This window comes from Atractosteus spatula, chromosome 4, assembly GCF_055471065.1.
Source record: "Atractosteus spatula isolate fAtrSpa1 chromosome 4, fAtrSpa1.hap1, whole genome shotgun sequence".
In the NCBI taxonomy this organism is placed as follows: domain Eukaryota; kingdom Metazoa; phylum Chordata; class Actinopteri; order Semionotiformes; family Lepisosteidae; genus Atractosteus; species Atractosteus spatula.
Genome location: NC_142709.1, coordinates 51,113,520 through 51,185,608, shown reverse-complemented (window position 1 = coordinate 51,185,608; position 72,089 = coordinate 51,113,520). Strand labels below are relative to the sequence as shown.

General features: G+C 36.3%; 1 protein-coding gene across 1 annotated transcript; it reads left to right on the top strand.

Annotated features, from left to right (window-relative positions):
- Positions 1–42,152: 42,152 nt before the first annotated feature.
- On the top strand, positions 42,153–59,018 carry sts (steroid sulfatase (microsomal), isozyme S). Its single transcript, XM_088914825.1, has 10 exons — positions 42,153–42,205; positions 42,943–43,092; positions 43,471–43,592; positions 44,170–44,292; positions 46,160–46,574; positions 47,453–47,589; positions 54,597–54,734; positions 55,971–56,130; positions 57,267–57,388; positions 57,826–59,018. Exons 2-10 carry the CDS (start codon positions 42,947–42,949, stop codon positions 58,197–58,199), a joined length of 1,737 nt encoding a protein of 578 aa, XP_088770951.1. The 5' UTR covers positions 42,153–42,205; positions 42,943–42,946; the 3' UTR covers positions 58,200–59,018.
- Positions 59,019–72,089: the final 13,071 nt, after the last annotated feature.

Sequence of the window (72,089 nt, the reverse complement as noted above, 5' to 3'; positions counted from 1 at the left end):
CCAGGTTGCTGGTTTGTTAAAATTGACAACATCCCTGAGAGCACCATGCTTTTATCTGACAAGCTATCTCTTGCAATTTATCTCGCTTTTTACCAGAATGTATTTGTCTAACCCACTTCATCAATGTGCTGATTTATTTGGATCGCCCAATTTGCTCACTTCTGGTACAGACCTTGCAGCTGTGTCCCTTGGGGGTAGTGTGTCTTCATACTTTTTGTATGTGCTGGGATGTAAGAATGTTCTGCATCTTACTTTGTAAGCAATAATTGGATATTTTTATATGGCCCCTATGAAGCTTGAAAATGTCTGAGGGTACTGTACTAGATTGGTTTTGTTTGCCTAGAAAAGTAAATACTCACAGGGTAGATCATAATGAATGAACAGGTACATACAGTAGGAAAAGTATGGGTATAGAGAGGAGGAAATGTAATCAAGGCATTTTATTATTTAAATTTATAAAATTGTATTAGTTTCCAGCAGTTTTCACTGCTTACATTAAAAGTAGGTTGAGACTATACTAGTACCTCCTCTATATTAAATCCTGCCTTTAAATAGACTTAATATAACTCTGTCATTCTAGACTTAACAAAATTAGGAATTATTTTATCCCATACTCGGACTACTCAATAACTAATCAATAAATTAGATCACAATGGACAAGTAGTGGTTTGTGGGCAAGTGCTATCAGTAGATTATTTGTAGACGTGAAGAGGTAATGTGTAATTATATAGACTTATAGAATGTAATTGTGGGGGAGTAAATTTCCTGGGTTCTGGTGTAGTCGTGTAGATTTTGTGTAGGAGTGGAGTGAAATGAATATGTAAGGGTAGATGTCTGTTATGTAAGGTAATGTTTACTTGTACTTGTTTGTGTGTGTGTGTAGCACATACTCTAGTTGCTTTGATGCAAAATACATTTCTGAGAAATCAGACAACAAAGTATTACCGTATAGCATTGTACAGGTATATACTGTAAGCCTGATTGTTACAGTATCTTAAAGAATATTCTGTTTAACTAATCCTGAACGTATCTTCCCAATGTAGATTTGTTTTCCTTGTTATTTTTCAACATCTCAAGCCTGGGTCTGTGAGATGCCATGACGCAGGTAGTGGTGTTACAAACAGATTAATCTGCATATCCTAACTATAGGTGTGGACCAATACGGGCTTTATCATCAAAATCAATAGGAGAAGGCAGATGGCTGCACATCTTTTGCTTGAGGCAGGTATGGACGGATCATTTGTACAGTATACTGTACATAAAACACTATAAACAGTTTTACAATGTATTTCTCACTTTACTGTAATTGTAATGCTGGAAATTCAGTAAATTATTACGTCTTACTGATGTTTTCTTTTAGATCAGTGATCAGCTAATGATTTTGGAGTTATCATGATTTTATGTAGAAAAAAAAGGTAATGACCAATCTTTTTAAATAAAAGCCTTTAGAAGGCTACACCATTGATATACTGTAGCTAATACCTCATAAGATGGGAAAAGAAAATTAAAGTAACGTAGATGTGAGCTTCTGGAATGAATCTTGAACCACAGAGAAACAAAAGCACACAGCTCATAATGTAAGTCTATACTGTGCATTAACAGAGTTGTACCTGATCTTATCTGTCTAGGGAGAGGAGTTTACACCGCTTCCAGATCCTAGAAGGCATTTTACTTGCGGCTGAAGCCCAGGTGTACAGCCAGCATGACAACAAAAGCACTTGCACTGACATTTTCGCTTTCTCATTAAAATTCCTAATAAAACTCGCGGTGTGGATTTAAATATTCTCTATTGAAGGCTGTTTTGACATGCATTTTTCACACAGCTGTTCAAGAGCACAAAAGAATACCTTTTTGAAATCTGGAGAAGGTGACAGAAGCCTGACAGTCAAAAATGTGTTTTGAAAGCACATTCTTTGAAGTTGTGCCAAACTCTATTACTTAATAATCACTACGTTTTTGTGTTGGGAATCACAGAAGTGTTTTTTTTATGTTTTGATGGTTTCACTGAGCCATTTTTTTGTTCTCCAAAATGTTTCTTAGTCTTGTATTATGCATTGAAGTGGTCTTTGGTATAGTATAGTTTTTCCTACACCTACAGTGCAACAAAGTAACAGATACATATGGTAAGGCTGCACACTAAATCTGTGGAACAGAGGTTTCTCTGATAAATCTATGGAACACAGGTTTCTGGCCTTGACCTGAAGTAAAGTAAGGAGACTTACTGGAAAATTGATTTTCTGTTCTTTGCTTTTACAGATGTTTGAGTTAAGGCTACATGAAGACTTACACCTTCAGTCGATTTTCAGTTACCAGACAAATATCTATATGTGTGATCTCCAGTACACTTATTTTTTCCTGTTATATATGAATTGTAACAAACATTTAATCTCCATCTTATTTTGCATTCATTGTTTTGCGTTTATACAGTATGTGTTAATTTGGAAGAACAGAATATGTTATTTTCTTTTGTTTGTGCACATGGTAAAGTGTTTGTCGTGTTGCCACATTGAGTGTTTTTCTGTACAGACAGGCTTTTTCAATAAAAAAAAACAAGTCTGACACAAGCACTGCACATTATAAACTCAAGGAATATGTTGTAACTATGATAATATTTCTTTGGTTTTTAAAATGCAACCCGGGGAATAACAGGTGAATCAGGTATTTACTATTTTATTATTTTGGAAATTTATATAGGGAGATTATAAGAAGCTGTGAAATATCAACCCCTGCATTTGTTCTCACTGTTTGGTTCTGTTTGTTATGCTGCAACATTTGATACTCTTCCCTGATATACTGAAGTTGTAGTTGCTTGGTGACATGCTATACATTACATAACCCCATGTGGGATGTGGGGGTGGCACAATACCATCATCTTGAGATAATATTATGGTTTGTTTAGACTCCAAATCTTTGTTGCAGGGTTTAAATATTGACCAGATTTCATCCTTTTCAAAAAACAAGAAATATGGGAGAGTGCAATGTTAGAAAAAATTATTCTAGCAAAATATCAATAAAATATTATTTATAGAATGAGCTTTATATTGACTGCTTGTGACTCAAAAAAGAAAACTAAATGAAAAATGCTACATTTTAGTAAAAATATGAGTTATAATATAAATATATATTATTTTACTACATATACTATTAATGTTTAAGTAATGTTTAAGAGGAATAAAATAAAATAAAAATAATAAAACTTTATAGAGAAGGGTTGAGCCTCAAACCAAGCAAGTTTTTGCCAAACATTTTGACAAATACAATTTTTACAATATTATTTCTATTAAAAGTCATACTATTGATTGTCATTATTGTCTTTAACATTTTGTTGCAGACATGGTACAGTATGTGTTTTAGACCAATAAAGACTCTTCCTGCAGTTGCATTATTGGAGTTGGTCTGTATCTTCTAAAATGATGTTCATAACAAATGTTTGGGCAGTTCCTGCCAACCTGGTTGGTGAGCCTGAACCATCCTTACAGGGTATAAATATGGGCCAGTATCCGATACGTTTCCAGCCAACACCCTACACCATCCACAAGTTGGTTTCTCATGTAGCTTTGACCTGCTCATCAATATGGCAGCAGCCCTTAGTCACATGGCAGGGTTGTCATTCCTCAGACTAAATGGGTTAAAGTCACAATATCAATAAAGATTCATTTCTCCACTGCATTACTGGAGTTTGTCAACCTCTTCTGAATTGCTTTTTTTTGTTGACTACTGGAACAGATTAAATAAATACCTCAATTCCACCTTAGCAGTTGCAAACCTGAAACTCAGTATTCACAGCAGCTTCCACTGGATTCAGGCAAGAAAGCTCTTGCAGTAATACATTTGACTTTCAATTGCTAAAGGTGAACAAAGAGAATGTTTACGTCCAGCAAAACAACGCACTTGATAATGGCTGTTTGTTTGCTGAAGGCTTCTAGCATTCATTCATTTTCTGTATTTAACAGGTCCATCACCATTTTTCTGTAGTCTTGGTAGTATGTTGTGATTACTTGCAATTTACTTTTGCAATACTTATATCCCTTGGTTTGTTAAATTGAGAAAGAAAGATGCTTTTATGTGCTTGTATTATCAAGTATATGGATGTAAATAAAAAGGTTTTTTCTCTACAAAAGATAAATAGGTTGAAAATGTAAAAAATAACATCTCTTTTAAGTTAATATCAAATACAGGTTTTATGTATTATTTGGATCTCTTAGAAGTGCAAAGTAAATTTAACCACTGTGAAGGTCTGTTGGCTCAGCATACAAAAACACCCTTCCACATCATAAGTTACTCTGTCACCCATGGGTTAACAAGTCATGCTCGAATCCCAATCCCCCCACCCCTAAAAAAATACAGCACTTAAATATTCAATACAGAACCACAGCTTAGCCGAACCTGCTTTTCATCTTTCTTAATTTGTTTCATACTAAATGAGAAATAATGTTGATGTGTGTCAGAAGGTTGTGCTAATATCCCACATTTGTTGGAGATTAAACCTTTGGATGTCAGAGTACAGTATGCTGAAAAATCTTGGTTTCTCTTTTATCATAAGTGGAATATAAATTGTTCAGTTTCAAAGGATATGCAACATTAACATTCTCCCAGTTTAAGGCATACTGCAAAGCTTAATTGAGGGGTTGGGTGGCTGTTTATTACAGCAACACACTCTGAAAACTAAATATGTTATGTTCATTTTGGTGTTAAAAATAAAGACTTTGTTTTCTTTAAGAAACATAATACTTTGCTGAATATGTAAATCATTGGCGGAATTGTTGTGTGTGTATTTTGAAATAATCTGCATGTTTAATCTTTAGTAGTGAGTTCCAGTGAGTTGAGCAGCTGTGCAAACACTTTCTCTAAAGTAACATTTGTGTCAGCCATTAAGAAAAAAAACAGCGGCAGTTTTTTTCATGAGCATGTTTCCATATTGTTTCTGTCACGATCGGCATCCCTCCTCTTAAAGGGCCCTTTCGTATTTTAGTTGATTATGTGCACCTGCCCCTTGTTTTGTCCCTCTATTTAAGCCTGGCGCTCTTGCTATTCCTGGCTCAGGAATGGGAGATGGATGCCCAGAAGCCCGCCTACTAGCGGGTCCAGGAGAGACCCGACGGCATAGGCTTCATCGTGGCGTCCTGACCAGCTGAGTCCGGGGCTCGGAGTGCCCGGCCTCGCTACCTTCGTTTTATTCCCTGTCCCTGTTCCGGATCCTGTTCCGGATTTTAACTGTGATTCTTTCATCTTAGTTGGATCCCCCGGTTTTGGACTTTGGATTGCGCCCCGGATTCACCCTTTTGGACAGCCTGAACTTGTTTGCCATCGCCACACCCCCCGAGCACCGCATCACCATCGTCATGACCCCCTGTCTGTCAACCCGTCCTGATCCTCTTCGTCTCCTCCCTGTTGTCCTACTCCACTTACTTCCCGATTATACCATCTGCATAGGGTCCTGAACTACGCTTCGCGGGAGCCTGGACCGGCTAACGTTACAGTTTGAGATATTGCCCATGAGTGACAGTTAAACGGTTAATCAGTAAAAATGAAAAAAAGGAATTTTTTCAGGACCTTCTGTAATTAACTGACCTCTTTGGCTGTTCTTTATGTCTTTTGATTATTTCAATTCCTTCTTTAATAAAGTTTTTTTTAAGCTGCCAGTGTTTCTCACAGGTATTCAATAGACATTGTATTTTCAAGAGAACCGTAAAATTAAACACAGAAAGAAAGGGTTTCATGGTATGTTTCAAGTGCTGAAGTTTTCCCTATGTTAGTGAAAAAATGTATTTGGATTTTCTTGGTAATTGGAGACAGCGCATCCCACTTTCTTCCCGCAAACATTTCCATGCATATTATTGGTGTAAAGTAAAACTCAGCGCCATCATGTACAGTAGTTCAGCTTTTTTAATAATGGTGGAATATTATACTTTAATAATGGTGACATTTTAATAAAGCTGGAATTTGGTTTCTGGGGCTAAGGGGTTAAGATGTCTTATTTTAAATCTCCCATTTCTGTCTTCCTGTACTGAAAGGCTAAGTCCTAAGTGAACTTTCTAAGGTTTCTCTCAGCTTCTCCACGCAATATTCAATTATTTTATCCTTGGAAGCCCACAGATTGTACATTGGCTGATTTTCATTGTCCATGGTTCCATGTCTATTATCCATTTCCTACAGTTAAAAAGAAAATCCTCTCTGGTTTCATATACTTCTACGCAGTTTAATATAGTTACTTTTGTTTGCCTTTACTTCTGTTGTAATATTCTATTTTTTATTAACCTCAAATGAGCATACACGGTACGTCACTTTTCATTTCATTTCAGATTCCCCTTCATACAGTAAATACGCTCAGAACTGATGGTGTTATGGCTCCACTTGATAGGTTGGCAAACTTCACAGTGTATTGCTATTTTGTTATTGTTATTGTTATCTTGCACTAGCAACATACCTTTTTTTTTTGCTTACAATAGATGTGACATTTTCTAAAAAGCTACAAAATGTGTAGACATGTAGCACTTGCATTTGAACATGATAAACATGATAAAATGAGACCACAGCATTGGTAAAATTCAAATAAATCAGTTGTATTAGTTTAAGAACACTGAAGTAGAAATGAGGGAAAATGACTTACATGTGGAAGAAATTTAGATTTTGTGGGGGTTTTTTTTTGGGGGGGGTTCTTTTAATTTTTTTGTTGTATTTCATTCAAGTAGAACATCTTAAAAAATATTTGGTGACTGCTGAGGGGGGTGAGTTAAAGAAAAGTGTCAACGACATTGCTTAGTGTCATTACATGGCATAACCCTTTCCCTTGTTAAAGTTGAAAGAACTGATTACTCTTTCAGATCCTGGCTGTTTATAATTATAAATCTTGCATGCCATTATACAGTGAATTAGCACTGTCAACCTCTACAGACTTTTCAGAGCAGTTCACACACATTTAGAGCACATGTTGGAATGTCCTGGCATTGAAACCCAAGCCACACAAAAGTCAGGCCATAAACCACATGGTTTCAGACTTTATCCTAATTACTGAGGGAAATACCACAATAACCATCTTTTAACCCATTTAGACATAGAAATGGGTAGAAGATTCACATTTTCGACAAACTCGTGTTTTGTTGAATGCTGCTGTGGAAGAAGAGACTGGTAGGTCACATCCTCATTGGATAATACTGTATGAAAAACTAAAATTAATGCATTGTATATGTATGCATTGTACAGTATATTATATAAGTACTTTGTGTGCCTGGATGTAAAAATTAATTTAATATAATATACAGTACATACATGAATTTCAGTATATACATGAAATTATATATCACGGTAACACACTTTATTAAAATGCTGAAAGTTCTTCATTGAGTATGTGCCTAGATGTAAATTAATTTTAAAAAAAACATCCATAAAACATTTTGATCAAGATCAAACCCTGAATGTACCCTAATGGCACATCCACTTAAAATGACATGTGACAGGGAACATGCTATAGTTGAGCCTTGCAAAGAAGCTGAAAGCATGTTCAAATTGTACAGTTTTAAAAGCCTTACACCTGTTATTGAAAATGTGGTCCAGGAAGTTTTATGAAGAAGTAAAACTGAAATGTTAAATATTGCATTGCTTGGCTTCCAATTATTTCAGCCATACTTTCATAATACAAATTGAAAATGTTTTTATGAAAGGTAATTCTTTGTTTCAGCAAAGTAACTTTAGCATTAAAAGAATGTTTCTGTGTGGAAATGCATTTTAAGCTATGAACAGGGGGCACTTTTTACACAGAAAATTTTAGGAATATGGAAAAAGCTACCTAGCCATGTTGTTGAAGCTGATATCGTTTAAGAAATTAATTTTAAGAAATGACAGAAAGTTCCCTGAAACAATTAACTGCTAAGTACCTAACAGGCAAGATAAGCTGAATGGCCTCCTCTTATGAACCTTCCTTATCTTCTTTTTTAATATTTACCATTATTGCGGATATCAGGCTGCCCCCTATTTTTTTTCATCACAGCTTAGTTACGGATATTTCAGAAAAAAAAGAATGTTTCCCACACTCATTGAAAGCATTATTTATTTTGGAAACATATCAATAATAACAAGGCACTGATGAAGAACTTTTTTTCCCATGGTATAAATAAATTTACCAAAAACATTTTGGGAGTGTAAGACTTTAAGTCGGAGCATTGCTATATCTGAAGGATAAAGACAGTAAATTAGAAACATAGACTGCATGACTACATATATTAGTGCTGTGGTTACATAATTCTTCATCTTGCCTCATTTAATGTCTTAAAATTATGGTTTTATTAATAAAGTTTCTGTAAAAAAGCACAAATCCACAAACCCATTCCCCCATGGACAAATACTAAATTATTTCTTAACATCCTTCTCTACTGAGGCCGTCATCCAAACCCTTGTTCTCTCTAGAAGGAACTACTGTAGCTCTTTTTCAACTGGCCACCTTTTCCAAATGGCTCTGACTCACATGGTGGTTTCTCTGCCTAAGTTCTCCCTATTACTCTTCCATGAGCTCTTGTTTCTGCTCTTATCTGACTTACTATTCTTCTCCTCACCTTCCACTTCCTTCATCGCTTTGCCCTCTTATCACTAATCCCCTGTCTCTTCTCATGCTTCCTCTAATCATCTCTGCACATAATGTTCTACTCTGTGGTAGTAGCAGATGGACCACCCTATTCAAACTCCGTCTTTAAGTGCTGTAATGCTCTAATCGTCATTTTGCTATACATTCAGTGTCATTAATGCATTCATTATACATCACCTGTTATACAGTACTTATTGTTCACATTGTTTTGGATCCCATTATGCTGAATTATTATAGTATTGTTTTTTGTTTTTATGCCAGTTTGCCATGTTTTGTTTTTAATATTTTTACTGCTAGTTATTTGTTTTTAATGGCACTTTGGAAAAAGGCATCAACCAAATAATTCAGTAATCATTTGTCTTTTGTGTCGCAGGCTTTTTAAATTATTTATACTTTTTAATTTGAATAACACCATTAAAGGCTGTGCTTAATCTTTGTACTGTACTGTATCTTTATTTAATTGACTTTAATTGCATCTAGAAATGCTGAGACAATTGTTTTGTTACAATTCCCGTAAACTTTATTTTTAAAATAAAAATGAGGTACAGTGTACCTAGTAAACTTAAGGACCTACTGTATCAAAAGGATAAATAAATCTAGATTAATACTGTGTATAGTGAACTGTGGATGTTGTTGTAGTTTCAGAATTAGTGTAACATGAAGAAATTCTCTTCCTCGTGAGGTTTTGGGGTCTGTCACAGTGCCTAACAATATTTGTGTTGGTGCATTTTTCATTTTTTGATATATGTGTCTGTAGAAGGAATAAATTGTCTTATATGTACAACAGATGATCATTCAAATGGTTTTATCATGCTTGGATTGGATTTTAGGTTGAGCCCTGGCATAATTTAAATCTCCTGAAGTGCTCAAAGACTCTAACCACCGCATGTCTCTGGATCACACACATTTTCAGCTCAATCTGATTCTGTCTAGAAAACTATTCTCAATAAACACTTTCACACTCACATCAGATGCGGCAGTTAAGTAAAAACAAATGACAGTTTATTAACAGCCAGATGACTGTGAGGCTGTCTCTCTAGGCAACAAACACTTACAAGCAATTCTCAAAATATAAAGCCAAGTCCTACAGTATCTACTGTACATTTGTATATGATATTCAACAAGAAATTTCTAAACACGCTATGCTTATACAAATTCATTATTTTTATACATCTGCTCTTGTGGAGACTTTGCCTTCATACCATAGAATCTCTAAATGATTGTCTGTTGGTAATTTCCATGGAATAAAAGAGTTAAATTATGCCATATAATCCATCAGCACTACAGCAGTCTTTTTTTTCCCTTAGGTTTGTTCTTTTGGTAATTTTATTTTTGATTATGTAATTATTAAATACTATGTCATAAAACCCTACCTTATAAGTCAAGATTTTTTGTTTTATCATGAAATATGTTTAGGTTTTTTAAAAATCTAATAATAACATTCTTGTTCTTTTGATTTCCTTTTCCCTTCTACTCCATCTACCCCAAGTCTCCTATGCTTATCTTATTTCATTAACATCTTCATATACAGTAATACTACACTTCGATACAGATCATGGGATTATGTATAATTCACAGCAGTTTAATATTTAAAGCATATAATGCTTTATTATAGGCTCACTGTTCATGTCCTAAAGGCTCAGTACTAGAAAATGAGTGAAAAAGTGAAATGAAAGAAAAGCATGATAGTTTTTGTCCTAGAGCAAGCTTTTCAGGAAATAACTCAAAATGCTAAAGCGTTAATAAAGACTGCTAAAGGCAATAATAACATTTTGACGGACAGGAACTTCAATAAACTGTTCTTGACACCAAAGTAGTACAAGTTTTCCTTTCACTACTACTTACTATGGGTGGTGTGGAAGCTCCATCATGCTTTTAGCCAAATGAAAATCTACGCTTCCTATCATTTTGCAGGATTGTTTTCCAGGAATGTTTAGTAACAACTGGGTTGTCTCATCTCTTTGATACAGGTGATCTTTTGTTCTTGGATGGATCGGAGCACAACATCTCTTTGGGTCAGAAAGGAATGCCCACTATGATCCAGTGCTGCTTTCCCTGATGTCAGCTTGATGCATTCTCCTAGTGACAATCCAACCTGGCACGCTTTTTTAACATTCTTGAGAAACAACAACACCCAACAAGAAAAATGCATTTAAGAATGTTTATTGAAAAGTTAGGTATGGGACGTTTTGGCTTAACCAACTTGGCTAGGGGCCAACCAGGAACAGGAAGTTGGGACTCCCAAAAAAATGTAAGGGTATCAACAAGCCACCAATGCAGAACTAAGAATTAAAATGATAGAAAAAAATAACTGACTTGCAATATCTTTGTCAAAAAACCATCTGGCATTATAATGGTACCTAATATTGTGTTTGTCTTCTTTATTTCTTCCTTAATGTGTCTAGAAGATGTAAATGATCAAAATAAACACACAAATCTTTTTTAGCACCTTCATGCTCAGTTTGTCTTGTATTTACTGTATGTCTATATTTTGTGATCTGCATGTACTGTAACAATCTACCCTTGTCTATATCAAATATCATTTTGGGGGAATTTCTTTTGCTGCTGCAATGGTGTTCCCAAACTTACTTATTTGGTATCATCAGTAGACCGGTCTAGTTTCCGAACTATACTGGAATATATATCATTGATATAAACTACGGAGAGCAGGTCCCTGTTGGGCTTCTAACAGTGATCCCTGTGGTACTCCAGTACAGTATTTACACCAGTCTGAGCATTCACTCCTTTTCTGTACTCTCTATGTTCTTTTAAATCAGTTCCCAACCCTATTGTACTATTTTCCATGCATGCCTGCCACCATCAATGTAGGAATTACAGTATATGGATAATTAATTAAAAAGCTTAATTAATTTAAATTAATTAAAAAGCTATCAGAAAATCTAAATATAACATATCCTGTGCTTTGTGTGTATTCATTATTGTTGTTGATCTTTTTGGAAAGTAAAAAAATAAAGAATTTAAAGAATTATAACAATCTTTTTATGTACAACTTACCTTTTTGTCCATTTTGACTAGATTCTAGATTCTTTTTTTAATACAGATGATCCTTTAGTTTAGTTCTATTTATTTTCCCATAGATGCCTTACCTAAGATAAAAGTACGACTCATTGATCTATAATTATTTGGTTTGGTTTTGTTGTTTCTTTTATGGGTGTGACATTTTTACAGTCAGTGGGTATTACCCTTGTCTTGACTGATTGCTGTAGATTTGAGCTAATGTACCAATAATAACACCTCTTGTTTGCTTATCTACAAATGATAAAATACCTTGTTTATATTAAGTGTTTCTAGTACCTGTAAGACTTTTGTTAAAGGAATACTGTACCAAGGCTATTCTCAAGCTGGGCAAGAGTAATGCAGTTACTCTCTTATGAATTATGTTTTTAAACAGAGGACACGGACTGCAGGAACTTGGGAAAACAGCATAGAAGTCAACACTGTTGTTACATTAACAGCATGACATACTTGTCAAACAAAATTTACTTGTTGGTCTGAAACTGTTCTTTTATCCTTTAGTGCTTAAAACTAAAGTTGACTGAAATGAAATCCATTTATATGCACAGTATCATCTTCACACCACAGGGCCTGCTGTAAATTAGCCTTTGCCTTTGCTGGCTTTAATATATTGGAAAAGTTATAATTTCCTAACCACCCTGTATAAATAAGGATACTTTAAAGAAATATATGGTTACCAATCCAAACAGAGTACTGTATAAAGAAGTAAATCTTTTGCTTAAAGCCTCTCAAATTTTAATATTAAACATATTGAGATTTTAAAATAAAACCTTTTGACATTTTAGAAATGGCATTTTTCCAAAGCATTCAAACATATCTCAATAAGGTTTGTTCTTGGATAGCTGAGCAATAAATAGTTGCTCCATAAAATTGGAAAAACTGATGTGCAAACACTGCAATGTTAAAAATATGTATTTCTCAGAACATTGTTAAATGTCAAAGGCATCTTAAAATCAAGAGATTTTCACATACTGTATCTTTGAATTTAGGAGTGGATTTTATAGGAAAGCAATAATTATTATTGAAACAAATTGTACATTTTGCTTTAACAATAAAGCAAACTATTTACTCTATGCAAGCAACAGCTTTTTAAAAAACAGCAAAAGCAAACAGAGGTGTACTTCTGGGGCTTTGGTCATACGCTCGTCAAACAGCAATATTCATCTGTTGTTGCACTAGACAGATTATTGAATTTTTTAAAATAATTTAACAGAAATTCAGAAGGAGGTCATATTGTAATCTTGTACTTTCTCTCTCTTACATATGAATTCTTGCTGTCTGCCCACAATTCTTTTCAAGTGCCCATACCTCTGCTCCAGCTTCACCCTTGAGGCTGACTCCCTAGTTCATTCCTCATAAGTAAGGGGTCATGATAATGCTGATCTTTGGCTAGCGCTGCCAGTCAATTTAACACTAAAATATTGAGCATGCTATCCCTCTATATTAGTCAGCTGATTTGTTGTTATTAGAATCTGATGAACTACTGACATGTTAACTGTGCTGTAGATGACACAGATCTGGCCAATTCTGAAAAAGGATACAAATGTGATCTTTCATAAATATTTTACTTGGTAGTGGCAAGAACAAACCAAAGTGTACTTAACCATAATTTGATTGATGTATTATTTAGACATATATATTTTAAATGAATAGATTTCCAAAAACTGTTAAGCATTGTTGTAGCCATTACTTGAATATATTTCTGATGGTAAAACCTTCAGTACAAAGACATTTCAAACATTTCAAATGATGTGCAAGTAATTCTAGACTTAAGTACTTAAACAAGATCATTTAGTAGATTTAAAGAAGCACACATGTTTTTGTGTACTAACATTCAATAAGATTCAAATCCATCCTGACAGTTACTGGAGAAACAGAGGTACAAGCACTGCATTTGAACTTATTAACTGGAAAATGTGTTAATCAGCATGATGACCTACTTTAAGGGACATAAAACAGGTCTCAGACTAACCAGAGCCAGACAGTGTTATCAGAGCTTTAAGAGAGTCTGGATTTATTTGTTGCTGAAGATATTGGGGTCTGAGGACAGTCAATAAGACTGATCACTGAAGCTTTGGATTGAAGACATCCCAGCTATTCAAGTGCCTTTGATGATTCATGCTGTCTTGGCTGAGTTGTAGTATCTGGGTACCAGATGCAGTGTATTCTCTGCACACATCATGGTTACATCCTCTTTTCGCATCAAATCTCATTTGTAGGTTCTGCATTTTTACTTTGTCTTCAACAAACAACACATAAACACAAATCTGCGTATTGTATTGTTAAAGTTTTATTTAAATGCTGTAATAACATAAAATTATGCTATATTTAATATTTCTATTGGGGTTTATTGTATACAGTACCTCATGTTGTACTTTGTCAATTGGGAGGTTTTTAATGTGACAAAAATCATCATGTGGAATTCATTCACACTTTTACATGCAAATGGTTTCTGCCAAAGTTTATTTTAAATTATGTTTAGCTACATGCATTTGTATTGTAAGTAAACCATTGTCTTTTTGTTTGTTTGATTCTTTTTTTCCTTGTTGCTGTTTTAGATTTCGCTACACATCTACATGCCCAATTCGGAAAACAATTCTGTGTTTAAACCTATAGTACCTGAAGGTGTAAATTGAAAATCACATTCTCAACATACTGTATAGAGCATCAAGTACCTTAATCTCTGGCATATAACCAAAAGCTGGTTAATCAGAACACAATCAAAGTATTCTGTTTGAAGCAAAGCTTTACAAAGTCTAATGATTATGCTCTGCAGCTAGATCAAGACATTTTCTATGAAAGAAAGACTGCTCAGTCTTTACATTGATTTTTTCATAATTGATTTTTCTCACTGCTCACGGTTAGGTATGCTGTTATTGGGAGTAAATAGTTACAATGTATTGCGCTTTTACCCAATTAGCTTTTTTTCACGTATTCGTGAAGGGCATCGATTTATTTTGTGTTCTAGACTCACAGCATACAGATGAAATTTTAAAAGAAAGCATTTTTAGTCATGAGGACTACATCTGGCTTGGCTGATGTTTGCCAGAAGATATAATTGTTGTCCTATGTTTTAGTGGGCTCTACAAGCAGCATCTCTAATAACATGGTCAACCCGAGCCATGGGTTTCTGTTTGTGTGAGGATGTGTCCCATAAACAACACTAGCTGGGTGTGATTATTACTGAGGGCACATGCTTGCAAAATGTTCCTAACCCAACAAGCAAGGAGGCTCATTACTTTTTTTTCCAGCAATGACACAAACAAATCTCACTTTTTGTATTGTTTAAACATTTGAACTTTGATCGATGTAATAACCTTCTAAAAGAAAAGACTATGCAGGAGCCAAAGAAGAAGAAACTGTGCAGTGCACTACATGGCTCTGATGTCATATTAAGAAGTGGTCCCCTTTGGTGGTCTTTGTAGTCTTGCTGTGGTGACATGAATAAAGGAAAAGTTGTCTGGGTTTCCCTTCATCTCCACATTTCCCAACATGAAGGAAGCGGGATGCACATGACATATTTTTCATTTTGTCATACAATAGTTGTCAGACCTCTAGGGATGCATGAGACAATATTTTCATATGGCGTTTCAACAGACAGCTTGTTCAAATAAAAGACCCTGCACGTCTAAACAAGGATATGAAGCAAACGCTAAAAAAAACTCCATACAAACATGTTTGTGAACTAATAGGAGTTTCTATTTATGTACTGACTATAATTGCCTTTTTAAAAATTATTTAGGAATGAGAAAATGCTTTATGGTAAGTAAATGGAAAAGATCATCCCTATTTTCCTTGAAAACAGTGACAAGTATGGCAGATGTTCTACAGAAAAATGACAACAATTCAAAATGAAGTTGTATATATCATTCCAATAACTGCATGCAAAAAAATGATAAAAAGGAGACAATGTAAACCGGGTTATCGGCTTTTGAAACCAAAGTATCAACTTTATGGCTTCATGTTGTGGTGAGCCAGGTCAAGGTAAAAAACTGAGATTAAACATTACACACAGTGGCAATGAAATATGAGATTTCTAGTCTCATACTAAAAGCTTGCACAGATTATTACAGTAGGAACAAGTGTTTCACTTGCATCACATTTAAGATGAAGAGTGCACCCAAAGATGTCTCTATTTATAGAATGGTATTAAGAAGAGGCTGACAGGAAAAAAATGAAATATTCTTTCACCAAATGCCTTCCATAGAAATTGTAAAAGGCTTTTCTTCGGATTGTTCCTAGATTGTAGCCTGAACTCCTCCAAAAGTCCAGGAAAGGCAGGGCCTGGTCAGTATTTGGATGGGAGACAACTAAAGAAAACCAGATTGGAGCAGTTAGTGGTGTTGCCACACCAATAGGTTTGGCATTGGTTTTGAATTTTCTAACAAGTGTCCCAGTATGGTCACCAGGGTTTGTGCTGCAGAAAGTACCAACCTTTGGATGAGATGTTATACTGGCTACTTAATCAAAATCTAATGGCACTGTGTGTAAGAGTAGGGGTGTTTACCTCAGTTTCCTGGCTAAGTTCTACTCAGGGCATCTACATTCTGGTCTCCCTAAAGTCCCCCCTTAAATTTGATTGTTGAAACAATTTCTCACTTCCCTGACCTGATCTGCTGTGTAATAGTGCCCTTCTACATCTAAAGCACACTGAGATCCTTTGAGATGAAAAGTACTATACAAATGCAAACAATTATAATCATGTGCTTCAAGGAACTTGTCTGAGATCAATGGGTTGATGTTCTAAAAATGTATGATTTTGAAAATTCTTGGCAAAATCGCAAAACTATTAAAAATATCATTCTAAATGAAGGCTAGTAAAAACATGTAAAACATAAGAGTTTAATTTTCCTTTTCAGTGCTAGAGGTTTTAAATCTTAAAAGTAATAACTTGAAAGCTTCAAGTCATGAGCTTTAAGAGAAAATCCCTTTGCAAGCAGGTTGTCTTGTATATGCAGTTCTTTCCAAGACAATACAGGAAAACATATGCTTCTTAAAATTAATTTACACATTTTTAATATGTAAATATGCTTAGAAAAAATGGTGTGTTATTCTGTGCTTTTGCACATTGAATGAACTAGTCTTTTTCAAGTGAAACCTAATGTGTCATTTCCCTTACTGGCTGGGAACATTTTTTTCTTTTTTTGTTTTTTTCTTTAAGAACCTTAATTGGTATAGATCTACTGCTGCATGGAAAGGCAGAATGTAGCAAAAAAGGTTCTGAGTTAAAATGGGTTTAGGGAGAAGCATAGTAGAGAAAGGATTTGTGTGTGTTTAATTTTTAACATTAAGGGGACTTGTAAACACAGTCAGGATATAAACTTACTGTATAAAGAAGCAGTATAGACAGCCTAAATTATTTTACTTGTAAATGCTTTTGGTACCTAAAGGTACTGTACCTAAAAATATCCTAATCTCAACCCGTTGACTAGGAATGTAAGGAAAATGTTCAAGTGTTTACGTTTTCTTCACCTTCTAAACAAAAATAAATATTAAGACAATAAATGCTCCATTTCATGCAGAGTTTAATTGTAATCTTTTGTAATTAAAACTTTATTTTTGTCTTTGGTTCTGTTTTGCTTATGTTTGTTAGTATTTATGACTTGTGTTAAGATAAACTCAATTTAATTCAATAGTCCAGGATTATCAGGTTATAGAAACAAAAAATTACTTTTGCCAAGAGCAATTACAAATGTTTGCATTCCTGTGATGGCATTTTGTTATTAGCAGACTCCATTACATTAGTACGCTTGCCTTTTGCCTTTTCAAGTGTAATGGAAGAAGCATGCAGCTCACATGTTCAGTTAAGAAAGTATTCACTGAGTTCTTCACTGCTGTTAAAAGTGACTTATCCATATAATTAAAGTTTCACATTAATTTCGCGGTAAAGAAGACTGGTTGTAAAAGTGTGGTGTTTGAAATAAAATACCATACTAGTAAATCATTATTTTCAGTTTTATTTACATTTTCAGAAATAAAGCCTCTTTATTTATGAGCTTTAATAAGGAGCATTGATGAAAGCTAAAAAATGAAAATAGCCTTATACTGTATATAAGTTTGTTTCTAATTTGGGTGTTTGGCATGAATTATAAGTTAAACTATATATAACATATTAACAACATGGTTTTTCTCCAATTTTATAATTAAAAGTTAGACTTAAAAGTACTGTGAAATTTCAGTCACCCTAGAATAAAGCATTAAACCTTTCTAAATAATATGATTAAATTTCAAATTTGAACAAGTCTCAACAGAAAAATAAAGATGTGCATCCATCTTGTATGGAAGATGTATAATATTGCTTGGGTCTCATTGTCTGGAATTGGAGGATAGATATCATGTTAATTAGATTCTAAAAATAAAGCTTTGTGCCTTGGAACAATTTTCAGATTTAAGCTCAGCACTCATTATGTAAGATTAAACTGCTAAATGGCACATTAACCACTATTGATTGGAGTTTTTGTGGAATCACTGAATCAAAAGAAAAGAACATGAAGCAAAAAGGGCTTAACACAGAGTGAAGTTCTTAATGAACTTATGGCATCTTTAGTACCATTTAACCATAATAGATTTTATGTAATTTATTATTTCCTAGATTTTTATCCCTCCCTTAATACAGAATTGGCACCTTTGAGTTGAAACAGAGGAAATAAGGGTCATGTCGGGCATACAGCCCATATTTCTTAACCCATGAAGTTAGGCCCATATGTAAGAAAGGGAAGTATTCCTCTCTTTGCATGATGGATCTAATAAGTGACACGAAGTGTAAAGGTCTCTAGTGGATTTTCTGTTTTAACTCTCTGCTTTGCGTTCACACATAAAACAGTGGTGGCTGAAGGTTAAACACTGTAATATTTAAGACCACTGTCTTAAATGAAGACCTACCTGGGATATTCCCAGTGGACAGATATCAAGAAAAGAATACTCCCTGTACGAATCTAGGCCTATGTAGCCTCGTGTTTTTGGATAAATGTCTGATGGCTATAAACATTTGAAAAGTAACATGCAGATATTAAACACAGCACCAGTATTAAAAATGTGAACTTGAATGTCATGTTGGTATTCCCATAAAGGCTATGCACAAGAATGCATTCAAGTTCAAATAAAAGTATTCAAAAAAAAATATTTCATTAACTCATTACACACCCTACCTCACTGCTAATATACTGCACATAGGATCAATGCAAGGCATTATTATTGATTTATTTTACTGAAATGTTGGAAAACCATATACAAAGATTTTTATTTATGAAAAATAATTCTGAAAAAGAGTTAGGAGAAGGCCACTGAGCCCTTGAGGATGGTTGTTTTTTTTTCAGTAGCTAATTGATACAAGGATATCATCCAGCCATTTCTTGAAAGAAGACAAGGTATGGACTTCAACAAACATGGCTGGGTAACTTGTTCCAGACTCTCACAACCCCTGTTTTCAGTTTTAAATCCAAATAGGTTTCACTTGTTCCTTCTGTGAGTTCATACTGTAATTTCCAGTCCTGTCCTTTAATTTAACTGTTGATAAAATCCATTGTATTGACTTTGTCAATTATACAGTATGTAGTTGAGGAGTTTGAATACTTGAATCAGGTTCCCTCGTGGTTTTCTCTGCTCAATACTAAAAAGCTTAAATTCTTTTAGGCTGCCAGTGCAGGACATTCCATTAAGCCCAGGAATGTATCAGGTTTATCTCTTATTTACTGATTCCAGAGTAGAAATATACTTTTGTATGTGGGTAACCAGACTTGTACGTAGTATTTTAAATAAGTTATTAGAAGTACTTTGAACATTTTGTAACATACTATTCCTTGATTTAAATTTTAAGCTTTTATCTACATATTATAAATTGTATATGTCATTTTTATTGTTTAAGCTGGAAGATGAAAACAATTTTGTTCTCAGAAGCAGTTTCTTCAAAAGTTTTCCCAGTTTAGATTTTTTAATTTATCTTTCTGCTACCTGCATGCAACATCCTGCATTTGTGTCTTTTGCTAGTTGTTTTGGAGTTCCTGTAAGATTCTAGTTTGGTATAATCTACAAACATGACTAGTTTGTTCTGTATATCACAACCAAGCTCATTGATATAAATTAGAAAGAGTAGTTGTCCTAATAGAGATTTCTGTGGTACTCCACTAATTATATCACCATAATATAGGCTTTCACCCTTTATCTATCTCCTGTTTCCTGTCCACTAACGTATTCAACTAACTCATTAAGAACCTCAAATGACTCTGAAACCAAAATCTACCTTTACGTGAACAAATAATACTGCTTCTTCTAAAATACTTGTAGGAAATGGATATGCTTTATCCCCTAACTAAACCACACATTAAAATAGTTACCTACAGTAATACTTATAGGTACTGTATCTACTCTACCTACTGTACATACAGTATGAGCAGGCAATTAAAGGAATTTTACAAGCTGATCACAAGGGAATTAAACCAATATTTTTTTCCTATCAGGAGCAAAACTAGACTGAACTCAGAGTGAGGTTCAGAGAATATCTTGGGCTAAGAAATCTCCAAGTTCATCTAGGAAGCTGAGAAGAAAACAGCCCACTGCAATCATTTGGTTTCATTTTAAACTGTTATTTTTTTAGATATTTTATTTTGAATGCACTTCTTTCCAGTCTATACTTGAGTACATCTGGTGTTATATAGACCTTTATGTAAACCTACAAAATTGAGCTTAGCATACTGTACCTTATATCAATTGATTACAAAGCTACTGTATATATTTGTATATAGGCCCTCTTCTCTCTATTTATTCTCTCTATTTATCCTCAGTTTATTTTATTATTTCTACACATGAGCATTTTATTACATTCTGTATATACGCATTTTGTAATTATAGTCAAAAAGATGTTGTGATGCAACTGCTATTTGTTCATACAATTTACTGCAAATATACTTGTCTTACATAATGTCTTATAAATGTCTTACAGGTTATCGAAAACAGGATTAGTTACATTTGGTCAACTTTCTTTAAAACTATAAATTAGACTTTCTAATACAGGGTATGGGCTGAGGGAGAGGCAGGCATTTAGGAACAAAGCTTTCCTGTACAATAAAATCCTTAAACTTAATGAGTTAATACTGTTTCCCCTCCTGCATGGCCACAGGTCAGTGGGTAACTGCAATATATCAACTCCACCTGTGTCGGATGCATTTTTCACCCAAATATCTAAACTAATATTTCTTCCAGGTATTTTTCTTGACCAAAGAAATGTGATATTCTTCATCTCAGCCTTGTGGTCCGACCTGTAAGGTCAACCTCTGTCATATTAGAACTGTTTTTTGACCAGTGTGATTCAGAAGGTTAAATGATGGCATTGTGAGCTTGAGAACCTAAAGTTCAGCCCATTAAGAATCCAATTCATTCAGAAATCAATACCAAGTTTTTCTGAAGTAACATTCTGCATCATGTTTTGGCTACAATGAACTGTCTGATCTCCTTTGTCCTTTTCAATATGATCGGAACAATAGTCTTTAGAGAACTACAGTATATAGATAACTGTAGATTATTTATGTACTGTAGCTAAGCATTCTCCTGTCCGACTTTTCAAATGCAGCAGTGAGCATTGTCTATGGTAATTCTGTCTTAATCATATATCTCCCTTGCATCTCCCTTAAATGTGTTTATACATTTAAGGACTAAATCCTTAAAAAAAAAGAAGTTTATTCCAAAACAATCTCAGATTATCTGTTTGGTTAACCTCTTCAACTGCTTGAATAATATTTGCTGAGTAAGGTATAGGTTCAATTTTATCAATCTCCCAGGCATTAACATGGGATGATCTGAATGTTTACTCACACAAACGATAGAAACAAAAGGACTTTTTCTTGCATTGTTTTATTAAACAGACCCTCCATCCACAGCATTCTCTGGTCAAGAGTGAATACAGTAGATTGAAAGCACATCAGCTAGAACCATAATATTAAGCACTCCTATTGCCAGGTATTGTGGAGATTCTGTGCAATCTACATTTTCCATTGTGCTGTGGTGCCCCATGTAAAACTACAGGCAAAAATTGTAATGAGTTAGTTTAATCTGGATGCTTTGTGTCTAAGATTCAACAGGAACTAAGGTTTAAAAACTCTTTGGCAGAAAATCATGAAAGAGCACTGTGAGAGAGTAATTTAAGCAAGTGCCTTGCGGCAGTCATAGCGTATACCACAGGCAGTGATGGAGAGGCCTCCTCCTGCCAGGCTGTAGCATCATAAAGGAAGCATCAGCTCTGTGATCCCATCATGGCCATGAAAGCTCACTCTGGAACTTCATTAACAATCCACAATAAGCAGTAAATGAAAGTTATTCCGGAGATCACAGACTACAGAAAGTGCTTTCTGTATATCATGGGGGCCTCAATTATACAGCACAATCTCCAACCTGTCAATATTGGGTCAAGATCAAACAATAAGTCAGAGTAAAAGAAGTAGTAGGGGTTTACTCCACTGCTGACATGTCAGCATTTTAACACAGAGTGAAAAGATCCACTGTCCAATGCAGTGCACTTGATTCAAACATACATAAACAATACAATTGTTGTTTTTCTTGCTAACTTAGTATTGCAGCACAAACAACATTTCTGATTTTTTTTAAGCTTAATCAGAATGCTTTTATTTCAGAATGATTTCTGTGAAGAACCAACAAAGATTGAAAATCAGTTGTGTACTTCTAAGCTTAGCTTGCACTGTGTTTTTATAAGTTATTTCTTGTATCAATAGTTATCTGTTGCCAAGAAATAGCCCAAACAAGAAGAAAAACACAGAATAGCAACATAAGACCCACAGATATTTGTGATTCTAAAAAATCGTTAACAATGCAGATTAAATAATTTACTCCTTGAAAGCTGTTTTGTCATCACCTGCAGTTTTTAGTTAAGCCAAGAATGATTGTTTGGCATATCTGAGTTGGACTTTAAAAAGAAAGAACATTAGATATTTTAATTTGGCATCCAAAGCTGGAAATGTAAAACATGAAAGCAGGCAGAAGATGAAAAAATCTGCTCAAAAGATATACTAGTTTTTATTTTTTTTTAAATCAATTTATATTGTAAAACTAAAAACATTGCAAAATATTTCTTAGCTTTGGTGAAGTCTAATGTTGCAATGTAGAAATTTAATATAAAACAGATTTTCACATTTCCCAAGTGTTAACAGATACAGCATGAATTAATAAATTTTTCTTTGAAGATAGGAGAAAATGCAAATGCTTGTTCTCATCTCTACAGTAAAATATCTTGTTATTTTTAGATTTCCTAAATAATCCAGTTAGATATATCCATGATGAAGGAATGTTGTAAAACACTTTCATTCCTGTTTCCCCCTAACAGTGCAGACTAAAGTAAGTCCAAAGCTTTAGGCAACAGGTGAAATTAGTTTATCTGGACATATTGTACTGATTCCTCACACTTTCTTTGGATATTATTGTTTTTTGCTTAACTGTTCCAATATTCTTCTTATAAATAGACCTTTGGTTGACTTTCAAATTCTAGCTTGAATTTTGATATTCAAAATAATCTTAAGGTGTGTCATTAGGAAATATCTGAAATATTGGAAATGGGAAATTCAGAAGGAAAAGGAATATATCTGTAGTAATTGTTCCAAAATTCAACCAGCCCTACAGTACACCTCGCTTTGATGTTTCCTGAAATCAGTTAGTTAATGGACTTCTGTATGGTTTGGGAGTGACACAGAATCTAGGCATATTTACTGTATGTATCTGTAAAAAAATCTATATCCCCTAAAGACTCTGAAGGAAATATTTTTAACTCCATAATTTAATTATTCAGTGGGTTTGCTGAAAATGCTTATCAACTTCTAGGTTTGTTTGACCTAGTCATCTAGTATTTAAAGGATTTAGCAATTCCAGGAGAAAACAAAACTTTACTCCTGTCGTTTCTGTTGTTTCTGCAGTCTGGATTGGCACCAGTCCAGCCCTGGATTTTCATCTAAATGTTAAAACTGATCACAGGCAACAGCAGGAGAAATGTAAATGCCGACACAAGAAAGATCGCCAGTGGGTAACCTGACAGGATTATTATTCTTTTCAAAAGGTCAGGAATGCTCCAGTTGAGCAGTAACATCTGAATAAAGCAGATGAAAGATATTCATAGAGTCCGTCAAAAGGGTCAGCATTGTAACCCCTGGTGCCCCCCTCCCCCCAATAAAAACTGTCATCTTCGCTTGTAAATACTTGAAGGCTGGTGTCATCACCGTTCTCCAAATGGAATGTTTAATGCCATCTTGGCCAGGTGCTGTGAAGGTCAGGGGGCCCAGTGTGCTGATTTCTTCTCTTGATAAGGGCTGCCAGTGAAAGACCACTGTCCATCCACTGACAGGAGGCAGAGTGGTCTCTCACAGGCCGCCGGTCTTCTGAACAGCAGCCTACCAGGACACTGCCTGTGGAGCTGTGGCCTTCGAAGCCCCACAGGGGGCTGATCCATTACAGAACATCACTCAGTAGGAGAACCCACTACCCCCCAAACAAAATAAGCTGAAAAATGCAGGGTTACAATGGAATAAACCTGAAAAAAGTTAATTGGATTATAATATTCTAACAATGTAATGGAGTTGAATAAATAGAAAGCATGAGAGGAATTAGCTGCAGGAAAAAGAGACAGGGAGGCTGAATGGAAAAAAAAAGCACTTCTGTTGGCAGGAACAACTGTGAAATGTCCAATGAAAAGAATTCTTATTGTTCTCTCTAGCATAAGAGAGAACAATAGATTAGTTGCAGGTTCATGTCTAAAATAATTCATGTTTCATTGCTATGCACACACAAAGTGTAAAACCTATGTTTCACCACAAAGTAGTGAGAAACACTCCATCAGTCTTGTGCCGCTTGAATGATGTTCTTCACGAAGAGCAGTGTTGCTGCCACCTCCTCACCCAATGATAACCACACTTTGGTTTCTCTTATGTGCCTGTAAAACCAATGTGCCTGCGATACTGCCGGGACTTTAACAGGTAAAATAACTGAATCTATGATTAATTCAATCCAGTTAAAGGAAATAAAACAAATGAGATGTTCAGTAGTTTTAAAATATTAATTAAAGCAGACTTCGCTTGAAGCGTTTACTACAGTACCTTGCTTTGATGTAATATTGAGATGAAGAAAACAGATGATGCCAATAGTTTGTCAGTGGTGTGGCAATGCTGTTTCCTGGTGATCCGTGTCTAAATTTGAAGCTTCGGGTACGCTCTGATCTTTCCAGGAAGACATTTATCTTCTAGGCAAGCACTTGGCTGTTTTAATCACTTTCAGTAGAGTTGGAGTTACTGTACATGACACATACTGTATACGGTTTCTGTTTGCCTGATACAATAAAAAGAAATACATTGTATCAGATTCAGATAATGTTTTGTCTTAAATAAAGATAGTAGCTGCACTATTAAATATAGGTAGCTTTGTTCTCTCTATATTTGTTAAAATTATACACTCTGCAATTTCCAGTGTTTTAATTAAAACCATAACTTTCCTTGAGGCGAAAACTAACCATTGTGGCTCCATAGCACTAAAACATCAGGATCACCCACATTAATTCTAGTCTGATTGATTCTACCTGCTTTCTTTTTTCTGTCTTGCCTTGCAGCCTTTCACTGCTGAGAGAGTATCGTGCCTACAGTGAATAACACAGGCCCCAAAGAAAGAATGATATGCATTCATTACGGAAGTATTTTTTTTCAAAGGAAAGCTCACGATACAATCTGTTTTTGAAATCATTTATATCTCTGTGCAAGTTTTTTTGTTAATAAATTTAATAAAATACATTAACTGAATTCCATTTAACATTTTACTCAATACATTCATAACCTGCAGAACACCCCTTGACTCACAAAGGGCAAGTCAAAGTCAAAATAGTGACCATTCTTCTTGTGAAACCTGTCAAGATTCCTTTTCAGTAAAATATGAATACTTATTTTTCAAATATCATTCACTCTTTATCTGAAAATCAGTGCAATGGTGTATTGGCTCAAGCTGAATGCTAATGCTAATTTTTAAGAAATGGAAGTGACTTGTAAAGTGCAGGGGTCATCAGGCTTTGCAGAAACATTTAAACTGGATTTCCTTTAAGCTCTCTGGGAATCAATCAAAATACGTGATTTTACTACGTAAAACATTGTACCTCCTTTGCGGCCTGAAAGTGAGATTGTAACAAGAAAGAAACTGAAGACAAACGGCAAGAAATGGTGTTTACATGAAAAGTCCAGATCGGATGACAGCAGCCAAGTTCAGTCTCATCTCAGCTGTTCTAACTTGTAACCATTCCAGATGTCGTCTCCTCAATTGAATCAAGAATTATAGGCACTCTGCTGTACGCGAGCCCTTTCTCTCCTTCGTATTTGTCTCATCCTCCCTCCAGCCCATCTCCACTTGTGCAACCACAATGCACTTCACTCCTCTCTCTGCTGGGGTCCCAGCCTCCTCGTCCCATGTCAAGGGGTTGGCCCTCAGCCAAGCGGTTCAAGCTAAATCTCACTCTCACTCAACAGTCAATAAACGTTTTCAGTTATGTTATTCCTTGTGAAATATTATCAATCCTTGTTTTGGAATCTCTGGTTTTCGTTCACCTCTGTCAGGCGGTTACCCCAGTAAAGCTCACTGTTCTTATCATTCCTCTTCTCTGTCTCTTTGACCAAACTTCTGAAAAGGTAATGGGGAGAAGAATCAGTAATGCCAATTAAAGAAATATCAATTAAAAATGAGGGCAATAAATATTTTTTCTTTCCCTTCTTGCTGTACAGATAATAAAGACATTTGTATATTTTTTATTTAATTATACAGTATATACTGTATATTGTACATGTTGGTTTCATTCATTAACAAGTAGAGGACACTTAAGGAGGGGATTTTTAATACTGTTGAGGTAGCAAATACGAGTAGTGTCTGCCAGAAAGACCTTTTTCACTTCAGAATTTGACTTCTTCTGACCCACAACATGTGGACTCTTAACCATGGGTTAATTGAGTTAATGTCTGCTCTATCTGCACAATTCTTTTATATTACGAGTCAAAAAGGTCACTTGTCTTTTGGACACTGTCTCTATTTTATAAATTTGCATGTGTTATATGGTACCAATACACCCCATTCTGCATGTGCAGAGGAGCCTGTACCATATGCATATTCACATATGAAGAAAGCACTACAGTATGTGCACTGGTATATGACTTCAGCCCCCCCTGCTGTTTAATAAACCACAGGTCTGACTGGTGGGCCCAAGCACAGAATGGCTTTCATGTTTTTGATTGTAGTTGTCTCCAAACTGGCTTAGTTTTAGTAATAAAGGCCTGACTGACCCTGGGATTGAAGTCTTGTACAATGTCGAAGGAAATGTAAATCATGTTTTGCAACATCTTTTGAAAAACAAGCCTTATTAATCTTATTTTTATTATAGTTCAGGTGGGTAGCTGCGTCAGCATGCATACAGTAGGCTGCAAAGGAACAAGTAATAGGTTTATTCCATGCTGAACAGAGAAGAAAGAAAACACAACGTTTCGGCCGTGGAGCCTTCTTCTGGTGTGCTTCTCTTTTTTTCAGCATGGAATAATAAGCCTATTACTTGTTCCTTATTATTAATACACAGTATATCTTTATCTGAAAGTGCATTGTTTTGTATACAGTATTTGACTATACAGTATACTGTATATACAGTACCTGTATTCAATATCAATGCTTGTCATCATTAGATTTTTAAGTGCTAACAATTACATTTCTGTCATTTCTGAAAGTTTAAACTTTCTTTTAATTGTTGCTCTGATAGTTCACATTTGTACTGTAACATTTGACCTAAATCAGGGATGAGCAATTTCAGTTTTCGAAGAGGTTTTACATGTATTTTTCCATTAGCTACTGATTAACACATAAAAAAAGTTTCCTTGACATGTTAGTCAAATGATTGGTACAACTGAGTAATTGAAATCAGAAGCGGAAAGGAAACCAGAGAATGCTTAGCCCTCGAGGATGGAAATTACATAACACAGATATTTACATGCAATATACACATACATATACTGTATACTGCAAAGGAACAAGTATTAGTTTTTTCCCATGCTGAAAAAAAAGAAGAAAGAAAACACAACGTTTCGGCCGTGGAGCCTTCTTCAGGTGTGATATATACTGTATACTGCTGTACATAGAGTTTACAGTGGAAGGCTACAAAGCAACAAGCAGGTCTTGATTCAGTAGTGAAGAGTGAAAAAGAAAAAATACAGTGTCTTGGAGGTGGTTCCTTCTTCTGCATAACACAGTATGTACTGTATAGGAAGACATAGGGTACACATCATAATTTCTTTCTGTTCAAACTGCAGAAAAGAAATACTGTGACTTCAGAGGAAACACTAAAAATGGAAAGTAAATGTCTGATGCTTCCATTTGAATTTACCAGAAAAAAAAATAAAAAAAAGCTCAAAATGGCATTATTATCCACAGATTATGAGGACATAAGAAAGGTTGCAACGGAGAGGAGACTATTTGGCCCGCCTAGCTTGTTTGGTTGAACCACTACATTACAATATTGCTATTTTTAAACCCAACTATCTACTGTTTCACCTTGGGCTTCCTGTGTTGAGAATTATTTTTAAACATTGCTGAGTTTTCGCATTTCTACTCATACATCCAACCTGCTAATCAGCTAGTTCACAATGAGCTCCTAAATTGGTTCAACATGATGAGAAAAAAAAATCTTATTTTAATTTGCTTGGACTATCCTCAGACACAATACAATATGTATCCGTCTAATCACAAAAATTTTTAAATTGTGCAGTGGTCTTTTAGTTTTTCTTCAATTCAATACGGCCCTGTTTGGCAGCTTGTTCAAAGAGAGAAACCTGATCCACAAACTCTGTGTTCGTTTGAATATAAGGTCACTGTGTTCTGTGTGGGTAATGTTAAACCCCTGTGAGGTCCCTTTTATCAGAGCCTCGACCTCCTCTGCTTCAACAAGGTTGCCAATGTCTGAGTTGTTACACTCCATAATCACAGGCAGTGATGAACTCTACTTTGTGGAGTTTATTCAGATTAGGAATCAGCCTAACTCACTGTGCTCCTCTTATACACAGAAAACGCCCCAATACTGCCTTCACAAGAAAAGAACACAGGCTTTCCACATGTTAACTACAACAGATCATATTTTCTGAGGTCACTTAGGACTATCGCTGAACTGAGAGTGTAGAAATATTTTGAAATACTGGAAGCACCTTTCAAACTGACAAGATACATCAAAACAGTAAAAGCTTCTTATCAGACAAAGAAATATGTTATATTTTTCCCATCTAGCTGCTCAAGCTATATACACTTATATTTTGATTATGTTTACATATATATATACTTACTGTACATAAATAAGTACAGTATACAGTATATTTGAGGACAATTATAAAATTATAATTAAATAATGAAATATAATATTGTATAATTGTATTTCCTCAATTGCATCCCGACTGCACAATTCTTACATATTGTTTGTTTTATCAATCTTCTTACAGCAAATTCCATCTCATTCATTACACATTATCCGATACCCACTGTTTAATAGTGATCAATGCAAATAAGAAATTTGAGGTGATTTATCAGTGGATGAGTCCTTTCTGTTTTTATGTGGCAGATGTATTGACACTCACACTGTATTCTTACATTGTCTGTGTTCATCACATTTCTTGGTAAATATAAAAAATAATATAAAATAATTATAAAAAATAATATGATTTATGAAGTAAATTGAGCATTAAAAGAAACATATTACTCAATCCATGTGTATGTTTTTAGAAAAATAAAATATACAGATTTTAGATATTGATTGAATGCTTATGGTATTGTGAATTTGTTACAGTTGTAAGTGATTTCTTTTGATGCTCAGTGCACTTGACTTTTCTTTAAGAATTGTACAAGATTATGGCAACAAACACTGAAACTTGGTATATTGGCGAACAAAGGAAATTCTCTTGTATTAAAAGACATGCTGTGTTTTTTCCAAGTTTACATTATATCTGTATGAGATTTATGTTTTACTTTGTGATTGTGATTTCTATCTTTCTGCTTTTTAATGATACCTACATTCACTTTTCTACATAGTGAACAGGCTCATTCAGTCCTTGGATGAAAACCAATGGCTGTGAACATAAACATTTCAACCTTTCTGACCACAGTCAGACTGCGCCTGCAGTTCCTGTGTAACCTCTACCTTGTAACCTAAACCGTTATCATCAGCCGCCACAGGAGATCAGGTGACACATAACGTTTAGTTCTGTCCCACTGCAGAATCACAGATTTCCAATTCTGCTTAGCATTGTTTGGCTTATTTTGATGTTAAAGCTTAGGATGCAAAGCTTACACTTTGTTAGTTATGTTATCTGGTTTCCTTTCCTACAGTACATAGCATTGTCTGTGCCATGTTCCTATTATCAATAGGATCAATCGATATATCATCAATAGGCCTGTTGTTCATCATAAATCCTCATCTCACCTGTAGCATATTGACTAATCATGATGTCGTTATGCCATTTTTCAAAACACAGACCTTTTATAATTTCTACAATTTAAAATTTTATGTTAATATTGTATGGTACTTTCATGGTGAGTCTATGCAATGGTTTACATTTATTCTATTTCTTTGTGTCCATTCCTCTGTCACTCCCATCTTGCAAGTTCTCAATTGCTAAAATGAGCAAAGTGCTGTACCCAGTGTAGACACTGATTGCAGACACTGTATCGCTAACACCTGAAGCACCAGGAGTCTCCAGGACCAAGGTGAAAGCTCCTTTAATGTAAGGAAAACTTTTATGTTTTCTGTAATGTCAAAGGTTATTTGATCCTTGAACAAATACTTTAACACAAAGACTATCTTTCCATCCCTTGTACATGCTCTTGATTTTTCTAATCAAGATGAAAAAATAAAATATTTTATTTGTATATGTCCCTACAGCATGTACAAAATCCAGTAAAACGCCAATTAAATAACAAACAAATCTGCCTGATATGTGCAAAGTGTGACACATTCTTACGTTTTAAAGAGGTTAACAAAGATCAACAGACAGATTAGCTATTTAAAATTGAAAGGTATATATTTCCTGGATATTATCAGTCCTCAAGTAAATGTAACATGCATTATGTTTCAGTGCCGTGGGAAATATTGCATATTTCTTTAATCCAAGCCTATATATCAGTTCAGATTTTGAAGTCAGAAGCAGACAGTTTAATCTTTGAATATGTAGACTTTGGTTTCCCTTATGTGTCTGTAAAACCAATGTGTCTATGTCACTGCGGGCTCTTTAGCAGGTAGAATAAGTTAATTTAGATAGAATAGATAAATTAAATATCAGTCAGGTTTAGTTGAATTAAAGCAGATTGCTTTAAGAGTTTGTTACCTTGCCTTGGTTTGATATTGAAATTCAGAAAGCAGATAATGCAAAAAACTTTGAATATTGAAAACAAATATTGTTTTAAAAAATATATGATATATTGTACTTAAAATGCACATTAGAATAAGACAAGGTGAGATTTAACAAGGGGATTGACCCATGCCAAAGCGTTCACTATTATGCAAATTAAGACACTACAGTTCTAAAAATTGATTTTTTTCTGTATAATACGCAATGAGATGTTTTATTATTGTTATTATTATTATTATTTTAACTGAGGCAGCTATAGCAGATCTAGCCAACAAAGAGCAGATGACTATGAAGTGGAACAGTGCCATCTGCTGGAAGCATTGGATTCCACCCAAAACTGATAGCACTCAGTAACACAATACAATAGCAGTGCACTTCATGATGTAATAATGTCAAATGGTATCAGGCAAACTATGACTCTTAAAATGTATTAACTTTATATCAGATTATTATGACTGATTATGTTTTTTCTCTCTAATCTTATTTCCTAATAATTACGTAAAATGTTCAGAATGCAGTCTTTAAAGCATGCTGAAAAGCTGAACCTTCCACTTTCAGATGTGGATCACTCCTGGTGATATGGTTTTGTTCTGCTTCCTAGACAGACTTTAATACTTCTGGTTGTTATAGTGCTTGTGTGCTTTAAACATTCTTGCCTGCCTTATATTCCCTTATTCATACATTAAATTATTGTACTTTAATTGGCACAATTAAAACTGGCAATGAAAATATCCATAATGTGAATAGATCAAGTTAAATACAACATCATGATTAGCATGGCTCTACAACAGCAAATGGCTAGACAAAAAATAAAAGTGGGTGATGTTCCTCGGAGGTGGACATGTTACATAATAAACATGGTCTAGAGGGGTGTTTGAAATATTGCCTTAGGTTATTTGTACAGTATTAAAAATGTTTCAGAATGTGAAAAAGTACACATATAATGCCAAATAAAATATTTTATTTGTATATGTCCAAATAAAATATTTTTTATATTTATATGGCAACAAACACTGAAACTGAGATAAAAATATATTTTGCTGCACAGTGATACCTGAAACCTTTAAACAACAGCACACTTTAAGCTTCATATTACATATTTCAGTCACTGTACCTTTATAAGAAGATACAGATATTTAATCAAACTGCTACCTGCGAACTGAGAAAATTAAGTAGGAACCTAACGCAAACAAATAATACCATTTATCATGTGGATGTAACAAATGTATTTATGTTTATCGATTCAGCAGTGTCTAAATTAGATTATCAGCCTAATTTTGTTTTGGTGGTGCATTGAAAATTCAGTATTTATTTTATACTGTTCTAGGTCATTAGCTTTTGTGTTAGTTTTGAAACAGAGAAAATGTTTGTTAATAATTATATTAAAAACAGCATCTTCAAAAATCACATAAAATACAGGCTGAATGTACTGTATGTATTATGTTGTGCATTAGGTGAACTTGAAAACCCTTCTTAACGTTCAGGAAAGACAGCTAATGGGTTTCATGCTTTAGCTTACACTAGAGACCAAGGGTGGTGAGCTGGCAGTATCCTTATATCTCTATTGCTCTATGGCAATATCAGATGTGTTTCCCGTGAAATGCATTGTATACATTTTTCATCACAATTTATTGAGGAAGATTCCTCTGGGAAGAGCTGCAAAGTCTTTGTAGAAAAACATTCAGATCAGTTATAAACTCACTGACAGAATTACTGACGTTGTAGGAGTTGACCAGAGAGTCATGTCAGTATGAGACAGCTCACATACTGTAATTGGGAAAAGCTGCAGTTGTAGCACATAGCACCAAAGGTGGAATTCTCAGAAGTTTTTTTTTAAGGATGGCTTAGTTCAGCAGGTAATAAGGAACACTATTTAAAAACTGGCTAAAGTAACTCTAAAATAGAATAGCTGAATTAAGGTTTTAGGAATAGATTGTTCAAGTAAACAATTTCTGTTGTTTATAACATGGCATGAGCCAGATTTATATGTCTAAGAGGTCTGAGAGATGGTAACACTGGCTTGCATAATTACAATAAAAAGTTTTTTATTAGAGTTGTCTTAGTTAATGTTGTTTCATCTTTATGTTCTTGGAAAAAATCCAATCCCTTCTTACACACACATTTTAATAATGTGTATAGTTTCTTTTTTAAATCAAAACAGTATAAATTGAGAGCTATGCACCCCAGTACAACATTTATAACATGAAAGCTTATGGTTATAAGCTAAGGCACAAAACCATAATGGGAAGGTTTGGATTTCAAGCCCACACTGCAGATACAGGTGTATCCTCCTTGATCCAGGTAATTTACTCTGCTTGCTCACAGCCTCCCAGCTGTGCAAATAGGTACCAGCACTGCGGGGAGTAACCCTGTGATGAACCAGCATCCCATCTAGGCCAGCAGAGTTGTGCATTCCTATTTCAGATAATAACATAATACGGAAAAAATCCATACTTTGAATAGGTGAAACTTATGCCCAGGTAGAAGTGTTGATGGAGTTTATAAAGAAGCTGTAATTGATTAAAAGAGGTTCGCACATTTCAGCAAATAAAAAAAGTAAAATGTAATAGTAAAAGCATACTGTATTTAAAATATACAGCGTTAGGATATTTCAATTTCACTGTGTATTATTTAGCTTATACATTTTTTAAAAATACAGTACATTTAGAATAACTCAAAGCTGTCAATAATCATGTTACTAATGTTGCCTATTCAAGAAATTATCATCCACGATGAACAGATGGTTCCACTGTGATGTACATACTGTGTCTATAATGCAGTGTCTGAAAACCCCAACAATGTCACACTGTCCTCAATCACCATTAACATCCAACATTAAAGCTGTATTATACTGTTGGAAATTGCTGTGTGACACTGCTCTGAATTCAACATTTCCGAGAGAGGAATTGATAGGTTGTTTGATCTGTTTATTCAAGCAATTTCCTTGAATTTAACATAACTCTAATTTAACTTCTAGTGTTGCTGAATAGATGCACCTCAACTGATATCGTGAAGTTCAGGAATTGGTTTTGAAGTGGCTGCTGGTGCCGAAAAGATTACTTAGATAATTACTGGAATAATACATTTGTCATTCTTGCCGACTTGGTCCATAACAAAAAGTATTCAATTGACCTGGTCAATATTTTAACCACAGATTTCTTACACTTTTTTCTTTGAACACTTCACTTCACTTAACATACAATACAGAAAACCTTTAATTCCTCATGACATTTTGAAGTTAGCTATGCTAATGAGCTTTACTCAGGATTTCTTAGTAACTAATCATAGTCACTTATCTAGTTAAGAAAAGAATACATTACTTCCTAAAACACTGACTTTAAAAAGCAACATTGAACAAGAGTGGTGCATGTTCCATATGGACACCTTGGGAGTAATACAGAAGGGCATATGTATTAGAGGCACGCGCCAATAGGGCAGAGGGCAAAGTGGATACGGCTCCTTCTAAATTACTGTTCCTGTGATGACTGATTTGTCTCTAGTTTTGATCACTGTTGTGACTCCCTTGTCCTGGCCTTCAAGTAACTTTTGCTGAAAGTTAATTGAAGAACGCAGCCCATGCCACATTCAGTTTTTTTTAGTAACATTAATCACATGCGGACTACCAAAATTCTAGCATTTCTGATTTTACTAACCAATCCCGATATATAAAGGAATGCTGTCAGAAATGTTCTGGAAAGTAATGACATTCGATGATAAACAATTCTGCAACAACAGTGTTTTAAATTGATCCAGCTTATTAAATCTTCTCTGTATCATGTCAGGGGTATATTCGTTATACTAACATGGGTTTACATAGCCACTTAGCATTGAGCTTACCACTCAGTTGAAACAGAGGTCAGGTTTGGAAAAGAAAATCAGATTGGAAGGTGCAGTTTAATCACATGTTGTTGCCTCTGAGTGGGAAGTAGAAATAGAAGGAAATGTGTGTAACAGATGCGGAGATACAGTAAGGATATTGCAATTTAAGGAGCAAGTGACCAGTCTAGAACTCCAACCCAGGACGTCAGAGATACAAAGACCACCATACTCTCTCTCTCTATCTCCAGCACTTTAATGCAAGAATGTGGCAGGTAAGATCCACTGAGGACTGAAATCAAACTGGTAACTGTATTACTAAACAGTGAAGGCACAAGCAGCACATTTAGGGACAAAAGGGCTGTGTTTTTATATTTGAGGGAATATTTATTTCCTTTTAGTACCTGCTTGTACAGCATCTCTGGAATATGGTGTCTGTCTTAGACACTTAGAGAAATGGCTATCCTTGTTTAGCATTAGTTTTAAAGAGTGTTGTGTTGTGTGGAAACCAGAACTGCATTGCTCAACAACTGGATCTTGGTTAGTTCACATTATGGTTGGTCTATCCTTGAGGGGACAAGCAGGGACATGTTTGGATTATGGATGGCCTCTTTGTAAATAGATTATAGTTATTGCCTCCCATTTTGTGTGTAGTTTCTAATTAATATATATAAACATTTGAATGTCTTTTAGGTTTGTCTTTTCTTTATTGTTCCATCACTAAACTGTGTCAGAAACAAAGAAACTACAGTGCCTTGCTCAGAATCATCTTGACTGTTGTGGGTATTTTATGATCATTAATTATTTGTTATACATTGTATTTATTAAAAAGTGTCCACTTTATTTCTACATTAAACTCAACTCCCATTTATAAAATATGGCATCAGTGCTCCACTTAACTCCAGACATTATCACTTAAAATGAATAACAATATGTAGCAAATGCAATTTCTAACACTATTTTATTGTTAACCTTCCATTCTGAGCTTGTAGAGGTTTTAATTGTTCTTTGGAACCAGAGAAAGAACAATTTTCTTCTATTTTTTGAAAAACTTCCCTCCATATTTAAGGGTTCTTTTATATGGAAAAAATTAAAATAGTTATTTAATAAAAAGTTAAATTAGTAGATATATTATTATATATTATATATTAATAATAGTTATTATTAATAGAGTACATCTGTCACTGAAGCAAAAATAATATGTTTCAATGAATATAAAATACAGTTTATGTGATTATAGGACACTGTTTTTGCACATAGACATTTATACAGTAGTATTTCAAGATAGTTTCAGGCTAGTTGATGTACTGCTAAATATCCGGCAAAGGTAATTTTTATCATTAATCTTTAAGGTTGCTTTCCAAATTAGTAACTGGTATTAACTACAGTATCAGTTATCCTTGTGTTATAAAGATACAGATGAATGAGAGATCCGAGTCACAAAGAGAGAAAATATGAACCTCCACAAATTTGGGGAACCAGACCTAATCTCCGCAGAGCTAAAAGTGTTAAAAAGAGTAATGCACTAGGATGTGTAACTGTAATAAGAGTTTGAACACCCTGTGTGATTTGTTTAAGTTCCAAGCCTCATATTCCCACATGCTTCTTGGACTTTCCATTTCATTGCTTCACAAAGACATGCCTTAGAAACTAAGTGTTTCTTGCTCTTTATCTATGCATTTTCTGATAGTCTATATGCTTTCAGAAAAGACATATTCATTGAAAAAGATTAATAAAAAAAGTAACAAGCTGTGAAGATCAAAAGTGAAGCCCGCTGTGGAAAGTGCCATTACTGTCTGTGTGAACCACAGTGAGGGCTCCTATTTCTGTTTCATGCATTATTAAAGCCGTTATTTTTGCAGAGCAAAAAGAAAAGCCTCAAGAAGCGTAGATATTCTATGTGCACATCAGATGAAATGTGTTTTATACAAAGCTGAGTACTTAAAGAGGGTTCAAAGAGCACCTAAAGTGTAACAACAAATTTTTATGTCATTTACAGAATGTGTAAGAATTAGTGCATATGGAGATGGGATATGTTTAGATTGCAGTTCTTCAGTATACATTTAAACTCTTTTTTTTCACAAAGTATATATTAAAAGAACCAATATTCTAGATGTGTACTAAATATAGTATATATTTTTTTATCTTTGCATTTTTTCTCCTTCAAAATGTCTTTCAGCAATAAGACATTAAGCGTAAAAAGCAAAGTTTAATAATATTTAACTCAGTGTAAGCAGGAGTAGCTCTTCATTGTGGAATCTTTGGAATTTACAGTACATCTTTGCTGGTTTATTTTTCAAAGGTTTTCACTTCAGCAAATTATTCTACTTGTTGAACAGTACTTCGGGCTTGTTATTAAAATGTGTTTGTTTGAACTGTGGCATAAAAGGAGATTGCAGTTCTGCCTTTCTACTAATAAGAGATGATTATCGGTTTCTTTTGCTGACTGCAGCAGCTAAGCTGTGCGTGTCTCGTCAAGTGTCCTCTCATTTAGTATGGGTGAGCAGAGAAAGGAAGAGAGATACAGACCTGGGAAACAATTCACATCCGCATGTCAGAAATTGTTGAAGGATTCTTCAGTATAATTAAGGAAAGAAAAATGTGTGTTTGGGTAAAATTCTCATTTGCCAATGACAAAAGAAATTTACATTAATTCTAGGCTTTCACATTCAACTTTAACTCTACACCTAAACGTAATTTAAGATACGCACTAGATTAATCCCATAAGGCCAATACAGAAAGTAAACAAACTGTGAGAGCTTCACACACATACACAAGAATGTGTCATGCTATAAAATCACTGCACATTTGTCTTTTTTACTCTCCTCCCCTATTTGAAATGATCAATTCTTACAGATCTCAGCTCAGTGCTACAGTCCTTGAAGGAAGAGTAGTGATCAAATCAGAACAGGCACGTCCTGCAGATGATGCAGATGATGTTACACCACTGGCTTCTCTTTCACGCAGCATGCAGTATCAGAGAGGCACTCTTACAGATGACAGAAGTGCTCACAAGCAGAGCACAGGGGGCAGTGTTGTACAGCAAGATGAACATAACCAGCTGGCTACAAAACCTCCCCTTTGGTCACAGCCAGCTATTGGTACTGTATTTGAGCAAGCAAGGCATATTGGTACTCTATAGAGCCTTACCACTCTTCCAACCCACTGAACATCATAGAATCACCCCCTACAACCTGTACTCATTTAAAAAGAGCAATTGGAAATCATTTTCACTGTGTGAATATCACTTGGTATATTAACACTGTTGGAATTATTGGAGCAGGCTTGAATGTTGTCTTTGATGTATGTTTTCGTATATCAACCGTCATGCTGGGGGATTTTTGTTCTCTGGGATTTTTGCAGTTTTCTCCTTTTCTTTCCTTAATTTATGCAAACTGTGTTAAAAAAATACAAAAAATGAATTGTATTCCTATAGTGTTTCCTTTCTAATACATCCCAAATTGCTTTACACATAGGAAGAGACCCACCTCATGCACTGAAGTGTAGCACCCACTTGGAGGTAACAGCCACCACTGTTCCACCAGCACCACTTACAGCAGTAACATGTGTTTGTTGGAGGTCCCCCGTCCCAGTACTGACCATGGCCAGCCCTGCTTAACTTCCAGGAGCTGACAAGATTAGGATAGATGGGCCAACACTGCTGTCTTAAAATGTAATTTATTTAACCAAAGGAGTGTGGGGAAATAGGTTTGCAGCACAGAGGCTTTTTCAAAGAAAAAAATTAATCTGATGTATGAACATTTTAGTTGTATGGCAGATTTCACATTTCTTGCATCGACAAATCAGTAAAATAAAAATGTAGCCTCTAACAAATGTTTGACCTTGAATACAATTTATGAATTTTACCAGTAGAGGGAGTTAATCTACCATACCTTTCCATAGTAAGACAGCTGGTGTTTAAATATTTTTATTGGATAAAAAACACTGCTTTTAACGACAGGCTTATCTGTATAAGTTGTACTTGTTTTGATTTTTAAAAAATATTTCACAAAATAAACTGCATATGTTGTTTTCTTGAGAATGCAAATTATTTCCCGATATAGGGTTCTGTACACAGAAACAAAACCATACTGCATGAAAGCAATACATGTTGCAGAAATTGTCATAAAATAAATAAATAATTGCATTTCCAGGGAAGAAGTATCTATTTTTGTTAAAATGCCATTGTGGCAAAAAAAAATGTCATACCGTGCTCAAATTCTTAAACATGGTTTCCTTTTGAAAGCTACTGCTTTGCTTGTAAGCCTCACACACACACCACTCTTTGATTCTGTCCTCCACATGATCGTGACTTTCTTTTCAAGTGCAACAGGGACATCAGAATTCTAATCTGCACTTCATTACTGAACTGGATCAATAGCAGGACAACAAGCACTGCACACAAAATGAGCACAATATTCAACACAGTTGCACTTCTCTGGCATGTGGCTGAAATCCTGAGATGTCATGTAATGTTTCAGTCAATTGGATTTGGGATCACAGGATGATCAGTTTAACATTTTAAAACATGTTTGGGGAGACATGTTACTTTATTCTGCTTAAAGTGTTAGCAAATCCTTGGCTCACCCTGACTGAAAATCAAAATCCAACATAATTCATGGGAAGGAAATATATGCAGTTTCTAACCAAAACATTTTCTTGCTTAGCATTTAAGCTTTTACCTATTTTTTCACACATGATGATGAATCTTTTGTTGTGGAAGACAACTGTGGCACAGTAGTTATTGATTAGTTTGAATGATTTGCCTACAATATTTACAGTTTGAATACAATATTTAAATCTGATCCGAAAGTATGATGGTGGTACAAGTCTTATTACAAGTTATTTACTGAGCCACAGCACAATAGCTATGATGGCTTCTGAGACTAAGAATAATTAATTTGGGAGCCAGCAGGTCACTGTGTGAACCTGTGAACCTGTGTGGACTATGAGCTATACACAATTCAACTGATGTGTGCTGCACCCTAATTTCACCAATGCTTAATCAGTTCTAATTTGTAGAAATGTTAGAATTTTCAAATTGTTTACTAATACATGATGATTATATCTTTTGCTGCAACAGGTAACAGTTTGAAGATTTTATGGTCCAAATCAAAGCGCTTGGTTAACAGCTACACAACCACTCCTTTATCCTTGAGTCATATCCTTGAGCACCACAGTATGAACCAACCCCATTATTATAAAACAAATGGTGAATTATGTTATTCAAAGAGTTGTAAACATGTGATCTAGGAAATTCATAGAAGCCCGAAATACAAACCCAATAGCACTGTGCCTCTTGGTTTTTAATGGATTGATAATTGATCAATATGAAGAGTCCAGTTTGTCCAGTTATATTGATAATATCATCCACTTTAATGCCACACCTGTGGATCAATCTATTTCTCCAATTTATATATGAAAAAGGCATGGTTGTTTACATTAGATAGAAAGTCTCAAGAGCATCAAGATAAGGTTTTGACCTTTTTTCTCTGGCAAGAAGATTTCCACACAACCTGGAGGGAAGAAAATACGTACTGTACACTACGAGGACTTAAAATTAGATCTTTTTCTTGCAACGAAAAAGAAACACCTTGCTGCTGACTCTAGACCACATGTGAGCAAGGCTATTTCACACTTCTGTACAGCATGTATATGTGGTGAGTAACACACAATTCTGAAGATTAAATAAAACCCCAACACCTAACAGTCACTTGCTCACTGGGGTACAGTATCAACACAGGTCCTTTCCTGAAATGAGTGCCCTTTGGTGTTGGTTTTGTATAATTTGCACTGGGTGTTAGGTAGACAATGTTAAATGCTGTAATTACTACAAAATAAAAAGGACACTTAAACAATACTGGTATCTGTTACTGGTCTGTGCATGCACAGGTGATTTCGGGAGATGAACAGAACCTGTGTCAAGGAAAGAGGGGTCCTAGCAATCTTTATAATTGCTAGGTGGCATAGTTGCCTGCAAAGTTAAGTAATTCCTGAATTTAGTGGTCCCTATCCATTACACAAGCACCACCCAAAAATACATTTTTATTTTGGATTTTATTGCCAGAAATTAATAAATGTTTTTAAAATATTGTTTATTAGTCTATTACACAATGTTTGGTAATGTTTTTTTTTCTTTTTCTTGATTTTAATACACAGAACCGAAATGTCTGTTATATCACATTGAGTGCTTTGTAGTTTCAGCAGTGCATATTTTGAGTGATTTGTAGGCTCCTTTCGGGTCTTTTTGCCATTGCTAGAGAAACCTTTTAACAAAGCAATTTGACCTTCTGGCACAAGTCATTCTTGTGTTTTAACATCAGCGATAAGCCTCGACTCAGAAAATGAGTGATTCATTTTCAGGTGATGGACGTTTGATGCTAAGAAGTGAAAAATGAGCCTTTGTGTTCAGTCTTACACATAAGGAAAACTTTTCAACAACTTTGTTTAAGGTCAGATTGAAGTTTGATGCATTTCATAATCAAATCAAAATCCCAGTGGTGTCCTATTTCTTTCTCTCAAAGAAATGTATTCCAATTTCATATTTGCCTGTAACGAAAATAATTTGCCATAGAATATTGACAGTAAATTCAATAAATAATTTTCTAGAAGCTGGCACAAAAGTATTGATTTGTGTAATTGATTCAGATTTATTTTATTTTTAAAATTACATACCAATGAGCAAAACTGGATTAGCAAGTAGGATGTCTTTGGACTCCAAATTAATTTAGCACTTCATTTTCAAAGTTGAAAGTTTCAGTTCAAAGTTTACTTCACTGCTACAGCTGCAAAGTATTAATGATTAATGAACGACTTCTAAACTCAGCATTCAATTTGACTGTGCTTTCCCCTAAAGACCATTTAAATACAGTATGTCTCAATATATACAGTATGCTGTAATAGTATGTTTTTCCTGTTTTTTCTTAATACAAAACAACAAAAACTATTGTATTATTATTATTAACTATTGTTTAGCAAATCCTGTACCTGGTAATCTCAACTCTAGCAGTGTTATTAAGAAGAAAATTACACTGGTATGCTTCCATGTAACTGGCTGTTTCCAAGCAAAGCAGAAATAATTTAAATATGTAGTTAGGAGATTAAAAGGGGCACCTCTACATAAAATTTGTATTTAAAAATGCTCCGATATAAAATGACAATAAAAGTAAATTGATACACTCGATAATGAGAAACTAACGTGCAAGTTCACAAAACGTATTTTGTGCACAGGACCTTTATTTCCAATTTTGCCATGTAAGACTGCTAAGGTGTGCATACATACAGTTTGAGCATTGACATCAGTTTCCAAAACACGTGACACATAAAAAACAAACACTTCCTGTCTCGTTTGCACAGCTAAGGATCTACAAAAAGTAAACTGCGTTAGAAGGTAATGTGAAAATGTCATATTTATCATCGACTGCTGAGAACTTCTGACATTAAGAAACGCTTTATGGTTTAAAGTGTTAAGATTTAACCAATATTTTTCCAAGTACAAATTATTTTACTGTAAAATTAAATGCTGTCGTATGGTTTGTATTATATTGCGGGATTAATCTGTTAAAAAAAACTTTAAAATGATCAACTCTGAGCAACAAGTTTATTCAAAAGCAAATACAATAATTCGCTAATCTACCTTAAAGACAGTCTCTCCGACTAGTAACTGACGAGGATCAATGAGTCTCAGTTCACCGAGGAAGAAAAACAGTACGTTTCCACGCGTGACAAGTATACACACCAAACACCTACTGTATAATGATATAGTGGCCCTTTACATTTTCTGCATATGTCCAGTTTTTCCGAACTTAAATTGGCACACCAGACGTCTTAAATCTCTACGTTTTGCAAGTGCACCAAAGAAAGTCAAACCAAACTACAGTATCATGCACACCCCTTAAAGAAACAGTGCACTGCTTTACAAGCTTTGCTTTAGTTTAATAATGAACAGTGTCGTAACCATAAAATGTACGTAGCGGTTGTATATTAAGCATTTAATCAATAACTCAGTCGTTGAAGAAACACTAAATAAATAAAGGATAAATAACTAAAGGGGAGAAAGTAATTATTCAATGAGTATTATTACTTAGCAAGTCTTTTTTTTTTCACCGTCTCTTTTTTATTTTGTAGGACTATGAGGACCGTGTTGCTTTTCTGCTTTTGCCAGATATTTGCAGGCTTTTTGTATGCAGGCAACAAAAAGCCCCCCAACTTTGTCCTGATGATGGTGGACGATCTAGGCATTGGTGATTTAGGGTGTTATGGAAATACTACTTTAAGGTTTGATTTTTATGTCTTTATTTAAGTTACTTCACGTTAATTTATATTATATTATATATATATATTATATTTTCTAAGTGTTGGCTAACCTCCCCAAGTATTTTGAATTTCGGTGACTTTAAATCATTTGATCATTTAATGCTGCTCCTCGTAGCAGTGTTTCATGTGCAAATACCTCTTTAGTTTCTATACTTTTTAAAACTACAGTAACAAACCACATGCGTCTGTCTTCTGTAGCATTAAACCACAGCAGCGCTTATCGCAATGAATTGTATCTGTTGTGCTGGTTTCCTTGTTGGTGATTGTTGAAGTCAAGCTCAAGCATTGCTCCAGTTTCTCTAAATTGTTATTATTATTTTGTTGTTGTTGTTGCTGCAGAACTCCTAACATTGACAGACTGGCCCAGGAGGGAGTGAAGCTGACGCAGCACATTGCTGCGGCTCCCCTGTGCACTCCCAGCAGAGCAGCCTTCCTGACAGGGAGATACCCAATTAGATCAGGTAGTGGCAGGGAAACTCGACCAGTTATTATAGTTGTTATACAGTACATATTGTACATGTAAGGGATGTGAACAACACAGCTTGTGTGTAGTGAAAATGTGAGAAACTCTTATTGTAAGATCGTCGTATTAAAGCTTATTAATTATCAATAAATCAATCATACTGATTTATGCTACCTGTTTATACCATCTAATGTATTACTATATAATTGTGTGATATTAATATTATAATTAATATTAATATTATAGTTACAATCGTTTTGAGTTATAAACCACATTTGATCTTTTGTTCTATCTGCAGTTTATCTTAATACTTATACCATAAGTAGGTACACTTATGATATTTGCGATCATTTATTTTTATTTTGTTGAGTAAGACTCATTTAAGTTAATTTATTATTTGCATAAAGTTGATTTATTTTAAATGTATGCTTGTTAAAGATCTTGGATGCAAGAAAAAATTAAAAACCATATGTAGTGGAGTTTTCTCAGTCACCGTTGAACATGATTTCCTTGTAGCTGTGTCAGGCTGTATTTGGTTTTGCGTTCTTCAACAAATGTTCCAACTCTTTCTCCAGGTATGGTGAGCTATGGCAAAGTAGGAGTGTACATAGTAGCTGCTGCTTCAGGAGGTCTTCCAACACAGGAGGTAACATTTGCTGAACTTGCCAAACAAAAAGGCTATTCCACAGCACTCATAGGTAAGTGTACTATACTGTGTATACAGGCAGATCAGTGATACAGAGAGATCAATGAAGGTATAGTAACATAAATGAAAATTTAGTTAAAGGACCAGAATAATGACTGTGACTCATATTCAGGCACAAATAATGTTGATATTGAAAATCGGTTTCCACATCAGAATGGTTGCAAATGAGAGGAGGGCATTTGGCCCATCTAGCCCACAGGTTCCCTTCTGTTGTCATTTAAGGGGTGGCAGTAATGTGCTGCTGTTTGTTCAGCTTCCTTCATGGCAGAACACCAAGCTCCTTTTTCATGGGCTGTATCTTCCCAGGCTATTAGAGAGCAGGGATGATAACCACGGCCTACTTAAGTGTTCTTCTTTAATTCAATCAGTGAAGCAGTTCCTCATTTCTCTTCCTGATGCCTTGTACACCATGGATGTTGTCTGTCACCCAGGTGGTGCTGCTGGTGCAGATTGGCTGCTGTCTGTCACACAGGTGACATTATCAAATAAACAGCAAAGTAAATAGGGCAAGCATGCAACTCTTGTTTAGCCCCAGATCACAGAGTGTCCAACAGTGCCGCAGGATGGAGTTTCAATGTGGAGAGGCATTTGACAGCTTTCTCCTGTGACTTGAAAGAGAACTGTGTTCTTTGTATACGCCAGATAGAAGATAAAAGGAATAATCAAATTGCATTTCGAAAGCAGAATGTATTTCTCCTCATGAAAATTAGGAGGATATTGTTGAGATTTTATGGTACTGTATGTATTTGGGTGTGGATTACTTGCCCAAAATTATGGACACCGATTTAGAAGGATATTGGTCAGAAATGTGTGCAAGTAGGAAAAAACCCACAACATGTGCCGCAGTGCAGCAAGTCAGAAGGGAGAGTGATGTAACTTAGGAAGTTTATTTCCCCAATGTGCTTCTCAGAAACAGGATATCTACAAATCCATGTGTGGCTGTAATAAGGTCAGTTCTAGTTATTGGCAGTCTGTCATTTTGTGCAAAATATGAAAAAAGATGTCTTCCTTTATTGAGGAAAGGATTATCCCATATGTCACATTGGCATATGAGATGTTTATTTTTTCAATGAAAATCGGGAGTCTGTCTTTCCTTTGAAGGGTCATTCTTCTAAAATGTCATATTTCCACATTTACCTTTCCTTGCTTAATTTCCTCACGTTCTTCATTTACATTCCTAAACAACAGTACTGAGATTATCAGACCATAATTTATATTCAAATAACTGTACATGTAGATGTGTTCTTCTTTAGCGATATCAGAATGAAGACTGTAGTCAAAAGATTTGTTTTGTTGACAGTGTTCTGTCTTTGTTCATTTAACTACAATTTCACAACACTAATGCCCAAATGGAAGTTTATAACTGAGATTCGAGAGGGGTGAGGACAAGACAGTCTCAATCATCGCAGCCTAATTTCTTAAACATTACATATCTATATTTGTAACATCTGCCTGTGCAGATCCCTCTTCTTTTGCATTTAATATGAGCATCCTTTCTCATCCCATGGCCTCTCCATCCACCTCTCCAGCTTTCCCTTGGTTCACTTCTCTCTCTGCGGGGGGACTCACAAATTCTAAAGTTGATGAGACTCATTCCTAATAAAAAGCTAATTGTTCTTTTATTGGGGACAGTATTAACAAGATTGTTTACCCTCCTTAAGGTACAGTACCTGGCACGTGATTCAGGATTTTTGACTTTTGGTCCTTTTATGTATTTGAAACAACGTTTCATGTCTGTGTCAGGCAAAATGTCAGTCAAATGGTTGGATTTTCCACTAAACCATACTTATTTAATACATGTGTGTTACTTTTTACAAGAGCTACTATGTTCACTTCTTCCTTTTCTTTCTTAACTGTAGGAAAGTGGCACTTGGGGTTGAACTGTGAAAAGAACAATGACTATTGCCACCATCCAAACAATCATGGCTTTGACTATTTTTATGGCATTACGATGACCAATCTGAGAGACTGCCAGCCCGGCCATGGCACTGTGTTCTCCAACCTGTTTGCCCACATACCCTTTAAAAGCATCGGAACGACTGTAATTACTGTGCTGGTGTTGCATGCTTTTGGGTGTCTCATCCTGTCCAGGAAGATAGTTTTGAGCTTTGCTGTCCTCGTTGCTCTAGTTCTGGTACTCTTTGCTATTTTCATTTTTACTTTTCCGTATTTCAACTGTTTCCTCATGAGGAATCATAAGATTGTTGAGCAGCCTTTTTCTTCTGTGGATCTAACACAGAGGATGACTTATGAAGCAGTACAGTTTATACAAAGGTACTGTAAACATTTTACATTTTTGTCAGGTGGGGTTTAGAGTAGAATTGCTAAGGCAGAATTCAAAGGATCCAACTTTGAAAGGCTAAATTGTAAGAGGACTTCTAAAACCACATTTCATTGCAAATCCACTTTCATTGTCTCTTGCTTAGATGCACATTGTTGAAGCTGAATATGAATAATAGTATTTAAACTTTAAAGATACAGAACATATTTTAGTCAGATTAATTCCTTCATAAATTCCCCTCTCAGTCTTTTGCCATTAGTGTGAAAATGTAGTAAATGTATGTGGTTTTCACAGGAAATGTTTTTAATGTTCCCTTTGTTTCATTTTCTTTGCTAAAAGTAGTTTAAAGGTAAGGTGAGACATAACCACACGCGTCCTTTTCTGACTGTTAGTTTTATCCATTCGGTTGCATTCAGTTACACAGACAAGAACAAACAATGCAATAAAGTATAAAATCAAATAATAAAGTGTTCTTACAATGTGATGGAAGATTAATTAATAGTTCAATTTACACATTTTTATACAAATTGCAATAACAGTGTGTTCTACATTTAGAAATGTAAATGAATTAATTTCTTGTTTCATTTAGTCACACCCTTTTAAGGTTTAGAATTGTCTTCTAAACATATTACTAAAACATTGTTTTAACTGCTTAATGTCTGTTTCCTTCCTAAATTATTGAAGAAACCTTAGAGCGAACAAATGCAGGTTTGGATAAGAAGGTAAATTTGCTTATTTAGGACAGTAGAAAATGTGGAATTTTTACAGTCAGTGATGCTAGATCTTTGCTATCTTCAGGAAAAAAGTTTATTTTTAATGTGAATGTGAATAAATGTAAAAAATAGTTTGACAGATTTCTTTTTCTCTGCAGGAACACAGAGCAGCCCTTCATACTTTTCTTTTCCTTTGTTCAAGTCCATACTGCACTCTTTGCATCTGAGAAGTTCAGGGGGTCAAGCCAGCATGGCATTTATGGAGATGCAGTGCAAGAGGTGGACTGGAGTGTAGGTATGTTGTGCTGCATCAGAGATAATCATGTTTAAGGAAGATGCAAACAGGCTAAACTCATTCTGTTTGATTTTAATCTACAGCATGCAGTGAGAGATAAGGTTTTTTTCTTTGTGGCCTTCACAGTGTACACAGTGGGTGAAATCTTACTGACTGAGCAGGCTGAACCTTCATCAGTAGACCATCTCCTATCCCCATACTGGTGTATTTTCTTAATGTTTTTGTGTTTTTTACTACAGTATATTTTTGTATTACTTTAACTCAGTTTCATAATTTATGACTGGTATTGGCACTCCCAGAACACTGAGGACTTACAATGATTATTATTGTGACCTCATAACACCCAATTAGATGCTACTCTTCCCTTGTTAACAAAGCACTGTAAAGGTTTTTACCCCTAACCACTAATGTCACATTTTGTAGAATTAAAAATAATGTATACAAATTTTATTCAAAATGTATATGATCAGAATGAACCCTGTTGTATATGAATGATATTGAATGTTAGCAAAAACTGCAAAGAAAGTATACAGTTTGAAATTTCCTAATTGAGTCAGCACTTTCTGGAAAGACAGCAATTACTGTGAAGTAGTTCAGGTTGGTAGCTGCGTCAGCACGCATAGGCTCCAAAGGAACAAGTCATAGATTTATTCCATGCTGAAAAGAAAGAAAACACGTTTCAGCTGTGGAGCCTTCTTCAGGTGTAAGAAAGATAGGGCAGTCAGCAAAGATAATATAGCATGGGAAAACAAAAGACAGGAGAGAGGAGGAGGAGGGAGCAGGGGAGAGGCAGAGTGGCCAATCAAGTGATGTGAGGTTGAGAGAGGTGAGGAGAGGTGTGAAACGAAACCTACAGGTGAATAGAGAGAGTTAGAAAAAAACAAGACTGTCGTTGAGAGAATGGGGAAGGTGTGAGCCAAGTTTCTGCAGCGATGACATCAATTTCTAGAACCCAGCACTCAAAATGCACTTTTTTTTCATCAACAGAGGATACCCCATATGTGTTATTGACAGGGCCCTCACCCGAGCCAGAAATGGCCCTCGAACCGTCAACTCGATCAGGAGCTCCCGGCCTAACAACCACATTCCTTTGGTGCTTCCCTATCACCCTAACACACTCTCTATCCCCAGGACCATTAATGACAACTTTCCTATCCTCCACAATGATCCCTCCATTGGGGCCCTTTTTTTCTGATCGCCCCATCATCTCTCATCGCCAACCACCTGCGTAGCCTTCTTGTTCACAGCTCTCTTGACCACCCTCAGCAATCATCCACACCAGCCACTTTCCCCTGCAACAGAGCTCGCTGTATCACCTGCAAGTACATATCTAATACCACACTCATTCAAGGCCCCTCAGGACAATTCCAGATCACTCAGATGACATCTTGTGCCCCCAGCAATCTTATTTACTGTATCTCTTACAGAAAATGCCCAGCTATCTACACTGGGGAAACAGGAAGGAGACTCATAGACCGCTTCAGAGAACATGTTAGGGCTGTGAAGATTAAAGATTTCTCCAAGCCCATAGTTTCTCGTTTCACCTCTGATGGCCACGATCACACTGATGTGTGATCTCTCCTATCTCTCTGTCTGCGTTCTCAAAGTAGGGTTTCTTAACTCCTATAGCAGAAAGACATCAGAAACTAAAATTATCCTGAGACTTGGTTCACACCTTCCCCCTTCTCTCAATGACAGACTTGTTTTCTTCTAATTCTCTCTATTCACCTGTAGGTTACGTTTCACACCTCTCCTCACCTCTCTCGACCTCACACCACTTGATTGGCCACTCTGCCTCTCACCTGCTCCCCCCTCCTCCTCTCTCCTGGCTTTTTTTCCCCATGCTTTAAAGATGGCACCGACAGGGAAGGCTGCCGTCCTGCGAGCTCCCATTCGTCCTTGTTTATTTCTTTATTTTTTTGTTGTTTTTCTAGTGCTAACTGCACATACTGTTTGTTTGGTGATTAGATGTGACCGACAAACACGTATGGACATAAGATCGAATATAGGCACAGTTAAATCTACACCAATAATTCTTGGCGACTATCTGGACTGTGGTGTCTCACCTGTACCTTGGAAGAAGACGGCATTGTAGGAAGAGGGGTACACGAGCGGGCGTTCTAGCTAGATTGAGGCAGCGCAGCAATAATCCCCCCGCTCCTGAGTATACTTCTTGCTAATGTTCAGTCACTGGACAATAAGCTGGATGAACTGAGAGCAAGGGACATCAAGAACTGCAATGTGCTGGCGTTTACCGAAACTTGGCTTAACCTCTGTTCCAGACTCTGCTGTCCCCCCAGGAGGATTTTCTATTCACCATCAGGACAGAACTATGGATTCAGGGAAGAGCAAAGGTGGCGGGAAATGCTTCATGGTAAACAATTCATGGTGCACAGACGTGGAGATTATTTCAACATCATGCTCTACACATCTTGCACAGCTGACAATAAAATGTCGCCCTTTCTATCTACCAAGGGAGTTCACATCGGTAGTTCTCACAGTGGTGTGGAAAATTTCACAAGGGCACTGGATGAATTACACGGTCACCTTAACAGACACGAGAATACATACCCTGAGAGGGCATTCATCATAGTGGGTGTTTTCAACAGTGCGAACTTGAAGAAAACAAGCCTTATCTACATCAACATATCAGCTGCCCGACACACAGAACAAACACGTTGGACAATGTTTGCTACCACTGACTGGCAGATCTTCTGCGAAGCTACCAGAAATAATATCAATGCTGACTATGTTACTGACTATATCAATAAATGCATTGAAGACTTGGTTCCCAGGATTACTGTTCACACATACCTAAATGGGGGAAATGGCGGTATAGGTCATCAGAGGATGCTATTGCCACTGCCCTTCATACTGTCCTCTCAGACCTGGATAAGAAAGGAACATATGTGAGAATGCTGTTTGTTGATTACAGCTCAGCATTCAATACCATAGTGCCCTCAAAGCTTGTCGTCAAACTCCAGGACCTGGGACTGAAAACCCCCCTCTGTAATTGGATCCTGGACTTCCTGATGGGATGTCCACAGGTGGTGAGGGTGGGCACCAACATATCCTCTACCCTGACTCTAAAAACTGGATTCCCCCAAGGCTGTGTGCTTAGCCCTCTCCTCTACTCCTTATTTACCCATAATTGTGTCGCCAGGCATAACTCAGACTCCATCGTTAAGTTTGTGGATGATACAACAGTCTTCGGCCTGATCACAGATGGTGAAGAGTCTGTGTACAGGGAGGAAGTTGAAACCCTGGCAGCATGAACAACCTCTCTGAACATTAGTAAGACTAAGGAGATGATCGTGGATTATAGGAAACACCAGGGAGGAGATTACATACCTATTTATATCAATGGGACTGCAGTGGAGAGGGTCAGCAGTTTTAAGTTCCTGGGAGTTAACATCACAGAGGACTTAACCTATACCCACCACACCAACATCGGGGTCAAAACAGCATTGCAGTGCCTATTCTTTCTCCACAGGCTAAAGAAGTTCGGCATGCCGTCACATATTCAGGCCAACTTCTACAGGTGCACTATTGAGAGTATCCTGACTGGTTGCATCACTGTCTGGTACAGGAACTGGTCCGCCCGGGATCGCAAAGTACTGCAGTGTCACGATTATAGTCCCTCCTCCTTAAGGGTGCTCCAGCCCTTTCACTTCAGACTTAATTCTTTGCACCTGACCCCTGTTCCCAGCCCACCTTAAAATCCAGGCGCTGACATTCATCCTGGCTCTGCATCTGGTTTCCGCACCGTGCGAGTCCGGGACCTGGAAGCGCCTGGTCCCGTTAAGGTTTTAACCTCTGTAACTTTTCCTTGTCTGCCGGTTCCAACCCGGTTCGTGTTTTTAATTCCTTGTTTGGATGGATCACCTGGTTATGGACTTTCTTGCGTTTTTGGATTCCCTCTATGGATTACTTTTGGATTGTTTGCCTCGGCCACACCTCCCCCGTGCACCAGCGCACCTTGAACACGCCCCCCCTGTTTTCATCCCCGTATTCCTGCATGGCGTTTCCCTAGTGTTTCCTCACTTCTTCGGATTGTGTCGTCCGCATAGGGTCCGGAAAGAACTGTTCGTTACATGCAGAGGTTGGTGAAGTCATCGCAGCTCATTACCTGCTGTGAGCTACCAAACATCCAGGATATCTACTCAGCTAGATGTTTTAGGAAGGCCTGGTCCATTCTGAAGGACCCCTGTCATCCCAGTCATAAAGTGTTTTCTCTCCTACCATCCGGTAAACGGTATCGAAGCATTCGGTCAAAGTCCAACAGATTATGGAACAGCTTCTACCTCCAGGCAATAAGACTGCTAAATAGCCAAGCTGTAGTTCCTTCAGCAAATCACTGTAATGGCAACATGGACATACAGTTTTCATTGTATTCGGCATACTGCAGTACTTGGACATAATGTATTGCATTCACCCTGGACACATAGCAGCTCTATTTATATTGAGTCTGAGTTTATCTTATTCAACTAGAAATTTTCCATTGGATTGAAGTCAAGACTTTGACTTGGCCATTCAAGGACTTTCCATCTCTCCTTGTCAGACAACACCAGTGTGGCTTTGGCCTTGTGTCAGGTCATCATCGTGCTGAAATGTGAGTTGTGACACAGTTTTAGAATCTTGGGTGGCGAAAGTAGGTTTTCAACTACTCATCTAATCACCTTATGTAACACTGTGCATTCAGGCCAAAGTGTTCTATTTTTCTTTTATCTGACCACAAAACCTTCTGCCACAAGCCTTCAGTTACTGTAGGTTTACATGCGTCTTTGCAAATTTCTTTTCAGTAATGATTTCTATTCTTGCCACTTACCATTACCTGCCAGCTTTATGCAGTGATAACGATTTGATATACTTGTATGACCCCTGACACTCATCTTGTTCAAACACAGTTGCAGATCTTTCAGAGACTCTGCTGGATTGGTAGTGATGTGTCTTTAACCAGTTTCTTTCTCACCTGCATGCTCAGCTTGGAAGGGCAGTCTAATCTGGGTAGTGTTGGGTGGTATTGTACACATTCCAATACTTGATGGTCAGTGATCATTTATTCTGAATTGAAGGTAAACCACTACACTAATTCTGTGACCTTTCAAACTAATCTTTTATACCTAAGTGAGTTAAACTTGCTGAAACAGAGGGATTGGATACTTACACTTTTGAGAATCTTTGTCTCTGAAAATCTAGTTTATTTACATAAAATGTATTAATTTAGCATGGATTGTGTAGTTTCTGAAACTGAGGCCCTTTTTGAAAGTGTCATGACTGAATGCTGAGATCACAAGAAAATTTTGAAACTTTGCAGGAGGCAACTGTGCAAGGCACAGTATCATAAAATAAACTAGGACTGAAAGTTTGCCTTTTGTGTATCCACATAGGTGGTTGAAGGTGGTTGAAATGAGTTTTATTTGGTTGCTAAGAAACCAAATGCTTCTGGTCTAGATTATGCTCTATTGGATAATCATATACTGTATGCACTATTATGCAAGGAAACCTTTTCTTTTTAAAAGTGGAATTTTAAGGATGTTACTTCTCAGTGTTTTTTGCTAGTTGGTAAATACATTTATACAGTAACTCCTGGATTATCCTATAATTTATGGTGTATACAGTATGTTCTTTTCCTTTGCCTCTTTTAATTATTCTTTTTAGAAAAACACACATTTCTTTATCAAGAATTCCACAGATCCTTACAGTTTATACAGCTTTCCTGTTGAACTGCCATCAGATTTAGAAAACATCTTCATCTGTGTCTGCAGTATGTCATAAAAGAGGAGACAGATATCCGTGTTGGGATACATAAATATTAGCGAATGCATTGACTGATTAGAGTAGAGTGAAGGAGACTAAACACTGCTTTCTCTCCTTGTCTTTCTGCACAAGGTAGTTCTAAACGTTTGAACAGTAGCGTGAATTTCTTAAAAGTGTTCCCTCTTGGATAGACACTAAACAAATTGGTTCCTCACAGTGATGTTTTCAGTGCCACTTCTGCTTTATTACTACGGGCATTTACTTGGTTATGTCTTAAAAGGTGGAGTGTGAAGCTCTCCAGCCCAAATCAGCCTGAGGTGCTACTTTGGCTGTTGTTCTTATCAATATCAGCAAGATGCACAAAGAACCTAATTGTGGATCAGGGTGTTTATGGATGACAGATGCACAGTAGGGACTTCATGTGCACAGCAGCATTAGCAGACATGTAGCAAGTAATCTATTACAGTGTGATTTAAAGACGGCTGAACAGTGGGATGAGTAATTGATGGCGGTTTGTGAAGCACTTTGGAAACCTGCAGTCCTTGAAAAACATGTTACTTACAAGTGTTTGCTTCATACTGCTGCCTTAGGGGGGAACGTGGTGGCTGCCTTCTTATTTAGGCAAATTTCTACTCACAGTGTCAAAATTGACCTTTTTTATATTGTATATTTATATATGTTATTTATTATACGCTAGCTTTATGTTTTCGGAACTAGATGTTTTTTTTTTCCTTTTGTTGTGTCAATGCACACTTGCTTCTTTAGATATTTGGTCAACATTTGGTCAAACACTTCTTTTGACACTGAAGTGTTTTAATCATCTTATGTCTGGTTTTATGCAGCATAAAGAGGCTACAAACTGATCATTTTGGAAGAAGAGATCTAATATTCCAAATCTCTGTGCTTCTTCCATATCATACAGTAGATGAGCACCTTGACATTTGCTTAGAGTTCACTGCTCTTGACCTAAGCTAAATATCACAAGCTGACAAGATGTTATTGTGATATGAATATTTTAACACAAGGATATCATTTCCCTGACCTGGTTTAATTAAAAATAACAGATGGATGTATCCTGATGATGGAAATAATGTAATGTTGTGTAAATTGGTATATTTTACAATTAAGCAATATTAATGTGCAAGCTCAGAATTTCTGTACCTTCATTTATGGACAGGAGATAAAAAATGAATTCATAATCACTGACTATTTATCTTATGCTATTTCCTCCATGGGTGTCTTCCCAGGTCATATAATGAACATTTTGGACAGGCTTAATATGAGCCAGAATACACTTGTGTACCTCACTTCGGACCAGGGTGCCCATCTAGAAGAAATATCAATCAGAGGTGAGGTACATAGAGGATGGAATGGCATATACAAAGGTAAATAATATCTGAACGAATAAATGCATGGAGTTAGAAAAATGCACTCTCTCTCCTTATTAAACATTCTGGCAGCATAACAGCTTTATCTGTGCCTAGAATTAAATCAGATCTTTCATCAATTCACCAGTCGCAAATTATAAACGCAGTAATTGATGCTGACATGTTTGTCAGAGTCTTTTTCCTTCAGCTTGGTGAAAACCCAAAATCAGATACTGAGCTTGTGATTTGCAGTTAGTGGTTTGGACGATGTAATCTGGGTTTTATGTCTAAAACAGAAGGACTGGGATTACTTTGAGCTAACTTCACAATGTCACTGTTCTGACACAATTAGGCCTTTTTTCAACTCAGTGATTTTGTCAGGACAGCTTAATATTTTTCAGACACAACAAAATCCTTATAACAAAACAACTGAGAACATTTATATACAGTACTTTATTTTGTTTTACATAATAGGAGGATTCTTTTAAAATACCCTAAAAATGTACCAACTAGAAAAATTTTTTTTTAAGAAAAGCATTATGTTTTGATAAAGGCAGACAGTGGATTTATAAGTGGCACCAAATTCTTTCACTTGTGCTCCTTATTAGGACAGTTGTCTAAAGAATAATTTAATGGCAGAATCCCATAGTCATATACTGTATGCAGAATAATGTTTTGTAATCTCATCTTCGTGCATCACCATTGTAGTGTTAATTATGCTCCACAAAAAAAGGAGGAATTGTTTTTTTTTGCACTCTGCAATTCACTGTTACAGTCCATTGTGATAAACTCTTGTGTCCTTGAGTTTAGTGTGCTATACTTTCTTTTCCTATGCTATGCTTTTTGTAGTCATGTAGGGCATTTGATTGGATTGCTAGAAAATGGTTGTTGGAAAAACAAATGTCTAGGGATCATTTCTAATTCCCAGCCCACAGACCAGGTTCTGAATTTGATCTTGTTATTGATATATTACGCGGATATCTTCAAAGTTCAGTCTGGTTGTACTGAAGGGGGGAGGGGATGGCATCAGAGGAGATGTTTGTGTGTGGGAAATGTTTGTGTTTTATTTTTTGGTTTGTTATGTTCCAAAGCATTTCAAATAATTGAGGCGTGTAAGGCAGGTACTGTACCTTGAACCTGTTGGGATGTTCCTACAGTACATTATGGTACATTTAGGTGTGACTTCTTTCTAGATGACATGCTGGTAATTACTTGGAAATAACAGATGTTATTTCACATTCCTTTTTTAAAAAGCTGGAAAATCAACTAACTGGGAAGGAGGTATCCGTGTCCCTGGGATTATTAAGTGGAGTGGAGTACTGCCTGCGGGAACACAAATTGATGAACCCACAAGCAACATGGATATTTTCCCTACCATTGTCACTCTTGCAAAGTTAAAAATGCCAGATGACAGGTACTGTAATACTGTAAGGCTCTTATCACAGTGCATCATAAAGGATGAGTCCTTTGAAATCTCAAAATTTGATGAAATGACAGTTTACTGATTTAAAGGTTCCCTTCAGTAAACCTGGGTTCTGAATGCTGCTGCACAGGCTCAGACTCTGACCTGACCTGCAGCTGACTGCCTGCTAGTGATTTGGGGTATTTCACCCCAGAATAATATAAAACACCTGCAGAATTAAATCATTCCTATAATGCATGTGGGTGGAAATATAATACAACTACTGCACACGTTTTAATGTGCAATACAAGCATTACTATTTTTATGGAGAAAATATTTTATAACTTGCTTATGAAAACTTTATTTGTTCATCCTCCTTGCTTTGCAATTTTTAACCATAAAGCTCATATTCAACGTTCAATAGCTTAATTGTCATTACTTAGAATTGATTGTAAGTGAAAAGCTACCAGGCAAAGCCACATCATTTCAGTTAACTTAAATTTAAGGAAATGTGTCTCCTAACCCATTAAAAGTGTTTAATTGTGCAAACAGATTTTACACAACAACAAATTGATGTATTTAAAGCACTGTCCATCTTCTAAATTCTTTATAATTCATTGCTTCATTCTTAAATGTTTCATAAATGGCTTTTTACAATAGCTAAATTACCGTTTTAAAGGCTTACCTAACTAAGTGTAGTTAACACAGCTAATCTGTTCTTTTTGGATAAACTCTTTGTTTCTGTAGTTACAGAAAATTTCAAGCTGAGTGGTTAACATTGCTGCCTCGCAGTGCTGTGGCCCTGGTTCAGTTACAGACCCAAGGTGCTATCTGCGTGGAATTTGTATGTTCAACCTATGTTTGCATGGGTTTCTTCCGGTTACTCCGGTTTCCTCCCACAGTCCAAAGACATTTTGGTAGGTTAATTGGCTTCTGAGAAAATGGGCCCTAGTGTGAGAGTGTGCATATTTGTGTCTGTGTGGGACAGACCAGTGTCTTGTCCTTGTGCCCTTTGCTTGCTGGGATAGGCTCTGGCTCCCCTGCAACACTGAATTCAACGAAGCGGTTAGAAAATGGATAAATGGAATAATGTTACAGTCATGCAATGTATTCATTTATTTTTTGACTGACGTTGTCTCTCATCCTAGAGTAATAGACGGACATGACCTGATGCCTCTGCTGCAAGGTCAGGTTCAGCAGTCTGACCACGAATTTCTCTTCCATTACTGCAATGCATATTTAAGTGCAGCGCGGTGGCACCCTAGAAACAGTAAGCCTTAAATTAAATAATTTTCACAATCTTCTGTGGTCCTTTTTCAGAGAAATGTGGGTCTCAAAAGAGCAAATTTCCTCCCTGAGGAAGAATGTACAGATTTCTAATTAAAATAAACCTTGAGGTAAAATGTGACTGCTACACCAGGCAAGAATTGAAAATACATTCTTCCATAATATGAGTGAGAGTTATGTAATTCTGTATTTTGTACTACTGCTATACAACCTACAACATATTTAAACAGCTCTAAGTTCTTAATACAAAATAATTGAAAATGGGATTATGATGGATCCTATTTCACCTAAAAAATACTGTACTGTAATTTGTCTTTGTTATAACTCATGAAGACTTGACAGTTAAATATGAGAAAAAAATCAACACACAGTTTCATGGCCTAATTCCACCATTGTTGATCTTTATGATTTTTTTTTTAGGCAGTGCTATCTGGAAAGCCTTTTTCTTCACTCCGGATTTCTATCCGGAAAATTCAACCGGTTGTTTCCATACACATGCGTGCTTTTGCACTGAGGCTTACGTGACGTATCACGATCCCCCACTGCTTTTTGAGCTTTCCCAAGACCCATCCGAGCGTCAGCCTCTGACGCCGGAAACGGAGCCCAGTTTCCACGCAGTGCTGGGTGTCGTGCGGGACGCCGTGGCTCGGCACACCAGTTCGCTGGAGCACGCCCCAAGCCAGCTGTCGCCCAGCCACGCTGTGTGGAAGCCCTGGCTGCAGCCGTGCTGCTCGTCGCTGCTTGAGCTGTGCGCGTGCGAGGAGGACCGCGTGCTGCCGGAGGGCAGAGTGTGAACGTCGAGGGCGACTCCCTGGGCGAATCCAAGGGGTGGGCCACATCTACGTCACCAAACACTGAGTCATCTCCATGTTGTTCAAAATGCAACTGCAGTGTTCACAAACCAGTTCTCAGGGATTTCTTAAACTGTGTGTACAGTATTTAACAATAAAGAGCATTTCTTGTGGCGGCACGAGGATATAGTTAGCCTCACAGTTCCCCAATCTCACGGTTCTTGGTTCCTAGGTTCAGTTTTGGATGAAGATGCTTTTCTTCATGGACTTTTCTTCTTTCCTTCATGTGTATGTGGATTTTCTGTAGATGTCTTTGTGTGCCTTGTGCGAGACTGGCATTTCATGTAGGATGTAACCCGCCTTGGTGCCTTAGTTTCTGGGATTGGCTCTGAATTGCTGTAACTCTTCCAAGCTGGATAAGTGGATGAATTTGAATGGATATATTGCAGTTACTGGTATATTAGCAATGTGTTGTACTGTGTATAGCGACAGTACTAATTATAATCATAAAGTGTCCTAGAATTAAATTGATTTTCAATTAAAATATTAGTTTCCTTCTTAATATTGAGAAATTCAATTATCAGTCTGCAGATTAAACTATGTAGTATAACTGATACATAGTTGTATTTTCTCATTGAGTAAAGACTAGTAATATGGATTGCAAACAATAGTTTAACCATAGTAACCTGGAACTTAAACTTGGGGTGACTTGAGGATGGCCATGATGACATTTTAACCGTTTTTTCTGCATTGCAATTGTTGTTTTTCTCCTTCAATGTCACACTTCTAAAATAAAATCAGCAAAATGCTGTGAAAAAATAACAAGCAGCCTCAACAGTTGTTAACTACTGCTGCAACCGACTTTACGAGGACAGCCCATATCTTAATAATGGCCTAAAGCACAGAAAACCTTATTACCATATTAATTGTGTCCACGATTGCCATCCCAGTTCAATGCAGTAAAAGAATTGATATATACTCTAACGAGCTGGGTGAAATTCAAAGTGTAAATTAGTTTTACGGCAAAAAAGATGCCAATATCTTGATAAGACCACCTCAGTGTGTCTTAAAGCTGGCCACTTTTCTTATTTTTTAAAACACCAGCAACATTAGAAGAGTTATTTAATTACCAAGGAGCCCATCTCTATCCAACTTTTTGCCAGCCATACAAAATCAGTTATTAACAAGTTGGCAGTATCCAATTCTGTTAATCAAAAAAATACATTTGATTGTTTTAGAGATAACCACACTATACACATATACAGTATATACACAGTATGTGTGCGCATGCATGTATACAGTATATGGATTTACAGTATAGATTAGATACCACAGAGGGAGGTGTTTATGTAGAGCAGTTTAGGAGTATTTAGAGAACTGGTTGTAGGGAGCAGCTGTTATTGCGAAAGCCTAGAGTAACACTAAGGAAATAAGTCCTGTTCCGCAGTGCTTATATGTCAGGGTTAGGGGTAAAAATGAGCTGTATGAACTGAAAGCGAGAAACAGAGGTCCCTACATCAACAATTAACCATGACATTATCAGAATAAGTGTAGCATGGCTGGTGGAAGGAGATGAGGATGAATGCATATTGTAAATGAATAGAATACTTTTTTTTTCAGAAAGAAAGGTAATGACAGAAGGAATGATGCAATGGGACTGCATCTCAAAAGTAACCTGCAAGTTAAGAGGAATGAGGCAAGAGGGTACAGAGAGTTTCGGATCCATAAACTAAAATTAACAGCAGGTGTATGCTATTGACAAAGTAATGCAGACATGGACACAAGGAGCTCACTGTATATTAGACCAGAAAGGACATTATATTACTGGGAGATTTCAGTTTTCTACACATTAATTGGGTTACTATGATGGGGATTACAGAAGATAAAACTGACATAGCTGATGCAATAAACCCAGTGGGCAGTGTAATGGTTAGCATTGCTGCCTCACAGCACTGGGGCCCAGGGCTCAGTTCTGGAGCTGGGCTGGTATCTGCTACAGTATCTGAGTTTGTATGTTCATGTGGGTTTCCTCCACAGTCTTAAAACATACTGGTAGGTTAATTGGCATCTGGGAAAATTGGCCCTGGTGTGAGCGTTTGTGTGTCTGTGTTTGTTTGTGCCCCATGATGGACTGGTATCCCATCCAGGCCATCCACTGCCTTGCATCAGTTGCTTCCTGGGAAAGGCTTTGCCTCTCCCCCGATACTGAATTGGATGAAGTGGTTAGAAAATGAAAGGATGGATGGTAAAACTATTTTGTTGTATCCATTTGTAATACCATCAACTAGTCTTATCGACCACTAGGTTGTCTTTACAAACAATCACTATAAAAAGCAAAAGAACAGCTGTGTTTAAACTATGGAAAAAAGTGTGCTAATAATATGCCAATTTTTTCATGTTACCAAAGCTTGAGTACAATGGCCCATGATTCAGAGTCCAGAGTGCATCTTTCCTTGTACCTGTTGCTTCCCCAGGAAAGCTTTGGCCCAGCCCTGACCCTGAAATGGATTAAATAGTATACTGACCAATAGGCTGTAGTGAATGCTGACCCACAAACCACAAAAAATGTATCTCTCCATCCATATCACCTTAACACAAACGCATCTGTGTGCTTTGTCACCATGTCTTGCAAACAAAACTGCTGTAGATTTGTACTTGTACCAGTGGTCCCCTTTCAGAGAATCCTGAACAATACACTGTTCACTCATTCATTCCTCAAATCATTCAAGCAGCAGTCATTTAAATTCCTCTTCCAATTTCAGCTCAGCTCTTCTTTTTCTCTGGAAGGCCAGAGCATGTGAATTTTAACAACTCCTTGTCTCTCCATTACATGAAACACAAACTTGTCCCTTTTCTACCCTGAGACACCCTGCTGTATCTAACTTGGTTAACCCTTTACTTACTCTTCATACATTACCTTAAATCAGAACTAATGTCATGTCATTAGGGAAGACACTAAAGCAACTTCCCTAATTAGACACTGGAACCTTATAAACTAAATAGTGGAATAGTTTAGCACTTGAGCTACAAATACCTCTGACCCTTTCAACAATCATCATAAATCTTTACTTTCAGTCATTGCAAGGTCTTCATTCACACTTTCACTCCTATTAGACCCTCTGACAAACATTGCAAGCCTGGTGGTGGTAAAGCACAGGAGCCAAAAGAGTATACCTGTGGTATCTAGACATTAATTTTGGAGTTCTCACTCCCTGCCATTCTTGCAAGAGCCTATACACAGCCTGTCAGCCCTTTTCCTCTTGGCTGCTAATATACACTAGATAATAAATCCACAGGGTGGCCACTTACCCACAGAACCAATCAGATATGCTCTTTTCCACCTGTGAAATTCCATTCACATTCAATGCCAATTACTCAATTAAGCCAGTTGTGTCTAATTTCACTCCGATAGGTGGTTTTAAACAAAGCCACTCCATTCATACCATCACACAGGCACAGCTAGAAGAAATGTAGTAGAATAGGCAAGTGTGACAGAAAAGAATATTGCAACTGAGGTAAAAAAACAAGTATTTTATCAGTACTGTAAACAGTAAAAGCTGAAGTAAGTACTATATAAGGTGATAAGGGTTGGATAACCAAAGACGATTAAGAAATATTAATCATGCTAAATGTTTATGCAGGGTTTCACAGCAGAAGACATTGATAACATACAGTATGCCATGTTATAGATAAAGGTTCATGATTGTCAGGTGACTAGCATAATAGACACTGAGGGAAACAATAAATTGCCAGGATCTGTGGTTTTTTGTTTGCAGTTGTACTTATTAACATGAAAGATGGTATTTGTAGATATTATAACACTCACTAAGGGGACAATCCATAGGCTGGGACTGAAAATGTAACAGTGTAACAAGAAATCAATCAGTCTTCTATTACTGATAATTCTGAAAGCAAAAGAGGATACTACGAATATTTTTACAAAGTAATGGAAATGATAACCTTTAAGAGAGTTTTAAGAGATAACCATACTACATTTCTACAAATAACCAGAACAGTTTAGACAACGTTAAAACATTTATATGTATCTGTATATACAGTATGATGTAATCTACATATATAATATGGTACATTAAGGTTTCAGAAAGCTATCGATAAACCTTCAAAATCTCATAAGTCCCATATAGGAATTCATGGCGATGTCGTCACATGCAATGCGCACTATATAACAGAAAACAACTCATTATCACAAGACACATAACCTCTTATTGGGCAAATGCAAAAGCAGTGGTGTGCAACTGGGATCTGTTTTAGGCCCACTGTGCTGGCTGATTTATGTCAATAAATTAGAATAAGGTGTAGTCAAAAAATTAGTTAAATTGGCAGACACCACAAAAATGAGTGGCATACTGTACACAGAACCAATGGCAAAGGACCTACAAAAAGTTAAAATTAGGACAACACTTGGAAAATGAATTTTAACATCCTATACATATTACACGGATGATCCTGAGTTGCAGGAAGCTACTCATAAAACAGGTCTGGATGTATATGTAGATTTTTCTATGTTCTTATCAAAACACTAAGGGGAAGCAAAAGAAATTGCAAACAAAATGCTTCGGTATAAAGCAAAGGGTGGAATCTAATTTAAATCTATAGAGTTTATGCTCAGGTTTTAAAATCAAATTGTAAAACCTTTTTTAGAACATTGTGTTAATTTTGCACACTATTTCTCTCAAAGGCTATCATTGATTTAAGTGGAGTTATTTCCTCCCAGTTTATGGATGGGTTTCCAGTTTCCTCCTACAGTCCAAAGATATTCTGGTAGGTAAACTGGATTCTGGGAAAATTGGCCCCAGTGTAAGTGTGTGTGTCTGTCAGTGTGTGCCCTGAGATGGACTGGCATCCCATCCAGAGAGTGTCCTGCCTTGCAGCCATTGATTGCTGGGTTATGCTCTGGCTCCTCTGTGACCCTACATTGGATAAAACAGTTAGAAAATGGATGGATGGATATTATTGTTTAATAGACATGCACTGATTGTGGTCTGGGACAAATGGGTTGACCAGGCAATACAAAAATGTATCTGGCTGGTCAATCAATTGACTGTCCTCTCTAAACACTATATTCAAAACTCCAAGTGTTTTATTTACTTCACTAACAGGCCCTAAAAAAGTCTGAGCTCCTCGCTTTGAATTTAAAAAGCATGTTAAGTCAGTGATTGGACTTGGGTTTGCAAAGGATAACCAGACACAGTATGTCAAACATGAAGTAGTTTATTGGAGATGTGACCATCATAGCTATTGAATGTTTTCTAAAAAATTTTGTGCCTTAACATATCCTGTACATATGATCCATACCAAAGAGTCCTGGAAATCCTATTAAATTCTGCTTACTGTTTTAATTAAAACCTGATATTGTGCATTTAATTAGTAATTAAATACATTCTTTCTGTTGTCAGAGGGGTTCTGCTGCTAAATAAAACTGTGTAATGATACGGTTTCATCAGTATTTGAATTAATGTTGAGTTCAGTGTGATAAGTGTCGGCTGTTTATCTTCACTTTGCCCCTCTGTTGACTCTGTTTTTGCTGCATTTTTTCCAGTGAGTTAATGCCAATGAAATGGAACACTGTGCATCACAATTCTGCCAAATTATGCCCATGTGCACAGTGAAGATATCCCAGTTTAAACATCAATCTGGTCTCATAGTTACCAGAAACCATCTATTTTATCTTTCGGCATTTTCAACCCTATTTTTTAACTTTATATCTAATTTGAATAGAAGTGCCGTTCAGCACTCTCTGTGAGTTATAGCAGTGATTAATAATAGTGTATAAGCAAGAATCTGCAAAGAGAATTTTACAGACAACCTTGATCAGAACTCAAAGTACTTTTCAGAAAGTATATTTTATCAATTATACAATATCATATATTCTGTACACAGTTAAGTGCTGGGAAATTATCCTTTTGGGATTTATCTTCTATAAACAATATGTATGGCATTCACGCAGCTCTGAGAAGAAAACATTGTTTTACAATAATGAGATATTTTTTGCTTAGTCACAAGCCGAAGGCAAAGACGCTGAAGTACATTTAAACAAAAAAAATATTCTTCTTAAAAGGGCACAGCTTTAAAAATACATCTTTTTCTATACAAATTTAAAAGCAAAAGAAATCAAATACAGTTTTCATTTATTTTCTCAGTGGTGATATACTGTACAGTATGCTGGTAAATGTTTTCATCCAGTGACTGCATTTTGTGAAGCTACCAGATTAAATTTTGTAGACAATTACAAAGATAAGATAGCTTCCATTTGTCATAGCAGTATTGTCCTCTTTAAAGCAATGTTAATCCTGACAGATTTTTAGTAAAAACATACGGTAAAGAAATAACATACCGTATAGAAATGTTTCCCAGATTCCAACTTGAATCTCAGGATCACTAGAATGGTTGAAACCTAGAATGGTTCACACACTGTATTATATGATACATATATCATGTACTGTATATAGTAATATACAGTACAAACACATGTGTTAGTGGTTAAATCAATTCAACATTATAGGCATTCAAATTATCTGATCTTATATACAGTATGGGGATTTAAATGTGTGATGTTCTTAAAACACAAGGCAAAAGAGATTTTTATTTGAGCATATTTGTAAAAGGATGTATCTGTTGGAGGACACATTTATCTGATGTATCTGTAACAATGATTTTAATGATTCTAAATGTTTTTATTATTCATTTACTATACTCTGATTTGCATGTACTGTACTGCAGGTGCCAGTTTTTTTAGATTCTTAAAGAATGCGGTTGTTTTTTTCTGTTAGAAAATAAATGTTGTAAGTAAGATAAATGCTACAAGACAGGAGGTGGGTATTCCACTTTGATTCTTCTCTTACAGGTGACAGTGTGTATTTTCCTGGTAAAAGTCCAAAGACGAATGCACATTCATTTTAAGAGAAAAAAAATATTTACAAAACCTATTTCTTTTACTAAATGATTCTTTTTGGAAGGCTCCCAAAAGAGTTTTCATTTTGGGTCAATCACAGAGATAAATGTTTACTGAGCCTGCTGAAATAATGAATGTTATAGCCTCCAGTAACTTGTAAACCATAGAGGTAGTGACTTTTCTAGGAAGGCTTCAGAACAATAGAGTCAAAGGACAGGAAGGATTGTTGCTCCAAGACAATAAATAATGAACACAGCTGGACCAGTGGGAACAGGCAAGATGTGTAGCAGTTGATTCCCCTGTTTTTATGACTGAAAAACAAATAAATCAATAAAGCAAATACAAGAAATGGTATGGAATTTCTGTTGCCTTCTACATACTTCAGTTCTACGACCCCCATGTGAATAAGGAGACACTGAAAATAGAATGAAATGAGCATTAACTTTTTAGCTTGGTTGAAGATGCCCAAATGTTAAATATTAAAGAGAACTTGCAGGCATATTAGTGGAAAAGCTGTCATATCATAAAACCCAGACAGTTAACTGGATAATACAATGATAACAGTCACAAAAATAAAAGTCAAACACAGATTTCACAAAACAAAAAACATTTCTAATGAGAAAGATAATGTTAATTTGATAAATGTGTCTTTAATTAACTCTACACTTTAATATGAAACTCTTGCTTGCTTTGCATTTAGACATACTGTAGGCTTTTGAGCCTGTTTTCAGTGTATAATTGATGGAAAACTAAAATTTAACCTTCAACATTTTGGAGCTGACTACAGGGTTCATGAGAACATATTTTAGATATGAACACATTTTCTGAGATTAATAGCCTAAATCAATTTTCAGGTGGTGAAAACCAACATAAATAAAAGATGGGCAGAAAAAGTATTTACAAGCAACACACAGTGAAATAACTGGAATTAATCAGTTTCTAGTTGTGAATACTAACAAGCATAACATGACAGTATCTTCATTCTTACTGTAATTGTATCTGCATTCATGTTTTATTTCTACTTAAAAAAGCAATATTAAATATTTAAACATTTATAAATATTTATAGTTATTCTGAACTATAAAATAAAGAAATCCTACATGAATGACAACAGTGATAGTAGATAACTGTAGCTTTAAAAATAAATTCTCAATGCTTAAAAGTGCTACAGTCCCAAAATCAATTATTCTTTTTCAACAAACTTAAACATTTAACTTTTAATTAAGAATTTTATTGTTTGTGTCCTTTCACAGCATTTTGTGAATACAATAGAAGAAATAAAGAGGGAAGTTGTTTACTGGAAACAACAAATTTGACTTTTTTTACTTACTTTTAGTGAAGCTGTTTATAATTCATAATCAGTCATGGCTCTGTGGCTAAGGATCTGTGCCGGTGGCTGGAAGGTTGCTGGTTTGTATCCCGTGGCTGGCAGAGGAATCCTACTCCGTTAGGCCCCTGAGCAAGGCCCTTAACCCCAACTGCTTCAGGGGTGCCGTATAAATGGCTGACCCTATGCTCTGACCCCAAACTTCTCTCCCTGTCTGTGTCTCATGGAGAGCAAGTTGAGGTATGCAAAAAAACAAATTCCTAATACAAGAAATTGTATATGGCCAATCAAGTGATCTTATCTTAAAGGTAACATGGTAATGTATTCCCTTACTTATTACTGGAAAGTATTGTAACGCTTACGGCCGACAGGCACTGTGTAAGAGCCGGCGTACCAGAGCAGGTGACGTCACCGCCCTTCCCTGTGATAGCAGGACTACAGCTACTGGGCAGTGGAGAGATCTCTCTTTAGCTCACGGGGCTAGGTCGCTGCAGAGAGACGCGGAAGTCCCGGGTTCGAGCCCTGGACAGTGTGGGGCCGACCTGATGCGGCAAGGGCGCCCGCCTGAGCCCCCGTTGCGTTACATTGGTGTCAGAAGCGGGGTGGGATAGCCCTTCGCCGGGGACGGCGATTTAAGCGGGGGAGAGTGTAATGCTTACGGCCGACAGGCACTGTGTAAGAGCCGGCGTACCAGAGCAGGTGACGTCACCGCCCTTCCCTGTGATAGCAGGACTACAGCTACTGGGCTGTGTAGAGATCTCTCTTTAGCTCACGGGGCTAGGTCGCTGCAGAGAGACGCGGAAGTCCCGGGTTCGAGCCCCGGACAGTGTGGGGCCGACCTGATGCGGCAAGGGCGCCCGCCTGAGCCCCCGTTGCGTTACAGTATTTTTTTTAAAGTGAAGCAACTTGAGAACCCTATTAACTTGCTAAGGGTTTATGTCCATGTAAAAAATTAATATCAAGACCTTTTTCAAGACCTGACCTAATTCGCTAGGAATAACAACACCCAAAAACCAAGCATACTGGAAGCATTATGGAGTGTTTTAGTCAAAATCTGGCTTAACCCACTTGGCTGAGGGCTAACTTTCTGGCCATAGGACCAGGGGGCTAGGACCCACATGCAGAGTGAGCAGTAACCAAGGGGTAGTTGCAAAGGTGGAGATGGGATGGAGGTAGTTTGCAAAAAGATGTATGTGAGGGAGAGAAGGTGATAACTATAGTATTTATAATGTTTTAGGTGAGTAAATGACATCATGAGTGACCAGAATTACTAAAAGCCGAGTCTGAATGAACGTGGCTGTTGTTATCGCTCATGGACTTTTGTTATAAACTCCATTTCACTAAGAATTTCATGTACTGAAAGGATTGTGGAGTATTTTAGTGAAAAACTGGTTTAACCCACTTGACTGAACGCTAATCTCCTGACCATGGAGCGAGAAGGCTAGGACCCTGAAAAAGAGCCAAGCAGGACCCCAAACCACCAACGCAGAATTAGGGAAAGCATAGGGAAAGTAAGTGAAGTGTTCTGAGAAAGTATGGCTTGAACTGTGGGTTGTTTGAGCTGTTGGACAGAGAGCTGGAAGAGTGCTTGTTCAAGGATATCTGTATAGATTTATTTAACTGAGGTAGGCCTCAAGTGACCAGTGGCTGACACGCTCAATGATATATTTAGGAATGCCTTGATAAGCTGATGAGGAGGCAGCTTCAATCTGAAAGGAATGGCCAGAATTACTCAGTAGACTATTTTCAAAATCCCAGTGTGGCTGGGTGAAGAATATGACCATGTGGACAGAGAGGAGAGGGAAAAAAAAACTCCCACTGGGAGAAAATAAACCTTTGGGGATGCTGTCCTGGTGGATTCCCCCCTCAGTATATTCTGGAGTATTGGCACTAGTTTTGGACTTGGACTGTAATTCGGTAACTGAGAAGGCACTGCACCTGCCGAGAAGCAGCAGCGGTTTGGAGCTACCTGCACAGAAGTAGGCGAAGTGGAAGTGGTACAGGAACCATTTGTTAATATATGCTAGCGAGCAGGATATTATTTCCTTAGTTTTCCAGCTATTGCAGTATTAGCAAGTTATGATAATGACGTTTGTGTACCTTTCATAGGTGAAAAGAAAACAATTCTCTTTGCTGTATTTGTGAATGGAACTTTGCGTCAATGGATAGTTTGTTGATGTTTTGCTACAGTCCACTTGATAATGGCAGGAACGCTGTTGGAACGGACGAGACAGGATTTGAGAACATTACAGCGAGCTTGTGTTTGTCCACAGCAGCCTGGGTTTACAGGAGAAATAACAGCCAGGATGGTTGTTTTGAAGATGACAATGGCAGATCTCAATCTTTGGCAAGGCACTGAATCCTGGGAATGAGGCCGGCTGAAAAGCAGAAAAGCGAGTGACTGAGACAGCAAAGCAGCCGATGGAGCACTTGCGGGAACAGGCTGCACGTCAGGAGCCTGGATTCCTGGCTGAGATAAAAAAAAATATTCATCACAGCAGCAAATGAATATCCATCATAGAGGGAAAAAACTGCAGCAGCGACAAAGGTAGGGAAAAGTAGAGCTGTTACACAGCCCATGCCAAAAGATGAATGCATGGGAGATTAAAGGAAAAGGAGAGATGAGGAAATGACGTGAGGAGTGATTGTTAATTACTGACGGCTGAGGCTCATTGAAGCTGACATCCCTCCTGAACGTTAATTATTAACTACATTTAAATTTTCAATAACTGTTAAACAACAAGCTTTGAGTTCTTAGAGACACAAAATCAAACTTAAGAACATAAAATTTACTAAAACCTAAATTTCACCCTAATGACAGAACACTAGGTTTCAACTGTTTAATATTCAATCTTTGACTGAAAAGGATTAGAGCTTCACTACTTAACATGCTCATCTTCAAAACATTATTTGGAATCAAATGCACATCAAATGTTGAAGTATATTTGGTTGTTCAGTTATATTTCTGGAGATCTGGAAAACTCTTAAACAGGTAACACAGATTAAGCACATAAATGCTGTCTCCTACTCTGCCAATCAGATTTAATGCTTTTTAATAGTTTTACAAATGTTATAATATTGTTACAAATGGGCAGTTACGAAACTGGTGAAAATCAGTAATTGACCAAGAGGCTTAGTCAATAAGTGAAATAATTATTCATAATCCCCAACTTGTACATAATTTCTAACCATATACCCGAGTGGCTAGTATAACTAGAGGCACGTGAATTCATTATTCTCTGGTCAGCTTTGCTGAGAGGAGTAATAATCCAGGCACACTTGGTTAAAACAAATATTTATCACAATAAACTACACAAAACACAACACATACAACAAAGTTACATTATATATAGAATTTACAGACAAGGCGTTTCAGAGCCTAACATTCTGGTCACCCAGAAAACCCCAGACTGCTACTAAGCACTAAACATTTAATATGCCTACAAAGGCCAGATGAGATGAGCTGCCTTCTAACTTAACCTGCAGTTAAATCTCTCTCTCTGCACCCTGGATGCCATAAAATAAATGGGAGCCTATATTCCTATCCATAAACTGCACCTTAATCAGGAAAGACATTTCTAAGTGAGGTATCATTTATCCAGGAAACCCAAATTCCCTAAAAACACCGAATAGCATGCTCTAATAAGGTTCATATACTTAGTTCCAGTCAGGTTTGGTTTGCATGATCAAGAAGTTGGGGCCTGGCACAAGCTTCAAGAACCAACTCCTCTGGACTCCTCTCTCATCTCTCTGCTCTCATCGTTTCTTCCTTCTTCCTCCCTCCTCCTGTGCTCTTAATGTGATCTCATATTGTCTCTTTCTGTGCTGCTCCTTGCCAATAAATAATCCACAACTTCCCTAGGTATACTAAAGTAAACTTTACCATTCTGTCTGCTTAAGGCACCCCCCCTTCCCCTGACCTCAGCAAACAACCTCTCTCCTTTGAAGTTAGAAGTATTTACTCTTTAAATATGTTGAAAACAAAAATGGACATGAAGAGAAAATGGACATGAAGAGATGTTTTGAGTCTCTGTTAGGTTAAAAAGGTAAGCACAATTTTGAAAACATGCATTTACTGTATCAGCTAAAGTCTCCAAATCTTTAGGATGTACAAATTCAGTTTTTCTGAGGAATTATTTTTCTGAGGAAACTAGTTTTTCTCAGGAAACAATAAAAGTAAATCATGTAATGACTAAAAAAAAATCCCACCAAAATATATTATTATTTATACAATTATTCAGTGTAATTTTTTTCAAAACCTAAGAAAAAAAAGTATGACTCATTATAAAGTAAAAATTATCTTTACCGCATCAGTATTCAAAGGAAATGAACAAATGTTTCTTCTCATCTTGCATTTCATAATTCATAACAGACAATTTAGTCTTAAAAATCTACATGAATATGTACCTGAGAGAGTCATCACATACTGCAAAAGGTTCCGTCCTTGCTGAAGAATGTGTGATACAGCATAGATATTCTGGCTCAATTTTGGTTGGATTAGACTGTAATTCAGACCGTAGCTCTAACCAGCTGTGGGTGGTGACACAGAGAGAGGCCGAAAAAGCTGGAATTATTGAACCCAGCTGTGGACCAAAAAGCCAATAGGACTAAAACACTGTTCTGACACTAAAGCCGCACTTTGGTATGCTGGAATTGCAGTAGAAAAGATACTGCTACAGTATATTGTCCGTGTGTTTATCTTTCCAGGAGTGTGTGGTCCTAGACTCCACCAAGTGAGGTCATACTTTTTGATACTGACACTGAAAAAGGGCACCTTTCTAGCAAATCCTTATAAACAGGATAGACTATTTCTGGTAATACAAAAACAAAGTAGTCTAGTTCTTGCACATTGTAAGTTTTTTTGGTGGGTATGAGCTTTAAAAACAATTACAGTAAAAAAAACCCACTAGATTAAAATTAAAGAATTACAAAGAAAATAAGAACCAGAGTAAGCATATCATAAATAAGGGTAATCTGCATTATAGTCATTTCCCTTGGATGTCCATACAGTATACCACACCCAAACTCTACTCTTCTTTAAAGGTGCCCTATTTTGTATTGTTTTCAACCTTTGGTATATTTATCCCTCTCCCTCTGACTTCATTCAATATCAATTTCTTTTGAAAACTAAAATGTGAGTCCTGGAATAAAATGTAAATGAGAACTTCTGAAATCTTCATGGATGAAATGAGACCTCAAATGAGAATGCAATTTTATTTCAGCTGCTCTTTGAAATTGGATAAGTCAAATGGAATTAACAGCTCATTTTGCTTACAATGTCCTTCAAAAAAAAAGATCCAAACTTTCAGGACAGACTTAGACTTTCAAAGATAAAGATTTTGACAGTACTGAATAGATCCGATATTAGTAACTATTCTCCTTTTCTGGCAAAAGATGAAGATATAATATGGGCAGTGTGCCCTTGAGAGGCAAAGAAATTGATCTGCAGTATAGTAAAGAAAAGGACTTTTCTGGGTATGAAATCTGGTACTGGTCAATGGTGCCTGAAAATACTGGAGCAGAGCTCTTGAAACAGTCTTTTGTTTTTAGTGTCCTTAGATGGAAAAAAAAGACTGAATTGTACAATTTTCTGTTTTTCAGTGAAAAGAAAGTGAGACAAATTGTATTTTATTTACCTTATTGTGGGACTACC

Coding starts and splice junctions, on each gene's coding strand:
- sts (XM_088914825.1), top strand. CDS start 42,947: ATGAGGACCGTGTTGCTTTTCTGCTTTTGCCAGATATTTGCAGGCTTT. Junction 44,293..46,159: donor CTATTCCACAGCACTCATAG/GTAAGTGTACTA, acceptor TCTTAACTGTAG/GAAAGTGGCACTTGGGGTTG. Junction 47,590..54,596: donor AGAGGTGGACTGGAGTGTAG/GTATGTTGTGCT, acceptor GTGTCTTCCCAG/GTCATATAATGAACATTTTG.